The sequence below is a fragment of the Geotrypetes seraphini genome, chromosome 14 (genome assembly GCF_902459505.1).
Source record: "Geotrypetes seraphini chromosome 14, aGeoSer1.1, whole genome shotgun sequence".
Lineage (NCBI taxonomy): Eukaryota > Metazoa > Chordata > Amphibia > Gymnophiona > Dermophiidae > Geotrypetes > Geotrypetes seraphini.
The window spans coordinates 61,395,687-61,456,634 of record NC_047097.1 but is presented as its reverse complement, the minus strand read 5'-3'; the positions used below and the strand labels follow the sequence as shown (position 1 = coordinate 61,456,634).

The 60,948-nt window shown below is 45.5% G+C and overlaps 2 protein-coding genes across 5 annotated transcripts; one reads left to right on the top strand and one right to left on the bottom strand.

The window, feature by feature from the left end:
- The first annotated feature begins 1,105 nt into the window (after positions 1 to 1,105).
- TCIRG1 (T cell immune regulator 1, ATPase H+ transporting V0 subunit a3) lies at positions 1,106 to 48,363 on the top strand. Of its 4 annotated transcripts, none has more exons than XM_033920558.1 (21): positions 1,106 to 1,285; positions 3,628 to 3,713; positions 7,772 to 7,891; positions 9,176 to 9,254; positions 11,863 to 12,092; positions 13,855 to 13,949; positions 16,015 to 16,141; positions 17,566 to 17,648; positions 17,739 to 17,832; positions 18,928 to 19,140; positions 21,927 to 22,077; positions 23,052 to 23,191; positions 25,812 to 25,957; positions 26,197 to 26,284; positions 26,394 to 26,512; positions 30,877 to 31,093; positions 32,904 to 33,020; positions 42,640 to 42,813; positions 43,767 to 43,884; positions 43,993 to 44,161; positions 46,504 to 48,363. In XM_033920558.1, the coding sequence occupies exons 3-21, from the start codon at positions 7,775 to 7,777 to the stop codon at positions 46,586 to 46,588; spliced, it is 2,562 nt and encodes an 853-aa protein (XP_033776449.1). In that variant the 5' UTR covers positions 1,106 to 1,285; positions 3,628 to 3,713; positions 7,772 to 7,774; the 3' UTR covers positions 46,589 to 48,363. The 4 variants fall into 4 exon arrangements, with proteins under 4 accessions (XP_033776449.1, XP_033776445.1, XP_033776448.1 ...); XM_033920554.1 differs by having other exon boundaries at positions 42,637 to 42,813; XM_033920555.1 differs by lacking the exon at positions 1,106 to 1,285 and adding an exon at positions 1,710 to 1,862 and having other exon boundaries at positions 42,637 to 42,813.
- Positions 48,364 to 56,219: 7,856 nt separating this feature from the next.
- LOC117348121 (proto-oncogene Mas-like) lies at positions 56,220 to 57,281 on the bottom strand. Its single transcript, XM_033919824.1, has one exon. The coding sequence runs from the start codon at positions 57,279 to 57,281 to the stop codon at positions 56,220 to 56,222; it is 1,062 nt and encodes a 353-aa protein (XP_033775715.1).
- Positions 57,282 to 60,948: the final 3,667 nt, after the last annotated feature.

Here is a 60,948-nt window from a genome sequence, read left to right as displayed (position 1 = left end):
ACCCAATTTCTTTTTAGATCTATTATTCATCGACTCGAACATGGGTCGATGGCACCTAGCTTAACAAATTATATAAAACCTATGACCTAACCTACAATGTTTTTGAGTTAGTATTTTCTGAAAAGATGCAAACAAGTGCCTTGTTCATTTGATCTTTGGCTATATTTTGCAAAGATTTTTTCATGTGTTGCAACAGCCAGGAACTTCATGCATTCTTGACTGTGGCAAGGCATGAGTTGGATTTTTTTTTTTTCTTTCTTAATTTCTGAAAAAAAATGGAAAGGCACTGGAGGTTCTCCTTATTTAAGTTACTTTATAAAAGAAATATGCACCAATATTTTGTCCACAATAGCATCAACAAACTGGAGAACTTGGGGGCAGGAGTAGGTTAGCAAAGCAAAATGTTTTTCTGCGCCTTGAAATACGCAGGGTGGGGGGTACATATCTAAAGGTTTTCTTCAGGGTGTCCCATCGGCCAACCTTTTAGATTCTTTCATATGGAAGTGTGAAAAAAACCCACACCCTAATTACAAAGGACAATATTGCATCGGTCAGCGTTAGAGGATTTGGTGAACCTGAAACTTTTTAAGACAACTCAACCCCCCCCCCCCCCCCATGGCTCCTGTCTCTGAATGTTTTTCTTTGCGGCTCCCCACCCCTGTCAATATTGTCCAGAGCAGGAATCTCAAAGTCCCTCCTCGAGGGCCGCAATCCAGTCGGGTTTTCAGGATTTCCCCAATGAATATGCATGAGATCTATGTGCATGCACTGCTTTCAATGCATATTCATTGGGGAAATCCTGAAAACCTGACTGGATTGCAGCCCTCGAGATCCCTGGTCCAGAGATATTGTTAAAGGCAGGGTCCTAGAGAGCCGTATTCCAGTCGGGTTTTCAGGATTTCCCCAATGAATATGCATGAGATCTATTTGCATGCACTGCTTTCAATGCATATTCATTGGGGAAATCCTGAAAACCCGACTGGAATAGGGCTCTGGAGGACCGGAGTTCCCTACCCCTGGTTAAAGGGGTACACACACCAAAAAACGACACCACCTCGCTGAAATACAAGAAGGACCGCGCCCAAGCCCTTCTTCCCCCCCGCCCACCCCGATCTCTCAGCGCCAGGGTGCAGATTCTGCGCAGTGCGGGGCCCCGGCCGGGAGGCGGTGCCGAGGGCGGAAGTGGGCGGGGCGAGGAAGCGGCTGTGGTCTCTCACGCTTCTTTGCGAGGGTGCGCGAGGGCAGCGGCGGCTGCTGGCGTCCCCCGGCCTCGAGCCCGGCGCAGGTGAGTCTGCTGTGGCGCGCGCCTAAACTCCAAGGACTGCCTAGGCTCCCGGCAGCCCCCTCCCCAGGCTCTTTTCTGTTCTTTCACTTTCTGTTTGCACATCTTTCCTGGGGGCACAGCCGGCAGTGCTTGCGGTTGTTTTGCTTTTTCTCCAGGGACTAAGGACCGAGAAGGGAAAGAAAACGTGCCCTGCCAGCTTTTTTTTTTTTGCACCGGTTTACTCGGTGTCTGGACTGAACAGGGCTCTTCTCCCACCGAAGGAAGCTAGTCCAGGGATGTTCAAGCGCTTGCTCTGTGTATTGCCCATTATTGCTAGGGTTTAAATTCCTGCAAAGCAGAACCGAAAATGGCCTGAAGCCGTTAAATTGTGTAAGAGAGGGAAAAATCCTCGTGCTAAGTGTAGTGCAGTGGCCGTGTGTGAGCCCCCTTGCAGATTACATTACATTACATTACAGATACAGAAATCAGAGACAACAAGAAAACAAGTGGAGAGCTTTCTGGTGGACTATGGCTTGCGACTTAACTCTTAAAAATATAGCCAGACGTTAGGGATGCATAAGATGAACCACCCTAAAAGGTGAGCTTTACCATCCCAAAGATGGGGGGGTTTCAAAGCCCGGTGTGACTTTTCAGACTACAACCAGGATAGGACCGGTGATTTTTTAACTTATTAAAAAAATAAATAAATAAGGATCTGGAAATGGGTAAACAATAAATGATCTGTAATGACACCAAATATTTCAAAGTTAAGTCGCATGTAGGTTGTGAGAAGTGACAGGAGGATCTTGACAGGAGTTTTTCCACTAGTACCATGTTTCCTTGAAAATAAGACACTGTCTTATATTAATTTTGGTCATTGCATCTGAAAAAAGTTAGTGGAATTAGAAAAGGTACAGAGGAGGGCGATGAAAATGATAAAAGGAATAGGGTGATTTCCTATGAGGAAAGGCTAAAGTGATTAGGGCTCATCAGCTTGGAAAAGATTCAGCTAAGGCAGTGGTCTCAAACCTGCGGCCCACCAGGTACTATTTTGAGGCCCTCGGTATGTTTATTATAATCACAAAAGTAAAATAAAACCGTTTCTTGATCATATGTCTCTTTAGCTATAAATTACAATATTATTATTTAGACTTAGCCAAAAGGAAAGATTTATAAACTATAAAGAGTTTTACTTCATGCAAAATTGTCACTTCTTTAATAAGACATTAACTATTTTTTTCTGAGGCCCTCCAATTACCTGCAAATTCAAAATGTGGCCCTGCAAAGGGTTTGAGTTTGAGACCACTGAGCTAAGGGGACATATGATAGAGGTCTATAAAATACAGAGTGGAGTAGAGAGGGTAAATGTGAATTGCTTGTTTCTCTTTCAAAAAATACTAGGACTAGCGGGCATGCGATGAAGCTACTAAAGTCTAGAAGCAGTAAAGATAGCGACTTGATCGTTGTTGGCCAATTTTCTGGCCGATTCTCCAACAGTGAGCGATGCACTATCAAGTTTGCATGCAAATCATTTGCATGCAAACGCGACCGATCAATAGCTCAGTGAACGATTGGCACATGCGCCGAGTCCTAACAACAGTGACAGGTTGTTACGATTGCTAAAACCTCATGCAAAATAGCCAAGCGATGTTAGTGCATCAATCGCTTGGCTATTTTGCATAGGATTTTAGCTAATTTGCATGGCCGGATCGGAAAATGGGCGATTGAGAGGGAAAAACACGTGTTGGGCCATTTTGTGCGTCAGGTTGGTGTTGGCGATCGTTGCTAAAGCTGACTTTAGTGCATCCCCCAGTAAGTAGTAGATTTAAAACAAATTGGAAAAAAATAGTTCTTCACTCATCCTGTAATCAAACTCTGGAATTCGTCATCAGATAATGTGGTGAAAGCAGTTCGTAGACTAGCAGCGTTTAAAAAAGGTTTGGATAGTTTCCTAAAAGTCCCTAAGCCATTATAAACATTGATTTGGGGAAATCATGTAGCTTCTTCCTAGGATAAGTGACATAAAATCTGTTTTATTCCTTGGGATCTTGTCAGGTCTTGTGACCTGGGTTGGCCATTGTTCGAAACAGGATACTGGGCTTGATGGACTTTGGCCCATTCCAGTATGGCAACTCTTATATACACAGTATAAACATTATAACCCGTCATTGTAAACATGAAACCTAAATTACTTAATAGCATATTGAACATGGTAGGGGATAATGGAAACCCTTGGGGGGGCTCCAAAAGGTAGTTCCAGGGAGAAAATAGACCTTTTGAAATTTTACCATATACTGTATTTTGCAGATATTATCAGAATATCCACTCTCGGTTTGTTTCCATTATTTATTGTTGCATTTTAGTTTATCACAGAAAGTCTATGGAGCAAGGGTCTTTAATGTTTGTGGATTAACTTTGGAGGACACCACGACAATAGAGAGATAAAAAGGTGAGAGCAAAAGGCAAGAGTGCTGTTTACAAAGGATTTTGTGTTTTTGAAAGGTATGTGTCTGCTTTGCATCTGGCATGAATACTTTACTACCCAGGGCTTAAGAACTGCATGATTGTGCATCCACCACCCTTTGTCTCCCAGAATCCTCAGCTAGCAAGAACAACAAACCAAGTTGTTAGTGGGTTCGGGGCAGGAGGGAGTGGGCATCCCTCTTGCTAATCTTCAATTTAAAGTGGGGGGAAGGTCCAGGTGGCTGAGGCAGGAAGGAGTGGGTTTCCCTCCTGCCTTTTTTTAAGTTTGGGAGGTGTGAGGGAGGGGGTAGGGGTCCTGGCACAACATTTTTTTTAAATGGGCAGGGATATGTGTGTGTAATACATGCACTATACCTACTATAGAAAAAGTCAAATGACAAACTTCCCTTATGTATAAAAAATTTGATGAATTAGAGAAATACTGTCCTTGTTTTTTTCTTGATACTATTTTCTTGTCTAATATGTATTTACTTTTGTCTTGTACTGTGTATCAGTTGTAAACCATGAATTATATGTGTTTCTTTATTCTTTTTTTAATTCTTTATTCATTTTTAAAACTTTAAATAAGTGGAATACAGGAAAAATCATTGTACACTTTAATAACATCACTTAATAAACTAACAAAGACTAGTTCAGATCAAATATTCCCCCCCACACACATATATCCCATTATTATCTTTAAAACAAAAAAAAAAATTACCCCCCTCATGGACATGTATGTTCAAAGGGAAAAATAAATATTCATTGTATTGTGTTTCTTTATTCTCATAAATCTATATCCACATAGCACAACCTCAAGAATATAGGATAACAAGTCCAAGTGTTACTCTTAAGGGAGAAAAGACCTCAGTGTCTAATAGGGAAAATCAAAGCAACCCATATAGACAGGCTAGTTGCAAATATCACTTGCAGCCAGCAGACACATCCTCGGTCAAAAACTCCCAAAAAGTTGAGGACACAATTTCACAGTGAATTTCAACAGTCTTAATTCTAAGTCTCAAAAAGTTTTCAAAAAAACACTTATCTGAAAATTGTTGTCTTCTCAATCAAATTGCAAACACAAGAACTTGATCCTGGAGCTTGGAAGCAGGAGAAAATCACTCCATAGGAGACAAACTCAGAGCATAGCAGCTACTAAATATCACCACTAGCATAATCCAACAGGGTTCCCTGTTTCGCTGGTGCGCTTCTTCAGGGATTTGAGCATCGATTCACCCGCTTCCCTGAAGAAGCGCACCAGCGAAACAGGGAACCCTGTTGGATTATGCTAGTGGTGATATTTAGTACCTGCTATGCTCTGAGTTTGTCTCCTATGGAGTGATTTTCTCCTGCTTCCAAGCTCCAGGATCAAGTTCTTGTGTTTGCAATTTGATTGAGAAGACAACAATTTTCAGATAAGTGTTTTTTTGAAAACTTTTTGAGACTTAGAATTAAGACTGTTGAAATTCACTGTGAAATTGTGTCCTCAACTTTTTGGGAGTTTTTGACCGAGGATGTGTCTGCTGGCTGCAAGTGATATTTGCAACTAGCCTGTCTATATGGGTTGCTTTGATTTTCCCTATTAGACACTGAGGTCTTTTCTCCCTTAAGAGTAACACTTGGACTTATTATCCTATATTCTTGAGGTTGTGCTATGTGGATATAGATTTATTTAACAGCCTCTCTTGGTTCTATTTATCCTTTATTCTCATATACATGATTACGACGCTGACAGGGATATAGAAACCTCAAGTGCTTGCGACAGTCTGATTTTAAGAACTTGTCTCTGTCAGAACTGCCTTTTGCAGGCTGTCGTTGGTTCTTTTTTTTCCCCCTATGCTGACTATACTCATACTCTAAAAGAAAAATATTAAAAAAACGTCTGAGGAAAAATAGAGTTTAAGTCGCTCTGCCACAATCACAATCTTAATAATAGTGCTTAATTATCATTTTGCCGGTTCATAGACAAAATCGTGCGAGACAACGGCGCGCCGACAACTGAGCGCAAGGTTGATGGCGCACTGAAGAAAAGCACTATTTTAAAGGGTTCCGACGGGGGTGTTGGTGGGGAACCCCCCTATTTTACTTAACAGACATCGCGCTGGCGTTGTGGGGAGTTTGGGGGGGTTGTAACCCTCCTCATTATACTTGAAACCAAACTTTTTGCCTGTTTTTGTTAAGTAAAGTGGGGGGGTTCCCCCCCACACACCCCCTTCGGAGCCCTTTAAAATAGTGCTTTTCTTCGGCGCGTCGTCAACCTTGCGCTCAGTTGTCTGCTCTCAGTTGTCTGCGCACCGTTGTCTTGCGCGATTTAGTCCCGTCACCCATTTTGCCACTTGTCTTGGTTTCCAAAAGCTTGTGAACGTTTCTATGTACTTAGCTTTTTTAACGTAGGCGCCTTAGGTTCCCAATTAGAGTGACTAGATATCACGGTGTGCCGAATTTCATGGGTGGATTTCCTGCCTGTGAAGGGGTTTTTGTGTATTAAACAAGCTCCATTCTCTCTTTTCAGGTTCACACTTTTGTCGCCTCTTTACCTCATAAGTCCAGAAGTTCTGTCGCTCTCATATATTTTAAAAACACCACTCCTCCCTTTTTATTCTGTCCTCGGAAAGCTTATAGGCTGGTATAACTCTGTTACAGTCATGGTTTTTCCATATACCGCAGCTCTGTAACCACCACTAAATCTTTAGTCATTCACTTCCATAATAGCCTCTAGCTTTGATTCTCATAGTATGGGCATTAGTATACACAACTTTCCAGACAGTGCCTTTTTCCCCCATTTTATCTACAAATTAATGTTTTATCTATGTGGGTGCTCTGTCTACCAGTCCTAAGTGATCCTAGTCTCAAACCCCACAGGCAGTGAAGAGCTTATGAAATGAGGAACTGATTGTGTAGAATACATGATTAGAGGAAGCCCATCTTAGTTGAAGGACATCCAGGGGAGGTGGTAGCATCTGTGTCTCCGTTCTGATCTGCGGAATTAATTGGTATTACACTTCTGAGATCCTGTATATAGTACTGTATTTTTTTTTTTTAAAACTTTTGCAGGATACCCCTGCGGGCTTGCTTCGTATGTTCTGGTCCTGTGATCGTATCCAAGCCTTTTGGTCTTTTGTTGCACTGTATTTGCAGTCTGCTCTGCACAAGCGGATTCCCTTGCGGGCAGACATTCTGCTTTTTTCTCAGGGAGCTCCTTTGGGCTTGTCGAGAGGGGGGTAACCTGTTATTGCAGAAGGTCTCCTTGTTGGGCCGGAAGTGCATCCTTTTGTTGTGGCGCCAAGCTGAAGTGCCTACCTTAACTATGTGGAGAAATGAATTGTTTACTTTGTTAAAATTTGAATATCTGGATGTTCGGAGGGGGGGGGTCCTGGGCCCTGGAGGAAATTTAGGAGGATATGGGCTCCTGTTTGGGAGTGATTGTCACCGAGAGCTCGTAGTTCTTTACTGAACTTTTGACACTGGAGCGTGTGGGAAGGGGGTGGGGGATTCTTGTGGGTATGGTGGGGTTGGTTTCTGAGGGTCTTCGTGAAGGAAGATGCGAATGACCCGACTGTTTCTGCTTTTGTCTTGTTCATTTTCGTTGGTATGTTTGCATTGCTTGTTTTTGTAAATTTGAAAATTTAATAAAAATGATTATACAAAAAAAAAAAACCCACAAACAGCTTTTGCAGGATAATAAGGGACTCTTATGTATTGAGATGTCTTAATGTTTTCTTTATACAAAATGGTTGTAAACTGTTATGGGTGTCTTTGTCTATTAAGTAAGGTAATATAGAAACCCAAACAAAATGGTGCTGTTTTGGGGGCAGAAGATGGGAAGGGGAGCTGCTCAATTCCTGGAGGCTCCTCTCGAAAAACTCGAGGGATGCCACTAGGGCAGAACTTCGGGGCACTTTGAGCCCATGGCTTAGTTGCCCGTTTGTTTAACTCCAGTCCTGCTAGCCATACTGTCTGTGTTCCTGTGTGGGGGTATCATGTTGGGGTGGGGTTTGTTGTGTATCATTCGTTGGTACTGATCCAGTTGCTCTTTCCCTGCAGACCATGGGCTCGATGTTTCGGAGCGAAGAGGTGTGTCTGGCCCAGCTCTTCCTGCAGGCAGGAGCCGCTTACGACTGCATCAGTGAGCTTGGAGAGCTGGGACTGGTCGAGTTCAGAGATGTAAGTGCTTGTGTTGTGCCCCTCTCACTGTTATGCCCAGTGCGGTAATGTAGAGTGTGATATTGGGTGGCCCATGTAGACGCCCCATTTTCTTTTACCATTCGAGGCACGAATAATTTTCAAGTTCTGCATATGTTTCAAACTAGTTTGGGGACTAACTCCTACGTACTTGCTATCTCACTTCACATTCTACAGCCCTATAAGACAAACCAGAAACCGCTATCTTTTTGCACACCCAAGCATTACCAATTGTAAATACAAAACCTTTCTGGATAGAACTTTCGCGTACCAAGCAAACAAACAACAACACTGGCTAGACAACTGCATTAATAAAGCTAGACTGACCTACAACGCTTTTAGAAAACTCATAAAAACTGCCTTATTCGACAAATATATCACCTAAACAGAATCTTCACCGAACACTTCTTTCTTTTCTCGTTCCCAATATACCCCCTCTGAAATCCTAATAAAACCGTTATTTTGCAATTCGGGACATGTGTTCTAATATGTCCCCCCTGAAAATTCTTAAACTGTATATTGTAATTTTCGATGTATTTTTTGTAATTCGCGACCTTTTCCTAACAGGTCGGAAATGTATTAGCGTACTGTACATTTTTATATTTTCGCATTCTTAAAAGTTGATGTACTCTGTATTTCCTCTGACTATCTGCATATTGTAACTCGCTGAATGTCCAGCTCTCTTGAATGTAAACCGCCTAGAAGTCGCAAGATTGTGGCGGTATAGAAAAATAAAGTTGTTGTTATTATTATTATTATACTGCACATCCTAATTGGCTGTTCTGTCTTACCTTCACTTCCCCCACTGCTGAGGATCCTCTATGCCTGTTTCACGCTTGCTATAGATTCTTTTTATGCCATCACTTTCTTTGGGCGATTGTTCATATATCCTCCACCCTCTAGTTTGCCGTGCTCTCTCTACACAGTTTGTGCATTCAGATTTTTATATGCCTCCTAATGACATATTCCATTCCCCACTTTTTCTGATGATAGAAGCTAAAATTCCAAGAACCATGAGCCATCATTCTTGTACCATTCCCTCTGGTGCCTCCTGTTGGGAGAGGCAGAGACTGCAAGAGTTATGACTCCCTTAACTGGTACTCCTGCACCATCTCCTGAGTTAGGCTGAGACTACAGAAACCAAGGGCTGTCCCAGAAGTGCAAATTCTGTACTGTTCTCTGTAGTACTGCTTGCTGGGAAGAGTTTGTGGCTAATTTGCTCATTAAAACACTGTAACTGCATCCTGTTCCTTCATCTCTTTCCAGCTGAACCCAAATGTCAACGCCTTCCAACGGAGATTTGTAGCTGAAGTAAGAAGATGTGAAGAGTTAGAGAAGACCTTCAGTAAGTTTCAAGACAAAAACATTAACCCACGTGTGGCTTGTAGAGTCTCGGAGCAATGTTTTTCAACTCGGTCCTGGAGTACGCCCCTTGCCAGTCAAGTTTTCAGGATATCCACAATGAATATGCATAAACTTGATTTGCATACACTGCCTCCATTACACGCAAATTTCTCTCATGCATACTCATTCTGGTTATCTTGAAAACTTGACCGGTTAGGGGGTATTCCAGGACTGAGTTGATAAACATTGTCCTAGAGGACTGGCTTGGCTGAGCAGAGCACCGGTAGTTCAGCTTGGGATTAGATGTGCTGGAGTTTGCATTATTGGTGCGGCCAGTTTGTTTGTTTCGGTGCGACTTGATGATGACTCATGACTTGTCTTAAATCCAACCAAAGAAAGATGATTTAGACCAGGAATTTTCACCCCAGTCCTTGGGACACAACCCAGGTATTGCAGGCTATCCTTGAGTGAGATTTGCATGTAGTGCCTTCATTGTGTGCAAATCTAACTCGTGCATATTCATTATGAATTTCCTGAAACCCAGACTGACTGGGTTGAAAAAAAGTGATTTAGACCACACCATAGTTCTGTGGCTGCACAACTGGCATAAAATGAACTCTGAGAGTAGTTACAAAATGGCTCGAGGAAGGATTTATGAAGCAGGGTTGGAGCCCAGCATTCTTATTAATGGCTTGGCTTATAGATTTTGTTAAGTGCTCTTTATGTTCCAAGTTGACAGAACTTCTGAGTAACCTGGGGGAAAGGATTAGAATGAGAGAGTTTCCTTATTATCTGTGCTGGACCAGTCCCAGACGAGTGGGTTAAGTGACCCTGCCAGCAGATGTCAGCCTTGAACTGGTTTTCTTTGGCCGCTGTTGCTGCCTTCATCTCCTCAGTATTTCTCTAGTTCTAGCAGATGGTGCAAACAGGTGACCTGGTGCAGCAGTCTTGAGTAGGCTGGAGGGCCAGATTCCTATGGAGCACAGACAGTTTGGGGGACACTGCAGACAACAGTCCTTTGGGGCTGATTTCATTTTTCCTTAAGAATAGACCAGAGGGCTGGGCTTGGCGGAAGCTAGTCCACAGAGCCCAGGGGTATAAACCTGATGATGCCAGGTTCTTCCTCTTGCTCCCCTCCCATTTTTTTATGGGGGTTGTGGCTGCAGTGCCTACTATCCTCCTGTGCAGCCTCTTCTTAGCCTGTCTCCTGGTGTGCTATGATGCTCTTTCAGATTGGGTCCTGGTCAGCAGCCCTGAAATGATCACATACCCCTTTCTTTTCACTCCACCTATTTCTAGAATGTCTGGGGGAAAGAGATGGCATGTTACAGGCAAGTCATAGCAGTTCTCAACATAATAATTTTATTCTTGTATACCGCCATACCCAAGGAGTTCTAGGCGGTTCACATCAATTAATTAAGATCTGAGATGATACGCGGATTTACAACATTTTATCAGAGTTTCAAGCAACGAAGAAGGTTAGGTTGGAAGGTAGGAGAGAGAGAGAGACCAAATAGGGGCGGGGGTAAGGGGAAGAGCAGTAGGAGGGGGTGGGGGTGGGTGTCGGTTTATTGCGGGAGTAAGGGGATTAAGGGTCCTGTTCGCGGAATAGGTGAGTTTTGAGGAGGTAGGTAGGGGCCTCGAGCACCATTTGGGCTAGCCATGGGTTCAGCTTAGCCGCCTGGAAGGCGAAGGTTTTGTCGAGGAATCTTTTGAGATGACATAGTTTTAGGGAGGGGAAGGCGAACAGCTGAATTCTGCGGGATTTCTTATTGGTGCAATTCAGAGTGAAGTGAGGATTGACGTATCTTGTCAGCCAGTTCATTTGACCTGGAAGCAGGCATTGGTTAGATGAGTGCAATCCGCTTTTCCTCCACTTCCCAGTATATGTGGAAATAAAGGGAGGTGAGACCCTGCAGCTAAGTGTGTCTGCCAGATGGCGGTATACAAAAATAAAGTTATTATTATTATTATTATTTGGCCTGACATGGGAGCAGGCAAGCTAGTAAGCAGGTGCCAGGTTAGCAAAGCTGGAAGGTTCCCCAGATTGAGCTGTGGACTGTGACCTGATCAGTACTACTGTTTTAATGGGATCACCATCCTTTTTGCTGCTTTGTGCTAAAATATACAGTATATTATATATAAGTAAAGCATGCTGGGCCTTTTATCTCCCTCATTATGTCTGAAGCCTGCACAGCGCCAGTTCTCTACTGAATTATTATCTCAGCAGGTGGCATCTCAGGCATGATAGGGCTCCTGTTTCCTCCTTTCTTCTTCCCAGCTAGGGGAGCAATGGTAGCGACAGTCTGTAGAATTGACTTTCTGCTTCTCTACATCTGAAACTTTCCAGAGGGCTTATAAGGCCAGATTAAACTTGTGATGCATGAAAAAAATTTCTGTAGTCTGAGAATAATTTATTTAAAAAATCCTAGGTGACGATGCTTCAGCAGCACCTTCAGGTTTTGCTTGTGCCTTTTCTAGCCCTAATTTGTATCCCTGCATAGGAAAAAAAAACAAACAAACCGGTTTTGGTTGGCTTGTGGTTTTGATAGTGTAGCAGTGAGAGTGTATCTCGGTGCCGGGTATTCACTTTCTTGTTTCTAAAACAGCATACTTGGACCTGGAGCTGCAGAAGGCTGGTAAGGAGGTGCAAGTGTCGGATGAAAACCCTTCGGCTCCGGCGCAAAAGGATTTGATGGGGATCCAGGAGCAGTCGGAGCGGTTGGCCCAGGAGCTGCGAGAAGTGAGCAGGAACAGTGAATCGTTGCAAGGCCGTGTGCGGGAATTGCGAGAGTACGCACATATCCTGAGGGAAGGACAGAGATTTACTGGACAGCTGGTGAGTGAGGGACAGGACAAGAAGGGGGGACTTGAATGTCGAGAGAGACAGAGGAGACTCGCTTATCTTGGGGCAAGAGGTGAACAGGCAATGCGATAAACAGTGGTGGAGGAGGGGCAGTTGCACACCTGGATTGCAGAGGAGTTCACTTGATTCTCCCTGTGCACTGGTATAAAGCGAGAAATATTTTACTTTGTTTCATAGAACACACAGAAATAGTTGACAATTAAGCTGCTTGGACTTGGTCGGTTCCCGCATGTTTTCCGGTGTCCTGCTGTTCCTTCATGACTTTTACCCCTCACATTCGTCGCAGCTGAGGAACATCTGCACCAGTCCTTGGCTTTCTTGAAAACCATATTGCCTACCTTTGATTCTCTTATGAGTAGTAGCACGGAGATGGCAGGGCAGAATTAGCCTTTTTATATCCCCTCCCCCACTAATATAAATACATTTTAAACCCTGCTCCTGTAATTGTACTGTCTTTGAACCACTATGAATGCTCTAATTTCTAGACTGCCTGTAGCTAAGTGGTTAATTTTAGAAATAAATAAATAAATATCAGTACAGACAGTCCCTGAGTTACAGACGTCTGACTTAAGTACAACTTGTACTTAAAAACATGGTTGCGGCTTCATTTGATTTCACTGAGCTGTATTTCTAGTGACATAAGACTCCTATACTTCTCCTGCAACAGATTCAGGAATGATGCATGGCCATAATAAGAACAGTGTGTGGTTGTGCATGCTGTACCTTAGAGGGAACACCGGTAGGGACAGTCGGCCCTTTTGTCAGCTGGGAGCAGAATCTTAAAATCTACAAGTTCCGAGTTACATAAAAATCCGACTTAAGAAGTAACTCATTCTTAACCCAGGGACTGCCTGTAAAGGAATAATCAAGCCATTGTGACATCATTGATGAAGTTGGCTCTTAGGCATTGGTGGAATGAGGCATTATGACATCACAATACGAGACTCCTACGCTTCTGCAGCAGATCCAGGAATGATGCATGGCCACATTAAGAACAGTGTGGTTGTGCATTCTGTGCCTTAGAGGGAACACAGGACTAGGGACAGTTGGCTCTTTTGTCAGCTGGGACCAGAATCTTAAAATCTACAAGTTCCGAGTTACATGCAAATCTGACTTAAGAAGAGCTTTAAAAACATTACTCGTTCTTAACCTGGGGACTGCCTGTACATTACACTTTTTGCCCTTCCTTCTGGAATCACTTCCTTCATTTCCTCCCCCCACATAAATCACCTTCATCAACTTTGTTTCCCCCATTTGATTCCCTCCAATCATAGGACTCGGTAGTTAGTGCTTTGTACCTTGTACCTGCAGGTGCTGCCTCTGCTGGTGAGTCCAGCTAATTTGTGGGCCCTGCATGGTTCTGCTTGCAGAGGAAAACCAAGGTTGGGGGCAGCAGCAGGTAAGACAAGCTGCTCTCCAGCACCCTCTGCTGACAGGAAGACAGTGAACGGGGTTTAGGGAGCATACACAGACCTCTAAGGGTTGCAGTGTCCCTGACTGACATACATTCTTTTTGCCAGCAGCTGACTTACCAGGAAAAAATTCTAGCTTGAAAAATGCTAAATTACACTTCTGACAGCCGGGGGTGGCTTACACGTTTGGGCCCTAGGCAAATGACCGTATTTTTTTTTTTTTTTTCCTTAATCCTGCCCTGGTCCTGGAGTGTGTTTCACAGTAAAGCTTCTTCATGGCGAGTTGTGTTTGAAAAATCTCACAATGGTTTTCTTTTCCTCAGCCAGAGATGGGATCACCTCGTCGGACCAGGGCCCCCACAGAGACAGACCCTCTCTTGGACCCCTCTGTATCTCAGCGCCTGGACCTCAAAGTGAAGTACGTGAATTAGAGAATAGAACCCTTCAGGACTGTGGTGTAGGGATTGGGGTCTCTGCTACTGTTTCGGGGGGGAGGGGGTGAAGAGGGGAGTGTGACTAATTATTAAAGATCTATAGAAATCCAAAACAAATCATACAAAAAATACAAGCAACATTATACAATGCACAAAATGCATAGCACCATTTAAAAAAAAAAAACAGCCCAACAATACACAATGGTACAACTGATTTAACAGCTGCAAACCCAATAAAGGGAAGAGGTGAGCAAGGATCAAGTGAACTCTCACCGCTAGTCATTTAAAGAGGGGTTTTATGTTAACCCTCCCCACCCCCTCCCAATTCCAAACCCCATAGGCTACAGGAACAAAATCAGAGGCAAAGCATCAAATAAAGAGCTCCATGTTGTCAATGTTATACAATAAAGCCTAAAAGGGAACAGTGTCAAGTAAAGTGAAGAGACACCCAGGGGAGACATTTCTTTACCGTTTCCACTTGGCACACAGGCACCCTGTGTCATTTATATATACACATACCAAAGTTTAGTGATCAACCATATTCCAATAGCTAGCTAATGTCAATTGAGTGGCATTCAAAGCGTGTTTAACCTATTTAGATTAATTCTTGAGTCGATCCAAGCGGGGGAGTCTGACATTTTTTACTGCCAGTAGTTATTTTTGGTCATGTTTGTGCTTGACGTCGCACCTAAGGCAGGATGTGGGGAATTTCAGGAGTTGCTTTCTTTCCCACAAGAAGTGGTGAGTCTGGAATAGTGAATATGTCTGAACTGGAGCTGCAGTAGAGGAATACAGAATGATTTTCCATTGGTGCAAAACTGTACTGCACGGCTCGTCTTCTGCCAACCTCGCTACACTCAAGTCGCCCCCCTCTCCTTGAATCACCTCACTGGCTCCCTATCTGCCTTCGCATCCAGTTCAAGCTCCTATTGCTGACCTACAAGTGTGTTCATTCTGCTGCCCCTCAATATGTCTCCTCTCTTCTTATACACCTCCCAAAGAATTTTATTCCTCAGATAAACCGCTCTTAGCTGTACCCTTTTCCTCCACTGCCAATTCCAGATTTAATTCTTTTCATCTAGTTACCCCCCTATGCTTGGAGTAAATTACCTGAGTTTGTCCACCAAGCTCCTACCCTTACCTTGTTTAAAAGCAGACTGAAAACCCACCTTGTTGATATAGCCTTCAATCCATAACCCTACTGCCCACCAACCCAGCCAGCAGATTAACCGTTCCCCTTAACTGTATCCATGACATCCCAAGGGAGGAGCCCAATCGGGCCCCTCCCCTTGCATCACATGATGCACCGTGGTGGGGCCTAGGACCCGCATTTTGTCGGAGGAACAGGAGGGTTTGACGGGGCACCCTCCTGCTCCCATCTTAAAGGTACAAGAAGAGGGAGGCGGTGGCAAGAAGGAGGGGGCATCCCTCCTGACATATTTTTAAGTGCGGTTGTTCGGCCGGCCGCGGGTGGGGGAAGATGGCAGGAGGGACCGGGCATCCCTCCTGCCATAAGTTCGACCTGCGGGCGACAGAAGCCCTGACAGCAGTGACAGGAGGCTGCTTCTCCTGTTACTACTGTCAGAGCTCTGCACCAACTCAATCGCTCACTAAGCGCTTAAGTCAGGGAGTTTACATGCAAATGATTTGCACCTCCGTGCAAATAATTTGCATGCAAACAAGATAGTGAATCAATCGCTGTTTCAAAATCAGCCAGAGAATTGGCCAACAGCGATTGAATCGCTATCTTTAGTGAATCTGGGCCTTTGACTCTGAGGAAGGGACTAAAAGGGGAGTTGCGCAAAGCTTGATGTTCCTTCAATGCACTGGTACTATTTCTGGTCTTTTCTCCGTCTCAAAATCTGTTAGTGGTGTTTTCTGGTGAAAGGGACTTTCATGTTTCTATTTTCTCTCTTTCTAATAACTTTTGATGTAGCCAATGAAAGCAGAGGTCATGCATATTATTGCTCGGGGTGATCTCTCTGTACTGGCTGCTGGTTTAACAGTGTGCTTGATTTATTTAACCCCCCCTCACCCATCTCGTTGCAGCTTCCTTGCCGGTGTGATCCACCCCTGGAAGGTCAGCACCTTTGAGCGCCTCCTCTGGCGTGCCTGCCGTGGATACCTCATTGCCAACTTTGTGGAAATGTCAGAGCCTATGGAGGACCCTGCCACAGTGAGTAACCCGTGGAGGTTTCAGTCTTAATAAACAGTGGGTAAGGGGGAGATAGATATTTATTTATTTATTTATTTATTCATTCAATTTTCTATACTGTTCTCCCAAGGGAGCTCAGAATGGTTTACATTAATCAAGCAGTTTTCCCTGTCTGTCCCGGTGGGCTCACAATCTGTCTAATGTACCTGGGGCAATGGGGGGATTAAGTGACTTGCCCAGGGTCACAGGGAGCAGCGTGGGTTTGAACCCACAACCCCAGGGTGCTGAGGCTGTAGCTTTAACCACTGCGCCACACACACATTTTCTGTGGCTACAATCAAAGCAGTTTACGTATTATATACAAGTACTTTTTTTTTGCACCTGTGGCAGCAGAGGGTTAAGTGACTTGCTCAAGGTCACAAGGAGCTGCCGTGATATGAACAACACAAGAAAGAGAACTGCAGACGAGTGTACAAGAGCCGGCTTTGTTTATTATAGAAGTTGTTAAATGCGGTTAATGTTACCATCTTTACAAACCAAGGGACCCGACGCGGTCCGTGTTTCAGCTCACACGCCTTCATCAGGGGTCCCTAGTTGACGAGGTATCAAAATAAACCGCAAACAAAAATGAACCCGAGCCTGTGTAAATTGAGGGTAATCGCTGAACCACACAAGGAAACTGTGCAGTATGTGCTTCTGACGATCATGAATGTACCCTACCTTCACGGGCCGTATTGATGTGGAGGAAGAAATTTTTTTGTCTTACGGGTCCCATGGCGACAAGAGAGCATCCGCGAAAACTCAGCGGGGGGGAAGATTTCATGGGGACACCAGGAAGTATTTCTTCACCGAAAGGGTTATTGTTCAATGGAATGGTCTTCCACGTCAGGTAGTCGAGGCCAGTCTTACGGGTCCCATGGCCGTAGTCTGTCCTAGGGGAAAACACCCTCCAGGGATTCAGGACAAAGTTAGATAAGTTCCTGCTGAACCAGAACGTACGCAGGTAAGGCTAGTCTCAGTTAGGGCACTGGTCTTTGACCTAGGGGCCGCCGCAGGAGTGGACTGCTGGGCAATTCTTATGTTCTTAGACCGGGTAGAAACTAAAGAAAATAAAAATTTGCCTTTTGATGGAACTTGGGCATTGATAATTGCTGCCTTTTTTTTTTTTTTTTTTTACAGAAACTGTAGAGCTCCCCCCCCCTTATAATGTCCTGGCTCTCTGCTATAGGGCAAAAATAAAAAAAATCATCTGAGCACCTCCTTTGTATTCTTGGTGATATCACGATCCACAGACTTATTGCAATTATATTCGCTTCAGTTGCTCACACCGTACACACCACTGGGCAGCCTACGTAAGTGGTGGCATATACCACCTTGTGGTAAAACTGAGGAATGCTGCCAAAGCTTTATTATAGCCTGTTCCTGTTTTCTCTCTGCTACTCTAGGGGGAGAATGTGACCTGGGTGATCTTTCTCATCTCCTACTGGGGTGAGCAGATCGGGCAGAAGATCAAAAAGATTGCAGATTGGTAAGTTCATTCCCAGTCTCTCTCTCTCTGACGTGTCTCCTGCCATCTGATTCTCATCTCTGAACAATCTACCCATTTTTTACATTGTAGTTTTCACTGCCATGTGTACCCCTATGCAAATAAGGAGTCTGATCGCCTGGAGACGCTGCGTGGGCTCCTCCTGCAGATTGAGGACATGCAGTCTGTGAGTGGATCTGTATATTAGAGCCTGTCGTTAGTGGCTCTGGGTGTATATGGAACTATTGCATAGCCGTCTTTACTGGAACAGCTGTAACGTGGAACAAGAAATAGGCAAGAGGGTTGGAGGAGCATCTAGCAGAAGCATATCAGGAAGTGGGAACAGTGTGTTGACTAAATGCTGACCTACAAGGGAAAATAAGTCCTGGGCTTGGAATTCCCTATGCCGCTGACTATGTATTTCTGTCTACTCTAATTCAGGGACTGGGGCGCTAACCGATTTAGCGTCTGCTAATGATAACCATATATACTCGAATATAAACTGAGATTTTTGGACCAAAAATGGCCTAAAAATGGAGGTTTCGATTTATATTCAGGTCAGTTCAACCCCCCCTCCCCCGGACCTTTTGCAGGCCTCCACCAGGCCTGCTCAAAGACCTGGTGAGCCAAGGGAGGAGCAGTCTTCCTACGCCCCCTGCCCCTTACAGAGCCTCTATTTGAATGGCTGCTGCTAATTCCCACGATCTCATGAGGTTGCCGTGAGAATTCACTTCAGCCATTCAGATAGTGGCTCTGCATGGGGCAGGAGTGTAGGAAGATTTCTCCTGCTCTGGTTCACTGCTGGACCACCAAGGATTTTAAAGGTATGCTTTTTACTAATCGGGGAGGTGGGAGGGAGGTGAGAGTTGTTAGGAGTCGGCCGGGACAGGAGGGATCACTCCTGGTTTAACCCCCCTGGTTTATATTCGAGTCAACTTTTTTCCTCTGGGGGGGGGGGGAAGGTACCTTGTTTTATATTCGAGCATATATGGTAATGCATGCTATACAATAAAATGCCTGTTATATTCTTAAAACCCCTTGATGAATTTCCCCCTTAATGTTTTTTCTCATACACCATTTCAAATTCCATATAGTCAATGCAGTACATGCACTTGAAGCCATTTATAACCCAGATATCACTGTCTGTGCTTCCTACCCCCCTCCACTCTTCCTCTGGTTGTATCTCTGAAGGGTGCTGCCGATTCCCTTTCTGAATAGGGAGGTGCTTCAGTAAGGTTTTGCACCTTGGCATTAACTTTCCTCTTGTCCCTTTGCGGTGCAGGTACTGAGGGAAACTGAGGAATACTTGTCGCAGGTACTTCAGAAGGTGGTTGTGGCACTCTACGCCTGGCGAGTGAAGATCCAGAAAGTGAAGGCCATTTACCTCATGCTGAACCAGTGCAGTGTGAGCGTGACAGACAAGTGCCTCATTGCAGAGGTCTGGTGTCCGGTGACTGACCTTCCCCGAGTACAGCAGGCGCTCGTGGATGCATCGGTGAGAGGCTGCCTGGCTTTCTGTGTGGGGGGTCTGGGGAGGCCAGGGGTAGCATCATTAATAGATCTGGACTGAACTCTAGACCGTCACTATTATATAGGGTCATGATCCACAGATTGATTTGGCTTGTTTGTATTTCCTGAAGCTATGGACAACCTTCTGAAGAGACTGAAACATGAGAATGAGGAGACAGACAGTAAAAGCACAATTAGGCGATAGGCAAGTGAAAGACCAGCAGTAGACAAATACAAAGATCTTGCAGAGAAATCCCTCAAGCAATGGGGTTGACTATCCCATGGTTCTCTATCCATCATAACTGGAGTACTGCCCTCTCTTCCTGTCACATGTGCTCGCTTATTGAATGACCATACACTATGGGATTCCCCTACCAACTCTGGAGCCTCTTCCAAGTCTGGCCATTGCTGTATGAGAAAGAAAGGAGAGGAGGAGACAGGGGTGAACTAGTTAGGGGACTTTTTAAGACTGTCTGATCAAGTTGGGAGGATACAGTAAGGAAACAAATGCTGTCTTGGAAAGTCTATCTTCCAAGCAGTCAAGCTCTGTGGGTGGCAGCTAGGATGTATCCTTAGTGATGCTGACAGGAATCACTGGGCACAGCGGATGGACGAATTGATCTTTTCTGTTATCAGCTACCATGCCATGTTAGACTTGCCCTCAAAGGGTCTGAAATTTCCATACTTCTGAACGCTTAAAGGAGACTCATTCTCATTCTCCAGTTTTGCTGGGGGCAGGCATGTTGGCAAGCAAAAATGTGCGACAATCTAGTTTGGATCTGGGATGAAGGCAACAGGCAGTCAAAAGGACTCTGTCCCACCAGGGTAACCTGCCATTTTGAAAGAAGCGGTAGCAGCAACAGCATGCAGGGCACCCTCCTTTGATGTTTGACTTTGGGGCTGTTGTGGCAGAGTCTGATTGTGTAGACATGGTGGGCGAGTCTCAGTATGGCTTGGGGGAATGGATGCTGTCTATAGAGGAATGGACCCAGTTTGCTTCCAACCAGTGAGTGCTGGATGTAATCAGGATTGGTTTCAGGCTGGAGATTCCTAGCCAACTGACTTCCAGTTGTATGAAGTTGCCATGTTGCACCCTGGCCAAATGGACTGCAGTTTGGTCTACACTTCAAAAAATGGTGAACCTCAATACAGTAATGCTCATCCCAACTTAGGACAAGGGGACAGGCTGCTACTTCATTAATTTTGTCATGCCAATGAAGGAAGGTTCCTACTGGCTCATCTAGGACTTGAATGTGGTGAATCAAACCTGGTGCATCCCTCATTTCATGATGGAGATCCTGAGATCCATTGTTTTGGCCATGTGTGCAGGGGAGTTTCTCACAAAGTTGGACCTGAAGGAGAGCTATGCAATTTGGGATCTGCAGAAAAATCTCAGGTTCTTAGTCCGGGATTAGGATTCTTGGTTCCAAGCACTCCCTTCAGTTTGGCCACAATGATACTGGCAATCCTCAAAAGAGGACTTGTCGGTCTACCCTTACCTGGACAGCTGGCTGATCAGAGCAGGGTCGGAGGTTGGTGTGCCACCACTTGGGTTTTCCAGCAGCTGCAGGAACTCAACTGGGTGATCAGTGTAAGCAAGAGCAACTTGAGTTTGTCACAGAGCCCAAATCAACTGGGAGCTTATGTTGATACCAACCAAGGGAAGATGTTCTGCCTAGTTACAGGATGTTGCAGCTTCAAGAGCAGATTCAGGCCAGGCCCAGAAGTTCCCTGAGTCTGGGAGTAAATGCAAGTTCTGTGGTTGTTAGAGGTGATCATAGCCCTTGGCTTATGGGCTTGTGCTCACATGCAATAGTCCTTTCTGTCCCAGTGGTCTCTGTAGCACCAGATCTACAATGTCCACCTCTCCTGGAAGTAGAGGCCAAGGTCATTTTGCAATGATGGTTGATAGATCTTGGAGAACGCCCTTGGAGCTGCCCAAATAGGTGGTCTTAATGATAAAATGCCAGCCTCCTTAGTTGGGAGGCTTGCTTTCTGGTGCACATGGCACAGGGACAGTGGAACAAGATAGAAGTGCAGTGTCAGTCAACCACCCGAAGACGAGGGCTATCTGGAGAATCCTAGTCTCCTTTATGACACTTGTATGGGGCAAAGCATTGCAGTTGTTCTTGGACAGTGCCACAGCAGTAAGTAGGTATTTTCCTGTCCTTGGAGATCTAGTTTTGTACCTGAGGCAGGTGAAGGTTAAGTGGCTTGCTTAACCCTTTCAGGACCATAAGGATCGTAGGCCAATTTCTGTGGTTTTGACGACATTTTTATGGTAAAAAGGGCTTGCAGATGCCAAAAAATTGATTTTTTTTGTGAAATATCATTATTTTTTTTAAAAAAAATCACACTTCTGGCTTATGGACAGCGTGGCAAGTGAATCTTCTCGTCAATCTGGCAACGACGCTAATGAATGAATGTCGGAACCAGTTTGTTTACATAAAGGCAGTATCATATGGAATCCGTACATATCAAATTTAGAACTGTAGACTATCCCAATCAAAATTTATAGGATTTTAAAGTTATGGGACAAATATGTCCCTTGGTCCTGAAAGGGTTAAGTGTGTCATTGGGGATTTGAACTCTTGCTTCCTTGGTTCTCAGGCCTCTGTTCTAACCACTGTTACATCTACCAGTATCATCCTCTGCAGTATGCCAAGGAGGCATGAGGAGAGGGTAAACACGTGGTAATTGGCATCGGGCTCTGGCCATCTCTTGAGAGGTTCCGTTGTAGTTAACCCTTTGTCACTCTCATTTTCCCACCAGCAAAAGAGCGCCTCTGGAGTGGACTGCTTTGTGAACCGCATTCCGTCTAGCGAGAACCCACCTACACTCATCCGCACTAACAAATTTACAGCTGGCTTCCAGAACATCGTTGATGCCTATGGGGTCGGAACCTATCAGGAGATGAACCCAGGTACCAGCCCCGATTTCAGGGGACCCTAGACTGTGCTTTTGCGGGTATCGCTTTAAACCCACTTCCTTCAGAAGGAAGGCATCTCTTCGGGCAGGAAGACCAAGGGTGGCTTTAAAGACCAGTTCTTCTATGATACCTGGAACAAATTGCTTTTATATGTTCATGTGTCTTTTTTAATCCTATATCTGTGTCTGCATGTCACCCTTTCACCCCATGTTGTCCACGGTTCCATCAGTACATTCACTTCCTCCATTCCAACTCCTTCCATGGCTCTGAAAGTGGTGTCCACCTTGTACCTCTCTGTTCTCCCTTAGCACTAACAGCGGTTCATAGACAAAACCGCCGAAAACAAAGGCGCGCGCCGACAACTGAGCGCAAGACGGAAGCGTGCGCCGAAGAAAAAGAGTGTTTTTAGGTGCTCCAATGGGGGGGTTTTGTTGAGGAACCCCCCCACTTTACTTAATACAGATCGAGGCGGTGTTGTGGGGGGTTTGGAGGGTTGTAACCCCCCTCATTATACTAGAAACTTAACTGTTTCCCTGTTTTTTAGGGAAAAAGTGAGGTTTTCAGTAAAATGTGGGGGTTATAACCCTCCAAACCCCCCACAATGCCCCCACAACGCGGCGCGATCTGTATAAAGTAAAGTGGGGGGAGGGTTCCCCCCACGCCCCCGTTGGAGCCCTTTAAAACAGTCATTTTCTTCGGCGCGTGGCTCCGCATTGCGCTCAGTTGTCTGCGCGCGCCTTTGTCCCGGCGTGCTTTGACCTGACACCCTAACAGCAGTTGTCTCCCCACCCCCCCTTATCTGGGAGTGACAGTGTCTCTCCCTTCTTCTCCTGGCACCAACCACCACACCTACTGAACTGTCTCCTTTCTCTATCTCCCCCCCCCCTCCTGCTTAGCACTGGTCCAGGTTCTTATTTGTGTGTCCCTTCCCTGGTAGTGACTGCATTGTCCATCTGTCCCTCCTGCAGCTCCGTACACCATCATCACATTTCCATTCCTCTTTGCGGTGATGTTTGGGGATGTGGGGCACGGGCTGCTTATGTTCATCTTTGCTCTCTGGATGGTCCTGGAGGAGAATAGCCCAAAACTTCGGAAATCTCAGAATGAGGTGAGCAGCCCAGTCCTCCCCCTCCCCCCCCGAAAGACCCAAGCGTAGCAAGATCCTCTTCCCTATCTCCTCAAGTGAGATGCAGCCTGCCGAGATTGTTTTTCTTAGGGAGTTTACGGGATTGGAGAACTGAGATTTCCTCCTTTCTGTGAGATCTAAATTAGAGAATGACACGGTGACAAAATTCATCACCGTTCCCGTCCCCGCGGATAACCACGGGAAATAATCCCATGTCATTTTTTAATGTCTATTTCAACCTCAGTCCTTCTACATCAGCATTCTTTAAAGCAAAGCTTGCGGGTCAGTGGTTGTGGCCATTCATACTCTGATTCTTATGTGAGCCAAGGATAATGAAGCCATTGTGACATCAGTGATGTGATTGGCTCTTAGGCACTGGTGGAATGAGGCATTATGACATCACAATATCTGCTCTGGATACCAGAGACTGCCATTCTGTATTGTCTATCTCAACCTCAGTCCTTCTACACCAGCATTCTTCAAAGCAAAGCTTGAGGGTCAGTGGTTGTGGCCATTCATACTCTGATTCTTATGTGAGCCAAGGATAATGAAGCCATTGTGACATCAGTGATGTGATTGGCTCTTAGACACTGGTGGAATGAGGCATTATGACATCACAATATCTGCTCTGGAATGTTGCTGCTCAACTCAGCATTCTTCAAAGCAAAGCTTGCGGGTCAGTGGTTGTGGCCATTCATACTCTGATTCTTCCCTCTCTCCTTAAAGAATGACATGAAGATGGTTTCCTGCGGTTATCCGCGGGGACGGGAACAGTGATGAATTTTGTCACCGTGTCATTCTCTAATCTAAATTGAGGGATTGTTTTAGGAAGCACAGAAATCTGTCCCGTAAGAGTGAGATTAATTAAGAGACTGGTTTCTTTTTAGTTTTGTTCACCATAAAACTTGATTTAAGGCTGCCTGGTTTTCAAATGGGTTCTTGTGACAAAGATAGTCTTATTTGCATAGGGTCATGAGGAGAAACATGACAGAGCTGAGGGAGGGAGGGGGGAGTCTACTGGTTAGTGCAGTGGGCTAAGGACCAGGGGAACCAGGTTCAACTCCCACTACAGCTCCTTGTGACACTGGGCAAGTTACCTAACCCACTGTTGCTCCAGGAACAAAAATAAGTACCTGTAAATCAGTGGTCTCCAACTCGAACCCTTTGCAGGGCCGCATTTTGGATTTGTCGGTACTTAGAGGGCCTCATTAAAAAATAGTTAATGTCTTATTAAAGAAATGACAATTTTACATGAGGTAAAACTCTTTATAGTTTATAAATCTTTCCTTTTGGCTAAGTCAATAATAATATTGTGATTTATAGCTAAAGAGACATATGATGAAGAAACTTTTATTTTACTTTTGTGATTATGATAAATATACCGAGGGCCTCAAAATAGTACCTGGCATGTGGCCCCCAGGCTGTGAGTTTGAGACCACTGCTGTAAATGATATAATATGTAAACGGCCTTGATTGGATCCACAGATCCAAATCCCATCCCCTTTAGAATGAGGCACAGAAATATGTTGACTTGCCCAGAAGCACACAATCTGTAACAGAGGAGAGTACCTTATTTCTCCATATATAGGCCGCAGCCTATACATGGGTTTTACAAACCTGTGTATGGGGCGCGGCCTAGTTAAATGGGGCGGCCTGTGTATCGATTTTAAATCACCCCCACACCCTCACCCCCAGTGCCTTTTTCGGAGCCCCCTCGCTGGACGGTGCACAGCAGTGCAGGGCAGCCACAATCTCTTTGGCATCTGGTGTGCTCCCACACCGCTTGCTGAGTGGCTGATGTCAGTTTTCGTGAGTCCCGTGAGAGCTGGCGTCGGCCATTCAGTGGGCGGTGTGGGGAGATAGGGTCCAGTGTATATTAGAGCAGGGCTTCTAAGACCAAGTCTTTGGGGCACACCATCAAGTTTCAAGTTCAAGTTTCAAGTTTTATTAGTGCTTGATAAATCGCTTATTGAATAGCTAAGTGATGTACAGTTCAAGTAAAATAGAAATACAAATACACTGACTTTAAATAGAAAAACATACTGGGTTAACATACATGAACCGTGAGGGTTAGGGGGGAAAGTTACAATATATTTGTAGAAGAAAATATACATTAAAGGGAAAAATAACTCAAGGAAGGGAAAGAAAAAAAAAAAAAAATTGTGGGATGTAAAACCTAGGGTCAAAAAATTATAAATCTGAGAGTCATATATTAAAAGCATCCTTGAAAAAATAAGTTTTTAAAGTTCTTGTAAAAGAATTGAGGTCCTTTATGTCTCTAATGTACTGGGGCATAGAGTTCCATAAGGTAGGGGCATGAATGTGCATGAGAGAGATTTGCATGCCAGTCTCTCATGCATATTCGTTGAGGATATCTGGAAAACCCGACTGGCTGGGTGTGCTCTGAAGACTGGGTTGAGAAGCAATGCATTAGAGCATGCAGATGACCTCTTAAACCCCTCCTCCCCCACAACCCTACAAGAAAAACACATACAGCTGATATCTCTGGCATGAGAAGGGAGGTTGGAGGTGAAAACACTCAAGCTGTAGTCGAGTGACTGCCCTGGCAATCAGAGGATACGTTTGCTTGCTCTCTCTACAGATCTGGACCATGTTCTTCGGGGGCCGCTACCTAATCCTGCTCATGGGGGCTTTCTCCATTTACACTGGTTTTGTCTATAATGAGTGCTTCAGTAAAGCTACCACCATCTTCCCCTCAGGCTGGAGCGTGGCTGCCATGAACTGGTCGTAAGTAGAAACGCCAACGCCTTTATTCCCTGCCTCCCTCTGCCATCCTCTCCTCCTTCATGCATGCGGCATTTGCCTTCTCATTTCTTTCTCTGAAGCTCTTCCCCCCTTTTTAGTCCTCTCACGTTCACTCGGATTCTTCCTTCAGTCTTTTCCCATCCCCCCCCCTCTGCCTTTTCATTCCTCCCCATGTTACTGTTGGGTTTCTTCTACCTCTAACGCCCTCCCTCTGCTCGTAGGACGGAGATACCCATGAAGCCCTCGCTCCTCCTGAATCCAAAAGAACCTGGCGTCTTCTTCGGACCGTATCCGTTTGGGATTGATCCAGTAGGTGTCCCCACATGCCCACCTTCGCAGCATTTCCTGCCTTTTTACTTCCTCAAACATTCTTTCATTCCGAACTCTACCCTTCCCTCTCCTTTCTCTTGAAACACAGGTCTGGAGTATGGCTGTAAATCGACTCAACTTCCTGAATTCTTTTAAGATGAAGATGTCTGTTATTCTAGGAATAACCCACATGACATTCGGTGTCATTTTGTCGATTTTCAACTATGTGTGAGTGTAAAAACCGTCATTTCCAGTCATCGTACTTTATGGAATTAAACAGAGCCACCATGCTACATCTAACAGTTTTTCTGTGTTTGACAATGCTGCCTGAAACCGGAGCACAGGCAACGGAAAAGCAAGCTTCTCTCACATATGGGGGCATGCGCTCACACACTCTCATTCAACCTTTCTTCTCCCAGGGGAGCTCAAAGGGTGGTGGTGGACACCTGCAACATGCTTCCAAAGGAGGTAATAGGACGGAGTACAATACTGGGTTTCAAAAAGGGACTGGATGGCTTCCTGGAAGCGAAGGGGATTGCAGGGTATAGATAGAAGGTTACTCTACAGGACAAAAGCGAAAAGCGTATGTGAGTTTTAGGGTAGGAGCACTATCAGGTCCTGGACCTGAGGGGCCGCCGCGTGAGCGGACTGCCGGGCACGATCGACCTCCGGTCTGACCCGACAGAGGCAATTCTTATGTTATGTACTCAGGCATTTTTCCCTGTCTATTCCAGCAGACTCACAATCTGTCTAATGTGCCTGGGGCAATGGTGGGGGGGGGATTGTGACTTACCCAGAGTCACAATACTGATAAAAACAAGTGTATATGTAAGAGGGAGGGCTGAAGCAGGTGCTTGTGTGTGTGTGTTGGTTATACTGTATAGTCCAGTGGTTCCCAAACCTGTCCTGGGGGACCCCCAGCCAGTCAGGTTTTCAAGATATCCCTAATGAATATGCATGAGAGAGATTTGCATACCTGTCACTTCCATTATATGCAAATCTCTCTCATGCATATTCATTAGGGATATCTTGAAAACCTGACTGGCTGGGGGTCACCCAGGACAGGTTTGGGAACCACTGGTATAGTCAAAGGTTTTATTCTCTCAATTGTGTAACTCATGAATGAGGAAGCCACAAGTTACCAGTGGAAGACTGGCCTAGTGGTTAGAGCAGTGGGCTGGAACCAGTGAAGCCAAGGTTTGGAATCCTCCTTTTCCTACTAATGCTTCTTGTGAGTTTGGACAAATCAATTAATCCTCCATTGGCTCACTTAAAAAACTTAAGGCTAGATGTACTAAAAGGTGCTACAGGTTTACTACACACCAACATACGTGTTAACGTGTGTTGTTTACTACAGGTCTTTTTGCATAGAAAAGGAACTGTATACTAATATGCCGTGATGGTGTTTTGTGCAATATAGTAAATTTCAAGTTTCAAGTTTATTATGTGATTTGATTAATCGCCTAATCTACATTCTAGGCGATGTACAAACAATAACGAATAAATAAAAACTTGACTTCCCATTTTCCTCACACACATGGCAGGATCCCAGTATACCAGTGCCTTAGCACCTGCCGTGCCTGGCCTGCGTTGACATGGTCTCATGCTCTACCATCATTCCCTGACTGCTCTGGTCTATTGAGCCAAGGCTTTCCCCCGACATGGCTCCCTTCTGGCCTTGCACTTTTCCAGCAGTCCTGAGAATCCCTTGGAACAGGGTCGTTCCAAGGTTACCAGACACTCTAGATCAGGGGTGTCCAACCTGCGGCCCCGTGAAGTATTTTGTGCGGCCCCGGTCGAGGGCAATGCAGTGTTTTCCTCTGCTGCCCCTGGATGTTTACCGTCTTGCCGGCTCCCTCCTCTTCTTGCTGCAGTGTTTGCGTGTTAGTGCAGCCCCAGAAACATTTTTTTCGGCCAATGCGGTCCAGGGAAGCCAAAAAGTTGGACACCCCTGCTCTAGATGAAGCTATAGCTGTGCACTCCACCTCCAGCCCCATGATCAGCATCGCCGCTTCCCGTTCGTGTTCTTCCATAGCCCAGCATCTCCCTTTCCCAGTTCTCTCTGGGACAGCAGTCAGCGTATGTCTGCAGAAGAATCATTATAGCTGGTGCACAGCGGCACAGGGCCTTGAGTATCCACACATGCTCAAGGCCTGCCAGGTTCCGCTCCCTCTAAAATGGGAATTTCAGAGGGGGGTGGGAGTGGAGGGGGCAGGACTTGGCAGGCCTTGAGCATTCGTAGATTCTCGAGATCATCAAACCGTTGATTCTTGGTCTCCTGGCATGTCTAAATAGATGAATAGGAAATAATTGTTAACGGCAGAACTACACATGCATGTGTGCACACATCCATTTCCCCTCCCCCCCCATAGGGGACAGCACTGACAGCAGCAGTGCAAGTTACCTGCACACAGCATTGGTAGACCTAGTTGCAGGCTTCTATTTGTTAAATACTGAGATCTGGACTAAGAGAATTAAATAATGATTCTGTTTTTTGTACTCGGCGTAGCGAGGGTGGGAGGCGCCCCCTCACCCGCTCCTGTGCCCCCATGCCACACTTGCGCCCTCCCTTCCCATTCCTGTACCTCTAAATCGGGGGTCGGCAACCTGCGGCTCCAGAGCCGCATGCGGCTCTTTTCCACCTTTGCTGCGGCTCCGGTAGTGTGTCACGCAAGGCATGCAGTTACAAGTCCGGCGTCGCGGCGGGAAATAGCCATGCTGAGCAGTGAGCTCAGCACATACACAGATGAAAGCCTTGCTTGCTGATTGGTCCGGCGGCCCCGCCCCGCCGTGCCGCCGGACCAATCAGCAAGCAAGGCTTTCATCTGTGTAGTGCTGAGCTCACTGCTCAGCATGGCTATTTCCCGCCGCGACGCCTTGTAAGATGCACGCCTGAAAAAGAAATCATCCTGGCCGGGGTCGGTGTCATGCTCCGGAGATCTACAGCCTTCCTATCTCCCTCTCCCTTCTACCTGCTTCCGGCCACATCCCCTGCTCCGCGGCTCTCTTCGGCAACTCAGCAGCAGCGATCGACACAAGCTTCTGACGTCGGGGCCTACCCTCTGCGAGTCCCGCTTGTTTCAACTTCCTTTTTCCACAAAGGTGGGACTCGTAGAGGGAAGGCCTCGATGTCGGTAGCTTGTCTTGATCACCGCTGCTGACGAGTTGCTGAAGAGAGCCGCGGAGCAGGGGGGTGTTGCCAGGTGCAGGTAGAAGGGAGAGGGCCAGATGCAGGACTCGTGGGTGAGGGAGGAGAAGAGAGAGGGGAGGGAAACAAAAGGAAATCTTTCATGCTGGGCCGGAGTGGAGGGAGGGTGGAAAGATTCTGGCTACAGGGTGCATTAACAAAGGAAAAGGGGGGGGAAGCTGAAAATGGAGATAGTGACACAAAGAAGAGAAAGGGTAAGCAGGACCTACTGAATAAGGATAGAGATACAGAGGGGACATGAAGAGGAGGTGAAATAGAGACATAGAAGTAATGCTGAAAAAGTGTGTGTGGGGGGGGGGAGATAAAGACATTGAAAGGGCAAATGGTGAACATGGCGTAAAGATAAGGACAGAGACAAATGAAGATTCTGAAAAAGTGGTGAGATAGGGATATAGGTGAGATGGACACAAAGAAGGGTGATGCTGGAAAATAGGTGGAATGGTAATTCTGACAGACACAGAAGGGAAATGCTGGATCAAGGAGAGATGGGGCTCAGGCTGGATGGAATGAGGAGAAATGCCTTGTTGGCCCGGAACTTCCTCTCCTACGTCAGAATTGACGTCAGGGAGCGGAATGCTGGTCAGCGCAACACTTCTGCAGGGAAAGCTTGGGACGGTGGTGGCTTGGGGGCTGTTCCCCGATTGCGGTGGCAGCAAACCGAGTGGCTTGGGGGACGGCACGGAGACAGAAAGAAGGGGGAACAGGGAGACAGAAAGAAAAAGTTGGGGGAGAGAATGAGGTCTGGAGGAGAGGAAACATACAGGAGGCTGAAAGAAAGGAAGAAAGATTGGATGCACAGTCAGAAGAAGAAAGTGCAACCAGAGACTCATGAAATCACCAAATAGCAAAGGTAGGAAAAATGATTTTATTTTCAATTTAGTGATCCTGTATATAGCATTAAGATAAGAAACAATATATGCAGTGTTAGATTTGTTTTATAATGGTTTTGCGGCTCCAAGTTTTTTTTTTCTTTTCGAAAACGGGTCCAAGTGGCTCTTTATGTTTTAAAGGTTGCAGACCCCTGCTCTAAATCTTCACCAGAGCTGCTCGCGCTGCCATTGGTTTTCCCTCTGACATCATTTCCTGGCCCTGTGACCCGGAAGTAATTTCAGCGAGAGCTAAGCTGGTGCAAGCAGCAGGCTAGAGTAGTTCATGCTGGTGAAGATTTTAGAGAGGTATGTGGGGGGCAGGGAAGGGAGGGCGTGAGCATGGTTGGGGGGGGCGGAGAGGTGCCGGCCCTCCCAGCAAGATGGCGCCTGGAGCAGTCTGTCCCCCCTTACTGCATCACTGTTTGTACTATTTTGAAAATGTCACTATTGCTGTCGGGCATTTTGTCAGTGCTGGGAGCTCAGATTCTCATTTCTTTGCCTGGTTTTCTCTGCAGACACTTCAGGACGTTCTATAAGATTTACCTGATATTTATCCCGGAGATGATTTTCATGCTCGCTCTCTTTGGATATCTCGTCTTCATGATCTTCTTCAAGTGGTTTGCGTACTCTGCTTTGAACTCTGAGCATGCCCCCAGCATTCTTATTCACTTCATCAATGTCTTCATGTTCTCAACCAACACTGAAGAAATTGGGCCACTCTACTCGGGCCAGGTAAGGGTACTGGAGGAAAGATGGCTGAAAGGAGGAGTAGGCCGGAGTCTTGTGAGCTGTGCTGCTTGTTTGTAGCCTCTTAACTACTTGGATTTTTTTTGTGACTTTTAGGTTTTTATATTTAAGACAGCCAAGGACCCTATAAGATCCCTGAGGAAGGCATTTTTATTTTGCTGAAACACGGCCCATGTTGGTCATTTTATGTTATACATTATTTGTTTATTATCCTGTGGGTCACATGTGACACTATATACCAGTGTCTCTCAAACTTTCTCAAGCCGGGGCACACTAAAGGTAGTGGCCACGGCTTGAGGCATCCAGAAGTGCGCGGACATCGCCATGATGATGTCACTCATATTTGTGGCATCATCACATCAACGTCCGCCCATGTGCAGAGACCCTCCAGATGGGCCCTGAGACGCCAGTAGGGGGCGCCAGCAGGGAAGAGGGCCGGAGAGGAGGAGAGGCACTGGCTCCAGCTGATTGCCTACAGCAGTGTTTCTCAACTACTTCAAGCTACCCCCTAAGTCTAACAAATATCAACAGAGTACCCCAACCACAGACCTCCCTAGGCCCACCCAAGCTCTGCCCCCTGATCCCATCCCCTTTACTAATTGTAATGTTATTTTTTCCATTCATTTTTCATACACACACAGCAGATATAAATTCTCAAAACAGACACATTTCAATCGCTATATTGAAAATAAAATCATTTTACCTACCGGCGATCCGCTGCAGGCTGCTGTAATTAGTTTTACAGGTGAGACCGGGAGGCCAGGGGGGAAGCTAGAGGACGCTGGAGAGAAGGGGGAAACATGCAGGCCTTCAGTGAATCAGGCAGCGCTGGCGCCGTACCACGTAGGGAAGTCAGCTGGCAGGCGCCTCTCTTCCTCCTCAGTGTGCCGTGGCCCACTTGGAATCTCAGGAGACATACAGTTTGAGATCCACTGGTATATACCCTTTGTGGATTGTTTTTATTGGTTTTAAGTAATTTGGACGCTTATTAAACTACAAACTGGTGCATCCGATCTTCTGTTCCACAATTTTTTGTTATTTTGCTGTTTTATTTCCTTTGTGGAGCCTTTTGGTGCTATTTGGATTTAGTTCTCATCTTGTGTATATCCACATCCCTCCCCACTTGTCAAAGATAGACAAAACAAGCTCCCCTTTCCCTTCATACATTGTTACTAAGCTTTTTTAAATTTAAAATATCCAATTATTTGCTTTCTTATAGAGGTGCTGAAGGCAAGGTAAATTAAAGAAAAAATACACACATTCATTGAAAAAAATGATAAATATTATGCCAACACTTAACATCAAAATATAAAACAATCGGTCATCAAACACAACTCCCTCTCCCCAATAATCATAATGGAAATAAAAAAAACATGACACTAGCCAGAGAGTCTCTGGACGGACTGGCCAGTGTCTCTTATCCAGATAAGTTCTTTTTAATATTCGGTCCAAAAAAATGCAGTGTTAACAGGGCACTGTGCCCGAGATTTGTTCATGAACTTCTAATATGGCTGTTACATCGGAGATTCCCATATCTGCTGTCGTGATACCAAGCTAGCCAAATGTTCATGATACCCATAACGAATGTGCACGAGAGAAATTTGCACATATGCTTGGTCTCCAGAGTATGCAGAGATATTCACTGTGAGTATCCTAAAAAGCTGATGTTCTTATGTCACCAGAGCAGGTTTAGGAAGTCCCATATTGCAGGCTTGTTTTGCTTTGGTGATGTCAGAATGTCTTTGTGATGTCATTGAATGCTGTAGGTGATTGAGCTCCTCCCTTTCCTCTACAGCGGTATGTACAGATGGCACTACTTGTTCTAGCAGTTGTCTCCATTCCTGTCCTCCTCCTGGGAGACCCAGTCTACCAATTTCTACAGCACAGGACAAGGAGGAACAAGAAGACAAGGGTAAGTGTTTATAAGACATCAGTTTGGATTTCAGGAGTAATAAAATAATAATAATAACCTGGGTGTAACAAAGGGAGAGTGACAGATGGGACTGAATTCTGGCATCACTTAAGGCAGCATGATGCCTGTAGAGAGTCTTTATTCTGAAACACACTGTAAGTCGGTCTGCTGCTCAGTGCTTGGAATACTGACCCTTGATCCTGCAAGTTTCAGGGATATCTTTGATCAGAAAATGTGCCCTGCACTAGAGACCTGATGCTTTCCCTCAGGCACATGATTATTTCAAGCATTATTTTGTATGCTTCTCGAGGATAGAGCCTAAAGAAAGAAATGCAATATTCTTTTCCAGATTTTCATATGATTTTAGATCAGGAAAGAGCAATAATAATTTTTAAAAAAACAACAACAAAAAAAAGTTTCAAGTTTAAACACTTTCATTTAATAGGGCTGGTATGGTGCTTCGGTGGCAGTGTTGCACATTGCCAGTGGGGTGTTATACCCAGGTCAAATCCCATTGGTTTCTAAAACTTATGTAACTTCTGCTCTGTTACAAATCGTCTCTCTCCCTTCTGGGTTTTTTTTTTTCTTATTTATATCTTCTTCCCCCGCTTTCCCTTCTTAGAATTTAAATTTTGCATGTATCAAACTTTCTTTACCTTATTTGTAACCTAGGCTGCCGCCTGTTCTTTCCTCTTTTATTCTAAGTGCCCTACTTCTGGTGTATCAATTGTGAATCACATACTGTAGATATAATGCAAATTCACAGATATATCAAAATAAAGTGAAATCTGAAAAATCTTTGCTACCCTGGTTTGTCTGCAGTTTTAGGGTTTCCCAGTTAAAATTTCACCAGCTAGTGTGTTGCACAAGAAAAATGTATTTAATTTTAGTAGTTGTTAGGATTTCAAAATAACACACACACACAAATTATACAAAACATTTTCAATTAAAATAAGCTTGCATTTCTCTAACAGGAACTCATTTTACATCTTAGCTGAGAATACTAATAGATTTCAAAGGAGCAATTCAGCAATTATTTTCTCTCTAAAGTTTGTTCAAACCCAGAATTTTTTTGAAATCTGTGACCTGGGTCAGTGTGCACACTTTTAAAAATATTGGTTTCAGTCACTTAGCCTCCTCCTCTTCCCAGATCTTTCTTGAATGTTGGGCACCTTTGTCTTTCCTTTCTGGTCACCACGGTCCGGAACCTCCATTGACAATCTCAGCAGCACTCCTACTAGCCTATTGATACCAATGAATAAACAAAAATCTACTTCCCTAACAGGGTGTAATTTGGAGGATCCTGGCACTTTCTGGGATGTCTGTCTGACTGTTAACCTCTCAGAACAAAAAATAGAACCCTGTAAAGAGTGGAGGTGTAAGTACACAAAAATCTAAAACCCTCCCTCACCCCAAGAAGGCAAAATGATTAAGGGAAAGAGATGAGGTCTACTGATTGCTCAAACTAGCCAACTGTGTATTATACTTTAATTTTTAACGGGAGAACCCTCAGTCACACAGCAACCCCTGGAACGTCCAGGGACAAGCTACCGCGGGTTTACACTCAAAAAGGTGTTAACTGCGAAACATCCCCGGGCTCTCTCCGTGTGAATAACTAATGTGCACAACAAAAAGTGCTATGTGTGAAAAACAATATATGAAAAAACACACATCAAATATAAATAGAGATAGAATTCATCTCTTTCCCCTAATCTGGGGGCCAAAAGGAAAATTAGTGTCCAAATCTAACCGAGCAAAAAAAACACACCTGGAAGAACTTAGCTTCTCCGTGTGTGTGCAGTCAGCAGGCAGTGTCTTCGTCCAACGGGACTCCGTTTCGGGGGTGTACACCCCCTTCCTCAGGAACTGGACTGCGCTGGATATTTCAAGTTTGTTGATAAAGCTGGTAAGGCAAGGAGGAAATGGCCCCTTTTTGTTGTGCACATTAGTTATTCACATGGAGAGAGCCCGGGGATGTTTCACAGTTAACACCTTTTTGAGTGTAAACCCGCGGCAGCTTGTCCCTGGACGTTCCAGGGGTTGCTGTGTGACTGAGGGTTCTCCCGTTAAAAATTAAAGTATAATACACAGTTGGCTAGTTTGAGCAATCAGTAGACCTCATCTCTTTCCCTTAATCATTTTGCCTTCTTGGGGTGAGGGAGGGTTTTAGATTTTTTTGACTGTTAACCTCAACATAACTGAATAAGCTAGCCGGTTTATTAACAAAATTTAACAAAAACAGTCCCTGACTCTCCCACCCAGAACCAAATCGCTCTCATACAATCAGAGAATATAAACATCAATATCTTGCAGTCAGCCCAAAACAATTCACAGGCAGCGAATGCCCTGCTCTGCGCATCGGAAACTAAACCAACTCTGTAGAAACAAAGAACTCGCAGCCTCTCGCTTTCAGTTTTTCTTTTAAAATTCCAGGGTTTTTTTAATTCAAGGATCCTAGCTAGAGTTCCTTTCACATGCTGCCTGTGAGAATTGAGGGCCGGTGACTCTTGCACCCTTCCCTGGTAAGCCCTAACTAGCTCCTTTACATTGCTTGAAACAGCTTTACCAGGCTGCCCGCCCTCAAAGCCTTTCTGCATAAATGCACACGTCTCGGGAACTTTATTCTATTTTAGAAATCCCTATTTCCTCTATAAACAGGCCTAACATCTCGCGTTTGCTCTTTCAGCCACTCCTCTCTGTCTTTCACCATTCAGTTTTCTTACCAGGTTAATTCCTTTCCTTTAAAACGTTTAGGGAAAAGGTTTCAAGGCGAACACTCGAGGAATCAACCACCTTTCAGAACAACGTAATACAGACTTCACTCACTATCGTAGCTCCCTCCCAGCTGACTCTCACCGGCAACAGCAGCATCTGGAATGTTTACCCTGGTTGCCAGGGCAACCAGCAGGTACAATGCAAGTGCATGGCTGCACAGAATACATTTTTTCACCCCTTTTACACTAGCATCACCTAGTGGACGATTTTAGAGTCTGATTACAGGCTCCATAATGAACCCTGATGAATTCCCCTTGGCCCAGGACTGTCACTGGAATGAGTAGATTAAAGTAATTTTGGAGGCAGGACCGTACTGACCTATAGCTGTGGCCATCACGACTCGCCCCCCTGGTGTCCCCCATCTAACCCACCCACTTTTGCCACCACCAGTGAGAGGGTTGTAGCAATATTTGTGCCCGATCTGGCTGCACTGCATGCATGCACTCTTGCATGGTAAGTTTTTGAGCATCGGGGCCTTAGTGAGTTCTGTGAGAGAGGTGATGATATAAATAGATTTTGTGTGTGTTATTTGTAACTCCCCTGGGTATCGGGCAAGAGATAAATTTTAAAATAAATAAAACATAGCCAGATTGGGTTTTAATGTACATCAGTACTAAAGTATATCTATTTAAATATTTTTGGATTGACAGACGGGGCCTGTTCTTTAAGCATCTCCTACGCACCACATTTGTTTTCTTTTGAACTGTGCCTTTGGTTAGTTTTTTGCATCATTACAGTTTTCTTTTTATAATACCTGGCCCCTCTTATTTGAATTGAAAAAGCAGAGACAAGAAATAGAGCTATAGTAATCAAATTATTTAAAGATGGCAAGAATAAAAATATCTTTCTTTAGCACTCTCCAGACCAGTAGAGGTTAACTTTACGATTGGGTATATATCTAATCATGACCAGCAGGTGGAGACTGAAAACAAAACTTTGGGACAGTATATCCTAGCCCCTCCTCTCTATTTCCCTCAGTCTTCTTTCAGTCTCCAGCAGGTGTTGAGTGATCTGTACCCATCTCCCTTGGTAGGGCTGTTGGAATTTGTTTAGAGGTTTATTGTCCCTGTTTTTAGCCGGACGGAGCTTGGACGGACTCTGTTTGGGGGTTCGTCCGACCTCGGGGGTGTCAAACCCGGCGGGTCACGAGCGGGGTCCCTCCCCCCACTTCCTCCACCTCCCCATATTTTTTTAGAGGAGCCTCAGCAGTAAGCCTTGCCCCCTAAATCAAGCAAGGCATATTGCTTCGAGAGCCTGTGGAGTCTGTTCTGTAAAAAAAAAAAAAAAAAATCCTGAGGTAGTGCTGGTCTGGAGGGTTGTATCCCTTTAAGAAAACTGTATTTTACTGTATTTTTTCAACTAACCGGCACTTTTTTACAGCTAGGTCGCGTATGGAGCAATGAGCACTTCTAAAGGGAAAAAGTGCTCATTGTGCTCCAGACGCGAGGCACTCGCGGCCGGCCTGTGCAAGCGGTGTTCAGGCCGGTGCGGTGGAGGAGCTCCGTCGGCAGCGGCTGCAGGCGCCCAGAGCTCCCCGCCGATGGTGCCTCGCGAGTCGGCAGGGAACGGTGGAGAAGCCCGGTCTTCTCCGTCCGCCCACGGAGGGATTCCCCGAGCCGCCGACGGTCGGGTTTTAGAGGATTCCCTCTCAGCTGATATTTTGACAGCTGATGCCGGCTTGCCTGTTTTAGCGGCTGAGACTTTTCAGGTCTCTCAGCCGCTGCAGGCTATGGAGGGAGCTGTTTTGGCGGGAAAGACGCCATCTTCTCTGTCTGGCCCCTCCATTTTGTCTTCCACCTCAGGTGACCTTCCCCCTGTTTTGGCTAAGCAGGGGCAGGTTTCTGCTGGGTCCCCTGCTGTGGCAGGGAGTCCCTTGGGACCCTCGGGGGGTTTTTCCCCTGATTTTTTCTTTTCATTATGCAAAGCCTATTTTCAGGCGGCTGGGGGTCCCGGTTGCGCCCAGGGGGTCTCGGGGGGTGGGGTTTCCTCCGCGCTCCCTGCGGCTTTGCCTCTCTCGTCTGACGTGACGTCCCCTCCGCCGCCTCTCTTGTCCAAGCGTCCGCGGGTGTCGTGGGACGAGGATTTGTGGTCGGAGGAACGTGTCGGTCTGGAGGAGGACCTGGACCCTTCTGAGGAATTCCAGGACCCTCTGGAGGGGACGGAAGCTGGCGGCGGGTTGTCGGGTTTCCCGTTCTCCAGTGACGAGGCGTCCGTGGTGCGCCTTTTTCAGAGAGATGAGCTGCCTGACCTTATTCAACAGGTTTCTTCGGCTTTGCGTTTTGAGGACGCGCCGCCGGAGACTCCGCGTGTGGGGGACCCTCTGTTACGAGGGATCCGTTCCGTTTCCCGCTCTTTTCCTATGCATCAGGATATTCGGGATATTATTCTTGAGCAGTGGAAAACGCCGGAGACGCCGTTTCGGCTGGCGCGCAGCATGGCTCGCCTGTATCCCATTCCTGAAGGGGATCGGGCTACGTTAGCTTCGCCAGTCGTGGATGCGGTGGTCTCGGCTATTTCCAAGCGGCATACCGTGCCTGTTGAGGGCGGTTCTGCCTTGCGGGACTCTGAGGAGCGCAAATTGGAGACCATCCTTAAGCAAAATTTCCAAGTCTCTGCCTTTGGGGTCCAGGCGGCTATTTGTGGGGGACTGGTCGCTCGCGCCGTGTTTTGGTGGGCGGAGCGGGTCTTGGATCGAGAGTCTGACGACTGGTCTCTGGTGGATCAGGAGGTAGCGAAGATTGAGATGGCTGCCTCATTCCTCTCGGATGCTCTGTATGACTTGGTGCGGATCTCGGCTAAGTCCATGGCTTTTGGCGTGGCCGCAAGGCGTGTGTTGTGGCTGCGCGCTTGGGCGGCGGATGCTGCGTCCAAAGCTAAGCTTACTAAATTTCCCTTTCGGGGGTCGTTTTTATTTGGAGAGGACTTGGATAAGTTGATTCAGACTCTGTCGGACTCGAAAGTTCCCCGTTTGCCGGAGGACCGTGCCCGCCCGGTGTCTCGGGGTGGTGCGGCCCGGGGGCGTTTGCGGGAATTTCGCAAGTATCGCCCTGGGCGTGGGGCTGCTTCTTTCCAGTCTCCGGGGTTTTCCCGGGGTAGGTTCTTCCAGCGCATGCAGCCCTTTCGGGGGGCCCGTCGGGGGGCAGGGAATCCCTCCGCCGGTTCCCCCGCTTCCCGTCCTGCACAATGACGCCTTGCCGGCGCCCCCCTTGGTTCCGGTGGGGGCCCGGCTGCGCGACTTTTTTCCCAAATGGGCCGAGATCACGTCCGATCAGTGGGTCCTGGAGGTGGTGCGGGACGGTTATGCCCTGGAGTTCGCCCGCTCTCTGCCGGATTTTTTCCTCGCTTCTCCGTGTCAGACTCCTGGGAAGACGCTGGCGTTTCGCCAGACCCTTCAGCGCTTGCTAGATCTCAGGGCAGTAGTTCCAGTGCCCCCCCCGGAGTGGGGCACGGGCAGGTACTCCATTTACTTTGTGGTGCCCAAGAAGGAGGGGACTTTTCGGCCCATCCTCGATTTGAAAGGGGTCAACAGGGCTCTCAAGGTTCCCTCTTTCCGTATGGAAACGCTGCGGTCGGTCATTCTGGCGGTTCAGCCGGGGGAGTTTCTCACTTCTCTCGATCTGACGGAGGCCTACTTGCATGTTCCTATTCGGACCTCTCATCAGCGTTTCCTGCGCTTTGCGATCTTGGGTCGGCACTATCAGTTCTGTGCGCTTCCCTTTGGGCTGGCCACGGCTCCCCGGACGTTCACCAAGGTGATGGTGGTCGTCGCGGCAGCCTTGCGGTCGGAGGGCATCCTGGTACACCCCTACCTGGACGACTGGTTAATTCGGGCCAAGTCGTTGCAGGAAAGCTCCCGGGTTACGGCTCGGGTGGTGGAGTTTCTCCGGTCGCTGGGCTGGGTGGTCAACCTTTCCAAGAGTCGGTTGGTTCCGGCTCAGCGTCTGGAGTACCTCGGGGTGCTGTTCGACACCTCCTTGGGGAAGGTCTTCCTCCCAGAGGCCCGGGTGAGCAAATTGCAGTCTCAGATTCGCCTGCTTTTGGCGTCCCGGTGTCCTCGGGCGCGAGATTTCCTCCAGGTCCTGGGGTCGATGGCGGCGTCCCTGGACGTGGTGAGGTGGGCGCGGGCCCACATGCGTCCTCTCCAGTATGCTCTGCTCCGGAGGTGGTCTCCCCAGAGGCACGGGATGGATGTTCCGGTTCCCCTGCGAGGCTTGGCGCGCTGCAGTCTGCGTTGGTGGCTCCGGACCCCTCACCTAGTTCAGGGGGTGGGTCTGGATCTTCCGCAGTGGACGGTGCTCCTTACGGATGCGAGTCTCCTGGGTTGGGGGGCCCAGTGTCTGGGTCACTCAGCTCAGGGAACCTGGTCCACGGAGGAGGCCTCCTGGTCGATCAACGTGTTGGAGACCAGGGCGGTCCGGCTAGCGCTGTTGGCTTTCCACTCCCTTTTGTTGGGCAAGTCGGTCAGAGTCCTGTCGGACAATGCCACGGCGGTGGCTTATGTCAATCGTCAGGGGGGCACCAAGAGCACTCTGGTGGCGCAGGAGGCGGCTCGGCTCATGGTTTGGGCGGAGTCGCATCTTCTGGACCTCTCGGCCTCTCACATTGCCGGGGTAGAAAACGTTCAGGCGGACTTCCTCAGTCGTCACTTCTTGGATCCGGGAGAGTGGTGTCTCGGCGCCGAGGCGTTTCAGTTGCTAGTGCGTGCTTGGGGGCAGCCCCTGATGGATCTGATGGCTACAAGTGGCAACGCCAAAGTACCCCGCTTCTTCAGTCGTCGCAGGGACGGTCTGGCCGAGGGTCTGGATGCTCTGGTCCAACCGTGGCCAACGGAGGGGCTGTTGTATGTGTTCCCTCCGTGGCCATTAGTAGGCAGAGTACTGCTTCGCATTGTTCGCCATCCGGGGCTGGTGGTCTTGGTGGCTCCGGATTGGCCTCGTCGTCCGTGGTATGCGGATCTGGTGAGGCATCTGGTGGCGGATCCTCTTCCTCTGCCTCTCGAGTGCGATCTTCTGACGCAGGGTCCCATTCCCATGTTCGACCCGTCTCCCTTTTGTCTTACGGCTTGGCTCTTGAAAGGGGCCGCCTGAGTAAGAAGGGATATTCCGACAAGGTGATCTCTACACTTTTGGGGTCCCGGAGGCTTTCTACCTCTCGGGCTTATGTACGGGTTTGGCGTCTTTTTGAGGAATGGTGCCGAGCGCGGGGAGTGGTCTCCTTTCGCGCTTCTCTGCCTAACATTCTAGAGTTTTTGCAGGATGGCCTGGATAGGGGCCTGGCCTGGTCTTCTCTTCGGGTTCATCTGGCGGCCCTGTCGGCTTTTCGGGGGCTGGTGACAGGTCAGCGTTTGTCAGCCATTCCTGATGTGATTCGCTTTCTTAGGGCGGCCAAGTTGATCAGGCCTCCCTTAAGGCCCTCGATTCCCTCTTGGGATCTCAATCTGGTTCTCTCTGTTCTAGTGCGCCCTCCTTTCGAGCCGTTGGATGGCTGTTCGTTGAAGGACCTTACGCTGAAGTCGGTCTTTTTGGTGGCCATTACTTCCGCTAGACGGGTGTCTGAGCTACAGGCTTTCTCTTGTAGGGCTCCCTTCCTGGAGTTTTCGAAGGAGCGGGTTGTTTTGCGGCCTGTTCCTTCCTTTCTGCCGAAGGTAGTTTCTCCTTTTCATGTCAATCAATCGGTGGTCCTCCCGGTCTTGGGTAGTCGGGAGGGTTCTTCTGAGCAACGACAGCTGCGCAAGTTGGATGTCGGTCGGGTCCTCCATGCTTATGTGCAGCGGACCCGGGATTTTCGGAGCTCCGATCATCTCTTTGTGCTTCTGGCGGGTCCTCGTCGGGGGGCTGGCGCTTCTAAGGCTACTATTGCGCGTTGGATCAAGGAGATGATTGCTTCCGCTTATCTTCTGAGTAAGAAGCCGGTTCCGGAGTTTCTCAAGGCTCATTCCACTAGGGGTCAGGCGGCTTCTTGGGCTGAGTCGTCGCTCGTGCCTCCGGTGGATATTTGTAAGGCTGCGGTTTGGTCCTCCTTGCATTCATTTGTTCGGCATTATCGGGTAGATGTTCAGGCGCGTCGGGACGCGGTGTTCGGTGAGCGTGTTCTGGTATCGGCCCTTCGGGGGTCCCGCCCGTGAGAGGGACTGCTTTGGTACGTCCCAATCGTAAAGTTAACCTCTACTGGTCTGGAGAGTGCTAAAGAAGGAGAAATTAGGTTCTTACCTGCTAATTTACTTTCTTTTAGCTTCTCCAGACCAGTAGAGGTCCCCACCCTGTCTGTTGTTGTTGTTGTTGGGGCTGTTGCGCGGGCAGTTTTTGGTTTTTGCTGCGGGTTCTAGTATTTTTCTAGGGCCGGGGAGAATTGAAGAACAGCGGCTGTGGCTCGGCTGGCTTAGCTGGCGAGCTGTGGGGACCTTCTTCCTTCGGGAATTTCTCCTCTGCATTTTCCAACAGCATTTTTGGGTATGTTATTTGTTACTCCTTTCGGAGTATTGTTTTTTCTCTCTGTTGTTTTCCAGTTCTTGGTTCTGCTTGGCTATTCGGCAGACTGAGGGAAATAGAGAGGAGGGGCTAGGATATACTGTCCCAAAGTTTTGTTTTCAGTCTCCACCTGCTGGTCATGATTAGATATATACCCAATCGTAAAGTTAACCTCTACTGGTCTGGAGAAGCTAAAAGAAAGTAAATTAGCAGGTAAGAACCTAATTTCTCCCTACTCCGGCTGCTACTGGACTGGCAAGTCATGTTGGTCATTCAAAATTTTGTGGAGTTGAGGGTCCTCTTTAGTGACCTAGCAGGACAGTGTTCAATGGTGGCTCTATGAATTTCACACAATTTTTCTTCCAATGTGACAGCAGCGCTTACTCGCCGAGGTGGCCGAGATGCAAGATGAAAGGAAACCGCTGCTGGGCTCAACGGATTCTAATGAGGGGAGGGTGTCGGTGAGCCGACAGAGCTCACGGGACCTGGGAGGCTCTGTCAACACTGCTGAGATGGACCTGGAGCAGGGGAACTTGGAGCCGGAGGAAGAGGTGAGAGGCATGGGATATGTGGCATTGGAAGGCTTTATAAAAAAGACAAACTACTCCCCCAAACTGTCATCTAAAGATAAACATCAAAAAGTGGAGCGGGTATATATTCATTTCAAAATTATCAAAAGTCTGTTTTGAATAAACTCCATAAATGTTTCAAACACACAAAATATGTTGGCAAGAAAATTTCTCAAGATAAATTGGGAGGGTGGAAGGACCTCAGACTCCCCTTCCCAACTCACAATAGGGCAGCCAATGCTGTTCCATTTAATGGGTTATCTTGTCGATCATTGATCCACCACCCCCCCCTCCAATCAAAACGTATTAGGTATACAACAAATCCCAATTTTCAAAATAAATCAAAGCAGTTTTTGATCAGTAAATCTCTGATTAATGATATGACTGCCATCTAATCATTCCTGCCAGAATTTAATGCAGAAACTGGACATCATACTTAGTAGCTGAATGCCTCTTGAATCTAAGTAATTACATTCAGATAGTCCCATTGATTGAAACATCCGCTGCTTGTGTTTCTGGGCAAGCATCCAGAAGGACAGCTCCGGAGGAACCTTTTCCTTTTATATTAAAAGCTGACAGATTTATTGTTCTGCATGTCCAAATATAAAATTCATAGGTGCCTTTCAGCAAGATACTTGGTGTTGCTGCTGCTGTGTATTGTATAGGCTTTTGCCTCTGCAAATCTTATAGGGCACCTGACCGAATCTGCATGTAGTGACTGTCATTTGTAGCAGGGGAGACCGATAGCAACAGCTGTTGACTTGCAAATGAGAGACCATGGACACTACATTGCATATTTGGAGGTTGTTGCATTTGTGCAGTCTGGTGAATGCAAGGTGGGGGGTGTGAGAGAGAGGCCTGGCCTCCCTTTGCTCCCAGAGCAAGCTAGTTTTGTTAACCTTCTACATGTCTTCTGCTTTTTTCTTGCCCGTAAGTTTGATGTCGTGGAGGTATTCATGCATCAGGCGATTCATACGATCGAGTACTGTCTGGGCTGTGTCTCCAACACTGCCTCCTATCTGCGGCTTTGGGCTCTCAGTCTTGCCCACGCACGTAAGTACACAATGTTTACGGAGAACACCGAGAGGCTGATCTGCTTGTCCCCGCATCTGTTTACTACAGTCGTTTCTCCCTCTCCTTCTCTCTTTTACTCTCTTGTAGAGCTCTCGGAGGTCTTGTGGTCCATGGTTATGGTGAACGGTTTTTATCTTCAATACTATGGTGCCATTATCCTTGTCCTAGTTTTTGCATTTTTCGCCGTGTTGACGGTTGCCATCCTGCTGTTAATGGAAGGTCTTTCTGCTTTCCTACATGCCCTCCGTTTACACTGGTGAGTCAGATCCAAGCAAAACAAGGTTTTCTGATGGTTGAGCTCATTTGAAGAGCCATCATTGTGTACTCTTTGTCCACAGGGAGGATTTACAGTTTTGAAATAGGCAATTCCGGTCCTCGAGAGCCGGAACCAGGTCAGGTTTTCAGGATATCCACCATAAATATGCACGAGATAGATTTGCATCTCAAGGAGGCAGTGCATGCAAATCCATCTCATACATATTCATTGTGGATATCCTGAAAACCTGACCTGGCTTCAGCTCTCGAGGACCGGAATTGCCATCCCCTGAAATAGGCCATTTACCCGGGTAAGGGGTAAATAACTCTTGTCCTCTTTTTACTGTTCTATCTCTAGATATCAATCAATCTATGATGTGACAAAATATTCTATGATGTCCCCCAAATACTCTAAATGTTGCCTAAAGTTAGCTGTGCGATTATGTGCCCAATGGGATCGACATGTGGGATCTATTCACTAGGCAAAGGTAGGGGAGGGTCATTAGGGTGGGCAGACTAGATGGGCCGTGGCCCTTATCTGCCGTCTATTTCTATGTTTCTATGTTATGGAATAGGGTCAGTTACAAGCATAACATAATTAGCTAAGTCAGTGCTTCTCAACCCAGTCTTTGAGGCACACTTGGTCCCATCAATGAATATGCATGAGAGATTGACATGCTGTGCGTTCTCGGTATGTATCCTTAAAATACCTGATGGGAGTAGGGCCCCTTTTAGAAAGCCGCAGTAGCAGTTCCCACATGGCAAAGGCGACGCAGCTTATTCAGTTCCTTTTGCCGCGCTAATCCATGCTACTGCGGCTTTGTAAAAGGGGCACTGAGTTAATCTGAGCAAAATTGGCACTTAATTGGAGAGAAGTACCGGGTAATGAGCATGAATTGGCTGTAATTAGCAGCTGCGCACGTAACTAAGTTACGCTCCTGTTCTGTAAGCCAAACGCCCAAGTACTGTGGGACACAACTGCAAAGGGGATGTTAGCGTGGGAAGGACATGGGCGTGCTGGAGCGTTCTGACCATTCCTGTACCACTTTATAGAATACAGGCAATCTCTGGGTTAAGAACAAGTTATGTTTTTAAAGCTGTTCTTAAGTCGGATTTGTATGTAGCTCAGAACTTGTAGATTTTAAGATTCTGCTCCCAGCTGACAAAGGGGCCAACTGTCCCTACCAGTGTTCCCTCTAAGGTACAGCATGCACAACCACACACCATTCTTAATGTGGCCATGCATCATTCTTGGATCTGCTGTAGGAGTCTTATGCCACTGGAAATACAGCTCAGTGAAATAAAATGAAGCCACAACCCCATTCTTAAGTAGCAACATTCCAGAGCTCATATTGTGATGTCATAATGCCTCATTCCACCAATGCCTAAGAGCCAACTTCATCAATGATGTCACAATGGCTTGATTATTTCTTTACAGGCAGTCCCTGGGTTAAGAATGAGTCACTTCTTAAGTTGGATTTGAATGTAACTCAGAACTTGTAGATTTTAAGATTCTGGTCCCAGCTGACAAAAAGGCCGACTGTCCCTACCAGGGTTCCCTCTAAGGTACAGCATGCACAACCACACACTGTTCTTAATGTGGCCATGCGTCATTCCTGAATCTGCTGCAGGAGGAGTGTAGGAGTCTTATGCCACTGGAAATACCGCTCAGTGAAATCAAATGAAGCCACAACTGCATTCTTAAGTACGAGTTGTATTTAAGTCGGGTGTCTGTCACTCGGGGACTGCCTGTAGTTGAATTTTCATGCCCAGCTGCTGCTTTTAGGTGCCAGCATTCACACCAGCCATAGACATGGTGCACATGGTTACACCTAAAAGTTTGACATATAACTGTGGACTTAACACTAGCATTCAACAACAGATTTGGTGCACATCTCTGCTTTTAGAGTTCTAGCTTAGGGGCCAGGTTTTTTTTCACCTAAATTTTAGCGCCATTTATAGAATTCCTCCTGTGCTTTTAAATATCAGTCTTGCATTTTTATAGGCTTGCTGTGGGAAGGGTGGTGTTGGGATGATCATGGTGGTTGAGTTTCATGCTGGAGAAGCGTAGAAGCCTGAAAATTAATGCGCGTGCAAATTTGAAGGTTTGCTTATACCTAGCCTTGCCAGTTTATAGGACATATTCTGCAGGATTGTTCAACCCCTCTAGAGTCCCTGCGGTTCCAGTGACACCCACGCTATGTTATGTTCAGATCCACTGCATTGTTCTGCTGGTAACCGTTTCCTGTCCTTGCACTCGGTTGCAGAGCTGGCCCTGCAGTGTTTGGCAATAAAATTCTAATTAAAATGTTGCTGACTGCTTCTCTCTCCTGTGTGTTTCAGGGTGGAGTTCCAGAACAAATTTTATACAGGTGCTGGGTACAAGTTCTCACCGTTCTCCTTCGTCTCTATTCATTCGCCAGTCTAACTGGGTCCAGATTCCTCCAGTCCTCACTCTGAAACTGGATTGTTTAACAATGACATCTGAGATTTTCCATCTTTGGGACTCTTTTATAAACATCTTTTTGATACTTGAAGAAAAATGATTTTAACTTTTTTTCTTATTTTCCCCTCTTTGCCAGTCAGCAGTTTATCTTCATAAGCAGTAACTGATGATATTTATAATTTTTTTTTTCTATCAAACAATTGAGAAGAGCAGTGTAGCAAGGGTATCCAATCTTTCTTTAATGTCCTGGTAGGCAAATAAATGAAAATACCGCTACTAGCAATACACATCAGTGTTATTAGCCCGACAAACTTGAAGGGCTATGGCCTCAGAATCGGAGCCTACGCACAGCAGTGAAAATCACAGACTGAGGATAATCCGCGTAGTAATACAGCTCCTGCTCCAATCATTGGCCGACGTAAAACATTTTTTAAATAGTTTTCTAAAGCATTTCAATAAAGCTAAGACTAAACCCTGAACTTAAGAAACTTTTTCAGGGATACTTTGTATAAGTGCAAGCCAGGATTTGAAAAACATAGACCAAAAAGACTTATCTTGTTGCTGACTTGTCTTTAAAGAGAAATTCAGTCACTAGTATTTGTTTGCGGGAATTTTAAAACATCCGCTGCGTCAGGGCCACCAGGACATTCAAAATCAAGGCTCACTGCAAATTAAGAACAGAGTTAAAACATTCAAACTCCCAAAACCCAAAGAAATAGTAAAGCATTATAACAACACTCACATCACTTCACTCGGTCACAGTAGCGGTATTTTGGTTTGATTTCTACTACATTACTGTATACTGCTGGGGTGATTAGTTTTAGGCAAATAAATGACTTTTATGGTACCTCCTAGATGCAGGAAAGAACCACTAACTAATCTGCCTTTCCGACATCTCACCCTCCACAGTTGGTTCTGTGATTCCAAGAAACTATGGGCTCTTTTTACTAAGGTGCCTTATGCATTTTAGCGTGCACGTGTTAGCGTTTAGGGCGTGCTAAAATGCGTATCGCACCTTAGTAAAAGAGGAGGTTTGCGTTGCACAAAACAAATGGTGAGGCCATCTTCCATTGTTGGTCAGCATTGGTATATGGAGTTCTACCTATGTTTCTTAACACTGGCAGAACATCTCCGAGCCATGGAGAGCACCCCTAAGTTCAGCCTTTCTGTATAACCAAATAGCAGAAAGTGTATTTGTGCTCAATCTGTTGAATTGCATGTGCAATGATATATGACGTTTTCAAGGAATGTTCAGTACCAGCAGCCAAGAGGTGGCATGAAGAGGCTATTTGCACGTCTGGCTCTGCATCAGCCAATGGCAGCACAGCAGTATTTATGACATCACACAGCAGCTAGCCAATGATAGCAGAGTTTCATGCTTGTCGGCTTGGAGTGCTGTAACTTAAGTGTTATGGTTTAATGCAGGGGTCTCCAAAGTCCCTCCTCGAGGGCCGCTATCCAGTCGGGTTTTCAGGATTTCCCCAATGAATATGCATGAGATCTATGTGCATGCGCTGCTTTCAATGCATATTCATTGGGGAAATCCTGAAAACCCGACTGGATTCGGCCCTCAAGGAGGAACTTTGGGGATCCCTGGTTTAAATAGCTTTGCTGGTGGTGTACGATTTAGTAGGAAAAAGGAAGGCAGTGGGTTTTGAATGGAAAGTGCCATGTTGAAACGTTCCTTCTGGCTAAGCCCAGCAATTTGTTGGCACAATGAATAAAGTAGGGGGAGCTTGTTTGTTAAATCATAAAGAGACTAGGAAGTCAAATTAATTTAATATGACATTACTGAATGAGACTCCTAAAATAAGTTATTAGGTAAATTGTATATCTAACTTCTAATTCTTTCCACATACACTCAGAATTGTGTAATTCGACCAAGAGCCGAAGCTCCTATAGCCGAACCCACCGCCCAGTCATTGTGTATGAGATTGTGAAAATAGTGTTAATAAATGTGCTATTCAAAAAATAAAGATATTTTCAATGGCAAAAGAAGAGGGGAAAAAAAGTTCCCACTTAGCAAAGTGGGACCTTTTGAAAACTTTTAAAAGCTAAGTGGGAACTTTTTTTCCCCTCTTCTTTTGCCATTGAAAATATCTTTATTTTTTGAAAAGCACATTTATTAACACTCTTTTCACAATCTTATACACAATGACTGGGCGGTGGGTTTGGCTATAAGAGCTTCGGCTCGGTCGAATTACACGATTCTGAGTGTATGTGTAAAGAATTAGAAGTTAGATATACAATTTACTTAATAACTCTTATTTTAGGAGTCTTATTCAGCAATTTGTCGTGTCACGTACAAACTGATTGTAATCAGGAGACTGACGGCTGTCAGCTTTGCAGGTTGCCACTTTTCACGGGCATGGCTGAGCTTAGTTCAAAGCTCTCAGCTTGCTCTGCTGCTAATAGACGGCACCTGTGAGAAGAACTAAAGGGACATATAAGGGGCCACTGATAAAGTTCTCAGCCCAACCAAGAAGAGAATGATGTGGAGCCATGAAACTTACAGATTATTCTGTACTTTTCTTGACACTTTTCATTTCAATGATATGAAATGAAAGGTGCGGAGTAACTTGTAAGTTTCATGGCTTCACATTATTCTCTTTTTGGTTGGACTGAACTTTTCAGCGGCCCCTCGTAAAAGGTGTTCAGTAATGATAAAACCTTATAATGTTAAGAAGCACTTTGCTGTGAAGATAAAAACTTGTAACAAAATTAACAGAGGCAGGTGCCACTGAGGCATGGGCTGTTGAGGACCAGAGTCCTTTTTCACATGCATGAAGCGAAGCTCAGGAATTGGGTACATATACATAAAGATACAGAGCCCTTTTCAAAACTTTGTATGCTCCCTCCATGCATCTTCATGTAACTATCTCCTGAACTTCACTTCATATATTTGAGAAAGTGGACTCTGGTCCTCAAAAGCTCATGCCTCAAAAAATTGGTTAGTCTACAAGGTGCCACCTGCTGCCCCTTCTAAATGAGTACTGTAATATCATCTGTGTTTATCCATGAAAGTGTTACTTGTGATATCATACATACCTTCTAATCAGCTGTACAAGCTTTTAACATGTAATAAGACCTGCTTTTGAGATCAAATGTGATGTGGCTAGGTCTAGCTGTGTGATTGTATCACATTAGGTGTACAGGAAAACTTTGCATCTGTAACATTCTCTAGCACAATGTCCTTGGTCTTAAAATAGCATTCTCCCAGAAAATTTCTGTGCAAGACTGATCTGTGTTAAAGCTGCTTGTAATCTCCAGATCGAGTTTTGTCCATATGCTGGTCTTAATTCTAACCTCTCTGCTTAGTTACTGCAGAGGGAAAATGGAAGCTGAAGCTCAAGCTGTGTTCTTCCCCGGGTTGAAGTAATTAGGTTCTAAAGAAATGTGATAAAAACATTGTCATTATGTGGTTCAGTGAAATCTGTTCAGCATTTTAGACTTGTATTTGTAAGAATTTTGCTTGTGGGTGGAGCAGAGCACTGTTATATTGTAAGACCAGTTATTTTGAGGTGGGGACTGCCTCAGGGCGGGTAATTGAAAAGTTCAGATTTTTATAGGTAAATACTTTCTTTTGGTAATGGAAGACTGCAGCTGCAATAAAATGTCCAGTACTGCACTATTTTTCCACTGATTTATCTATTCTTTCTACACTTTGTAATATTATTTTTTTCCTTCAGTCTCCATTTTTGCTGCTTTTTTCCCTTGGTTGATTTTAGGCTCGCCTTGTTGGGGTAGAGAGCTTGAAAACAAGGATGGTGGCATTGTATAAGAAAAAAGTCTTAAATAAAAGTCTTTAAATTTTCAATAAAGGTTGTAACACACTCTGTCATTTCATTTATTTGGATTTTTAGATTAGATTACCTGCCTCTTGCTTAGCTCGGACCTTTTCAGTAGTTATCTCAAGGGGGAGCTGAATTCAGGTAGATGTATTTCCCTGTCCTCAGAAACCTTAGAATCTGTTTGTAGCTGAGGCAGTGGAGGATTAAGTAATTCACCTCAAGGTCACAAAGAGCATCAGTAAGAGAAGCAGGATTTAATCCCTGAATCTCAGCCTGGTTTAACAACTTAGCCACTAAAGGCCTGATTCTATAAAGAGCACCTCCAAAATTGTTGCCAACTAGAATAGTACTTAGCGCGATTCTATAAAACACATGCGCCATATATAGAAACCAGGCTTAAATACCCGCGTCTAAGTTGTGAGCGGATCAGCCGTAGTCTATACCCGTACACTTAACTTTTAGGATGGCCTAGGCTCCTCCCATGGCCACACCCCCTTTTGAGATTTACACACTACTTTATAGAATGTGCCTGACTTTTGTGTAACTTCTAATTGGTGCCAATTAGTGTCAATTATGAGGTGTTAATTGCCAATTAGTGTGAAGTGGTCTTAATTAAGTTGTGCACACTGATTTTTCATGCACAATGGTTGGCACTATATACAGAATTTGGGTGTAATAAAGTGTAGTTACTTACCTGTAACGTAGGTTCTTCGTGGACAGCAGGATAGTCAGGATAAGAATTGCTGTAATGGGTGAGAACAAGGGTCCAACTAGCCCAGTACCCTTTGTCTGACAGTGGCCAGTCCTGGTCACAAGCACTTGGTAGAGTCCCAAAAAGTACCACGATTCCCATCCTTCTTAATCAGGGGTAAGCAGTGGCTTTCCCCAAGTCTGCTTCAATAACGGTTTTTGGACTTTTCTTCCAAGAATTTGTCTTAACCGTTTTTGAAACTGAGCTACATTAACTGATTTTCCCCACTCACTTCTACAGTGAGTTTTATGTCGAACTATACATCGAGTGAAACGATATCGTCTCCTCGTTTTAAATGTGCTACTATTTAACTTCATGGAATCTTCTCTAGTCTGTATTTTTTAAGAGTAAACAATTGGTTAATGTTTACCAATTCCACTCCAGGATTTTGTAGACCTTTTTCTTACCTTCCCTCAGTTGCTTCTTCTCCAAGCTGAAGAGTCCTAACCTCCTGTTTTTCCTCATATGAGAGGAGTTTCATCCCCGTTATCATTTTTGTAACCCTTCCTTGTACCTTTTTCTATTTCTATCACATCTTTTTTTGAGATTCAGAGACCAGAATTTCACACGGTTCTCAAAATGCAGTCTCATTATGGAGCATTACAGTGGCGCACCTCTTGAAATGTTCGCTGGCGTGAGCAGCTTCTTCCACTTGCTGCTTGCATCCACCTCAGCTCCCTTCCGATGTCACTCCTAATTTCTGACAGTGGTCATCATAGCATTTATAGAACTGCAATTCTAAGCTTAGTCTACTTGGTTTACATTCATCGTGAGGGCCGTTCAATCATTTATCTACATGAGTTTGAAAGAAAGGAGCAAGCGTGTTGAAACAAGTCTGTGCATTTTGTGACGTGTCTCAAGGTTACTCGTGCACAGATGCGGAGAGTAAGGTGGCGAGGGAAAAACTGACCACATTTTTTGCACAAAATTTGTGGCGATTCTGGTCGTTGGTCATCAACCGTGGAGCAAACTTTGCTGCAATCAATGTGAAACATCCCTAACTGCTCGGTTAGAATATTATGGCGTGAACCAATGGAGATGTTGTCTTCCTCTTAACTGTTAATCACTGATTAGCGTGCACCAGAACTCTCACTTGATCAACATGATCATCATCAGTTGATGTTGATGGTCTTCCAGTTCACGAATCGTCTTCCACTGATACACGACCGCTTTTGAAGCATGAGCATCATTCAAAACGCCTTCCACAACTCATGACTAGTTTCCCATAAGCCACTTTTGGCATTTCATAAGTTTCGGTAGCGGTCTTACCCAGTTTAAAACGACCTTCACCCTAGCTGCTCACTGAAGTCATATTTTCACAAAAACTGCTGTAGCTCAGAGATGAAAACTGATATCAACAAACAGAAAAAAGGAGGTTATTCATGAGGTTTCAAGCTACTCCATGCCAGCTAGTGCAGTAGTTCCCAACCCTGTCCTGGAGGACTACCAGGCCAATTGATTTTTCAGGCTAGCCCTAATGAATATGCATGGAGCAGATTTGTATGCCTGTCACTTCCATTATATGCAAATCTCTCTCATGCATATTCATTAGGACTTGCCTGAAAACCCAATTGACCTGGTGGTCCTCCAGGACAGGGTTGGGAACCACTGGTCTAGTGCATCTCAAAAGAACTTCCCATTGGTGCTCAATTCAAATTGTCCTGGAACTTTTTGAACAGACCACGTACATGTTACTAGTGTTGTGTGTGAGATATGTAGGATGAATGTATTATAGTATAAATGTGTATGGTCAGAGTGTACTTTATCCAGTAGCACCTGTTGCAGTCTAGCTGCCAAAAGCTTTGTATAAATTTTATAATCTGTTCCCAGAAGTGAAATGGGACGGTAGGAGCTACATGAAAGGGGTTTCTTACCTGGTTTGACCAATAGTCGCAGGCACCATCCTCCAAGAGTGTGGCAGTTCAACTTGAAAGTCGATGCTATTATACACCCTGACCAGGAGGAGAGCTAGTCATTTACTAAAGCATTTATAAAAGTGATTGGTGAACCCATCTATTCCTGGTGCCTTAGAGGGAGGAAGGTCAGCAATGGCCTCAAGGACTTCCTGAAGCTCTATGCGTTGAGAGAGCATCTCATTTTCCGCCAACGCAGTGGTTGGGAGGTGCAAGGACTGGAGGAAGCCAGTAACCACCTCTGATGGAGTTGACTGGGGCAGATATAAACATTGATAGAACTGGGAAAACTCTTGTTGAATCGTCTTTGGATCAGATAAAAGGGTCCTTGTAGACATAGCAAGAGAAGTGATGCAGTTGTGAGTTTCACGTTTCTGCAACTTGTAGGCTAGGAGACTGCTTGTCCTATTGTCAAATTAAAGGAAATTACCTGTGCCTGCAAGGAAAGCTCAACTTCCTGACGGGCTTGAAGAACATGTGCCTGTGATGAGATAATATGACCCCGCATAACTACTTTTAACATTTCCCAAAGGATAAAATCAGAGACCATCGAGCAGGGATGCCCACACTTTTTGTGCTTGCGAGCTACTTTTAAAATGACCAAGTCAAAATGATCTACCAACAATAAAATTTAAAAAAACACAAAGCACACTGTAGCAGAGAAAATATTATTTATCATTTATATTCCAGGGTTTTTTCAGAGTTCAAGGCAGATGACTTTATGCAATGTCACCTCAGTAACAACTATACAAAAATAGACAAATATACCCCCTCTCTTTTTACTAAACTACGATAATGTTTTTTAGCGCAGGGAGCTGTGCTGAATGCCCCACGCTACTCTCAATGCTCATAGGCTCCCTGCGCTAAAAAACACTATTGTGGTTTAGTAAAAGGGGGCCTTAGTGCAAAATATAGACAACAGATATAAATTCTCAAAACAGACACATTTTGATCACTAAATTGAAAATAAAATCATTTTTCCTACCTTTGTTGTCTGGTGATTTCATGAGTCTTTGCACTTTCTTCTTCTGACTGCATCCAATATTTCTTCTCTTCTTTCAGCCTCCTGTATGCTTCCTCTCCTCCAGACCTCATTCCCTCCCCCAACTTTTTCTTCCTCTCTCCCTTCCCCCTCACCTCTCTTTCTGTCTCCCTGCCCCTTTTCTTTCTGTCTGTTCCCCCCTTTATTTCTGTTTCCCTTCTTTCTTTCTGTCTCCCTTCTTTCTTTCTGTCTCACTGTCCCATCTTTCTGTTTCTATTTTTCTCTCCCCATGCCCCCTTTCTGTCTGTCTTTCTCCATGCCCCCTTTCCGTCTCCCCTTTCTTTCCCTGTCCCCCTTTCTTTCTGTGTCCCCCCCTTTCTGTTTCCCTTCTTTCTGTCTCCCTGCCTGCCCCCTTTCTTTCTGTTTACCGCGTCAGGAAAGCAAATGTCCATGGAGAAGAAGGTAGAATGTGAAGGCAACACAAGTCTATCACGGAGCCCAAGATGAGCTTCGCGATTGATCTTTTGGGCACCCCTGCCATAGAGTTATCATTAAGATCTAGAAAATCATAGCTGGCCTTCCAATTGTTTAGGATCTAATAATAGAGCATCTGGAAGATACCATGGCCGACTCGGGGGCTCCCGAGCCTCACCTATGGAAAGAAATTGCCCCCTGATCTTACCAAGTATTTGGATGAAAGGCCACATCCCATACTTCCACAGATTGATACGAGAATAAGAGTGTTTGGCTGTGAAAAAAGTATAGTCCCGAACCCCCGGGTGAAACTGACGCCAGACATCTATTAGACCCCATCGGTCTACAAACCGGATGAGTTTGCGCCAATCTTGCACTACGTATGAAACTGAAAACCCCGTGTTATCCTGCTGTGGATCAACTGCGAGATTGAAATTCACCCCCCCCACCTAGAGCCAGAATGCCCTCCATAGAATTAGCCAAAATACCAGATATGTAATAAAAAAAATTTTTTAAAAGTATCCTTGATTCGAAAAAGACATAAACATTCATAAAAGTGTAGCTACTCTAATAAAGCTGCATCTTGATCTAAATAGAGCATCTCTCCTTATCCCATGCTACAGAAGTAATATGCCAGGACAAGCATTGGGAGAACAAAAACCCACCCACTTATATTTACTTTGAGATCTGTTCCATGAAACAATAGGTGGCGTTTGGTAGGAGCATTTAGTCCCCGCACATTAAGGGATAAAAAGTGGATCTCACCCATCTGTTCAAGTCATAGAATCATATAGAATGCTAACAGAAGGAAAGAAAGAAAAATTAAACCCTGTCTCCCCCCCCCCCACACTCAAATCCCAAGCAACCCTTCCCCACCCCCCCGCCCTGAACCAATCCAACAGGATTATCAAGCGCACCACAACACAGGCGTGTTTTCAAAGAAAAGTAAAGATGGGAAGAGTGACACTCTGGAAAAGGTCCCAATCCTCGCGGATCTGTCTTGAGAGGTGTCTACTCCCCTTAGTTCCAAGTTCCCCTCTCGGCTACCCCTGCTTAAATGCCAAGCCCTCTAAAGGGCGTATGGGCAAAAACAATGGGAGCCCATCAATTCTAGAAGCAATAATAGCATTACCCAAATCCAGAAATCATAGAAGGGCATAAGTTCCATAAACAAGAATAACGTTACCCAACTCCAGAGATGCCAAGTAGAAAACCAAGCATCAATGTGTCACCATGGTATGAGTCAAGCTGCTAAGGGAAGAGGAATGAGGACACCCATTCAAAGTGTAACTGCTGAAGTTTGTCGTGGCAAGTGCTCTCTTCCTTGAGAAACCCGCTGCCATTTTGGGTGAAGAGCAGAAGAGGCACGCAATTTAGTTGAGAAGTCTGGCACCATATCCAATGCTGGCGTAGATGTTAGAAGCTCCAGGAACAACTTTTGTGTTTCTTCTAGAGTACAAAAATGCTATAATTTCCCCTCCAAATAGAATGAAAGTGCAAAGGGATGCTGCCATCAGTTTTCAGACGCACCACAAGTTTTTGTGTAATTGACAACAGAGTGTGACCCCCTAAGGCAGTTTGCTTTGGTGAAACATGATCACTTCAAGTTATTGTTATCAATACATTTGTGGACTTTTTTTAACGTGTACTTTTTCTCAAAAGACTTCCATGTCAACTGGATCACACCCAGGATCTTTCCTTTTCATTCTCCTCCTTCCATTAAGACGTCACAGTTCTGTGGGATTTCTTGATCCTCATCCTTGAAGACTCCTTCTAGGATTAACTTAAGGGACCCTGTAGTTCTTTTCCTGCTACAATTCCCAACAAAGCAATAAATGAATGGGTTGGCGCAACTGCCGACTGTAGAGAGCAGAGTGAAGCATAAGATGATGATAGAGGGAATGGCTACATCATAGTTATGTAAGAAGAAGATAATTCTGAGGGATGTGGAACATAAAAGAAACAAAAACACTGCGGCTGCAATGATAATGTAGAGCCTAGGTGAGTGGCATCTCTGTGACCTCTTCCGAATCTGAATAAGCAATGTTAAACTGCATGTGACCATGATGGGAGTGAAGACCAGGAATTCTAGGATGCATATGAAGAGGGACACGGCTTGGCAACTTGTGAGCGCCACTGTATGGGATTCCAGATTTTCTGAGACAAATGAATTGTCCATGCAGATGAAATATTCTACTCCAGACAACACAGAACTGAGAGCCCATAGGACCGCACACAAGATGGCAGACAGATGTTTTGGGCGCCAGCAATGGTACCAGATGGGATAAAGTGTGGAAAGGCACCTTTCAGTACTTATGGCTGTCAGGAGACACAGGTTGGTGTTGTAGCCAAAAACATACAGGATCAACAGAATCCTGAAAATAATCAAAGGAACATGAATAGTTCCAGTCATAGTCTGCAAGCCAATGAGGGTAAGAGCCACCAAGCGTCCAAGCAGAATGAGAAAGTCGGATATGGCCAGGTTAAGGATGTAGACGGTGAATTTATTCCTTTTGATTTTGAAGCCAAGAAACCAGAGGACAATCCCATTCCCAACTAATCCAAAGGAGCAGAAGACTGGAATGACAAAGAAAATAACGATGTCGTTTGGTGAAAGATGTGTTGCTAAATTACTGATCTCTGTTGTCCAGTCCCGTGGTTCTGTTAAGCTCAGATCCTCTGTAGTATAAACAGTCTCCACTGTCCAAACACTTGGGTCTGACGTCTGACCCAGAGATGGGTCTGAGGTGCTCAATCCAAGCATCCCGAGTGCTGAGGGTGGTGAGAAAGGATCCTGCTTCCTTCTGACGAAATTTCACGGTGTAAAAATCTTCAGTAACTATGGAAAAGAAATGGAAAAACCATAACGGAATTAGAGCCAGGCAGAATCTTTATCTTATCTTTAACGCGTAGCATATGGAGCATAAAAGCAGTAGTATTTCATACTATGGTTAATAGTTAGAAGGTTGCCGAGGCACCTTTTGTTTGTCAATGATTTGGACCATCTCAGGACATTCGGTCAGAGCTCTGGAGTCCGGACTTCAAGAACTGGCTGACTGTAAGGATGGGATTAGAAACAGAAAGGGGATGGAGAAGAAAAACGATGGCTCCTACCAGGGGCAGAACAAGAGGTTGCAGAGCCTAGATCTTCTCCACTTATCTAATCTAATCTAATCCTTAGGTTTGTATACCGCATCATCTCCATCGTTATCAGACAATTGGGCAAGAGCAAATTCAGTGGCTATTGTTTCCCCTGATTTGCAAATGTATGCGCGCACTATTTCATATACAAAGGTATGTACCTAAGTGCCAATCCCATGAACAGCAACATCTCCCCTCTCATCTATGCTTCTGCTTTTGGAAACCTAGAGAGAAGGAAATGGCTGTCACATATTTAAAATCTAGAGGCAGTGGCAGGGAAAAGAAGCTTTTGGACTAGAGAATGACATGAGGACAAATTTTTCCCCATCCTGTTCCTGCGAGTTTTGTCCTTGTCCCTGCCCCCATTCCTGTAAGCTCTGCCTTAACCCCACAAGCCTCGGACATTTATAATTTTAAAGTGTTTGAGGCTTGTGCAGATGAGGACAGAGCTTAGGCATTGGTGGAATTATGACATCACAATCTGAGCTCTAGAATGTTGCTATTTATGGTTTCAAAGGGTTTGAGGCTTGTGCAGATGAGGACGAAGCTTAGGCATTGGTGGAATGAGTCATTATGACATCACAATCTGAGCTCTAGAATGTTGCTATTTATGATGTTAAAGCGTTTGAGGCTTGTGCAGATGAGGACGGAGCTTAGGCATTGGTGGAATGTGGCATTATGACATCACAATCTGAGCTCTAGAATGTTGCTATTTATGGTTTCAAAGGGTTTGAGGCTTGTGCAGATGAGGACGGAGCTTAGGCATTGGTGGAATGAGGCATTATGACATCACAATCTGAGCTCTAGAATGTTGCTATTTATGATGTTAAAGCGTTTGAGGCTTGTGCAGATGAGGACGGAGCTTAGGCATTGGTGGAATGTGGCATTATGACATCACAATCTGAGCTCTAGAATGTTGCTATTTATGGTTTCAAAGGGTTTGAGGCTTGTGCAGATGAGGACGGAGCTTAGGCATTGGTGGAATGTGGCATTATGACATCACAATCTGAGCTCTAGAATGTTGCTATTTATGGTTTCAAAGGGTTTGAGGCTTGTGCAGATGAGGACGAAGCTTAGGCATTGGTGGAATGAGGCATTATGACATCACAATCTGAGCTCTAGAATGTTGCTATTTATGATGTTAAAGCGTTTGAGGCTTGTGCAGATGAGGACGGAGCTTAGGCATTGGTGGAATGTGGCATTATGACATCACAATCTGAGCTCTAGAATGTTGCTATTTATGGTTTCAAAGGGTTTGAGGCTTGTGCAGATGAGGACGGAGCTTAGGCATTGGTGGAATGAGGCATTATGACATCACAATCTGAGCTCTAGAATGTTGCTATTTATGATGTTAAAGCGTTTGAGGCTTGTGCAGATGAGGACGGAGCTTAGGCATTGGTGGAATGTGGCATTATGACATCACAATCTGAGCTCTAGAATGTTGCTATTTATGGTTTCAAAGGGTTTGAGGCTTGTGCAGATGAGGACGGAGCTTAGGCATTGGTGGAATGTGGCATTATGACATCACAATCTGAGCTCTAGAATGTTGCTATTTATGGTTTCAAAGGGTTTGAGGCTTGTGCAGATGAGGACGGAGCTTAGGCATTGGTGGAATGAGGCATTATGACATCACAATCTGAGCTCTAGAATGTTGCTAATTATGATGTTAAAAGCGTTTGAGGCTTGTGCAGATGAGGACGGAGCTTGCAGGGATGGGGACAGGGACAGGAAAAGAACTCGTCAGGACAGGAGGGGTAAATTAGCTCCCGCGGGGATGGGGAAAAATTTGTCCCCGTGTCATTCTCTATTTTGGATTCTGTCTTGGTTTTCCTCCTATAAGAGTCCTGAGGATCAGCAAAGAGGAGGCTGGAAATAACTCAGTTGTAGTCTTGGAAGGCAGGTAACCTCAGAAAGGACTGCAAAGATGATTTAAATGAGAGTTATTTCAGAACTTTGATATTTTGGTTTGCTTAAATTATTTTATTTTATTTTAGCTCTAATCTGAAGTACGGACATTTTGAAACAAGTAGGGAAAGCCCGAAGAGGCACGGTTTTGTGAATTATAACTTATGGAGCTCATTTTCAAAAAAGAAAAAATGTCCAAAAGGTGGCCTAAAGGGGCAGATGGATGTTTTTCCTCACCAAACTTTTCCAATTTGCTATTTTTGAAACCTATTTTCTGGAGGATTTCTAAGCTGTTCATGGTCATCAAAGCAATTCATTCTTTAGGTTAGGAGCAGTGGTACCAATCCAGGAAAGAATACTATTCAAATTCTACTGCACACTATTTAAAACCATAAACGGAGACAGCCCATCCTATCTGAACCACCGACTCACCCATAATACCTCAACCAGACATAGAGAAACTCACACCCTCCAATCAAAGAAGTTAAACGGGAAAAAAAACTTTACGATGGCCTCCTCGCCACTCAAGCAGCGAAATTAGATAACCAAATCTCCAATCTACTGATAACAACCACAGACTACAAGTTATTCAGAAGAGAAATAAAGACCATAGTCTTCAAGAAATCCCTGATTAAATCTTAACATCTCGAATACCTCCTTCCACCTATCTTCTTCCTCACTCTCTGAAAATACCCACCCTCGTCTCTGCCTTCACTAGTCATGACCACTGATCTCTTCTTGTAACAGATCAACCATAAATTATTTTGTATTCCGCCTTGAACCGCAAGGTAATGGCGGAATAGAAATCTCTAATGCAGTGGTTCCCAACCCTGTCCTGGAGGAACACCAGGCCAATCGGGTTTTCAGGCTAGCCCTAATGAATATGCATGAAGCAAATTTGCATGCCTATCACTTCCATCATATGCAAATCTCTCTCATGCATATTCATTAGGGCTAGCCTGAAAACCCGATTGGCCTGGTGTTCCTCCAGGACAGGGTTGGGAATCACTGCTCTAATGTAATTTAATGCAGGGCTGCCCAAGTCCAGTCCTCGAGATCTACTGGCAGGCCAAGTTTTCAGGATATCCACAATGAATATGCATGAGAGAGAGATTTGCATACCAAGAAGGCAGTGCAGGCAAATCTTTCTCATGCATATTCATTGTGGAAAACCTGAAAACCTGGCCTGCCAGTAGATCTCGAGGACCGGACTTGGGCAGCCCTGATGTAATGTATAGTAAGGGGTGCTTCATCCTTACTACAGCGTCAGGAGGATTGCACTGGATTAGGGTTTTATCTGATGCACTTGGGGGCTCCTTTTACGAAGCCGTGTTAGCGGTTTAACGCACGTAATAGCGCGCACTAAACTGCTGGCCGCGCTAGCC

Coding starts and splice junctions, on each gene's coding strand:
- LOC117348121 (XM_033919824.1), bottom strand. CDS start 57,281: ATGCTTGGATTGAGCACCTCAGACCCATCTCTGGGTCAGACGTCAGAC.
- TCIRG1 (XM_033920557.1), top strand. CDS start 7,775: ATGGGCTCGATGTTTCGGAGCGAAGAGGTGTGTCTGGCCCAGCTCTTC. Junction 7,892..9,175: donor GACTGGTCGAGTTCAGAGAT/GTAAGTGCTTGT, acceptor ATCTCTTTCCAG/CTGAACCCAAATGTCAACGC. Junction 43,885..43,992: donor TCTCAGTCTTGCCCACGCAC/GTAAGTACACAA, acceptor ACTCTCTTGTAG/AGCTCTCGGAGGTCTTGTGG.